This window comes from Thamnophis sirtalis, unplaced genomic scaffold (genome assembly GCF_051295495.1).
Source record: "Thamnophis sirtalis isolate CommonGarterSnake01/CBP01778 unplaced genomic scaffold, rThaSir2_p1.2 scaffold_7, whole genome shotgun sequence".
NCBI classification, from domain to species: Eukaryota; Metazoa; Chordata; class Lepidosauria; order Squamata; family Natricidae; genus Thamnophis; species Thamnophis sirtalis.
The window spans coordinates 39293868-39364892 of NW_028261387.1; the positions used below are offsets into that span (position 1 = coordinate 39293868).

General features: G+C 40.4%; 1 protein-coding gene and 1 long non-coding RNA gene across 4 annotated transcripts; one reads left to right on the forward strand and one right to left on the reverse strand.

The window, feature by feature from the left end:
* The first annotated feature begins 948 nt into the window (after positions 1-948).
* On the forward strand, positions 949-57540 carry BTBD19 (BTB domain containing 19). Of its 3 annotated transcripts, none has more exons than XM_087719756.1 (9): positions 952-1184; positions 10962-11169; positions 13535-13588; positions 32877-32936; positions 41247-41315; positions 41992-42123; positions 42900-43025; positions 43986-44124; positions 57103-57540. In XM_087719756.1, the coding sequence occupies exons 1-8, from the start codon at positions 1093-1095 to the stop codon at positions 44118-44120; spliced, it is 876 nt and encodes a 291-aa protein (XP_087575882.1). In that variant the 5' UTR covers positions 952-1092; the 3' UTR covers positions 44121-44124; positions 57103-57540. The 3 variants fall into 3 exon arrangements, with proteins under 3 accessions (XP_087575883.1, XP_087575882.1, XP_087575884.1); XM_087719758.1 differs by lacking the exon at positions 952-1184 and adding an exon at positions 7587-8808; XM_087719757.1 differs by lacking the exon at positions 43986-44124 and having other exon boundaries at positions 949-1184.
* On the reverse strand, positions 1314-24745 carry LOC148044617 (uncharacterized). Its single transcript, XR_015697280.1, has 3 exons — positions 24503-24745; positions 3207-3324; positions 1314-2144 (listed from the first exon to the last, which is right to left on the reverse strand). It is a non-coding gene; the product is annotated as an uncharacterized LOC148044617 (long non-coding RNA).
* Positions 57541-71025: the final 13485 nt, after the last annotated feature.

The following is a 71025-nucleotide window of genomic DNA, read 5'->3' on the forward strand; positions in this document are numbered from 1 at the left end:
AGTAAAGGGATGAATGAGTTTGTTGCATTTGGAATCCTGTTACGTTATCATTCCCAGAATTGATCTGCATGAACATGACTTAACTTGCACATAGATGTATAATGTGCCCTTTGATATTGAAGAAGATTCTTGAGAACATTGTGAACAGTCATGTAAACAAACCGGTGAGGACCCAGAACTCTTCCTTGAGGTATAGGCTTAAATTATCCTACTTTGTACACTTTATGCAATGCCCTAGGTTTTTTTTTAGAATGTTCTAATGGTAGAAAAGTTGGAGGGAAAGAGAAGAGGAGGATGACAAGGAGCAAGCACAGTTACAATGGCAACGAGTGCACTTTTGAAAGAGCTGAAGGCCCAGGCTAGGGCCAGATCATCATCTATATCAGGGGTGTCAACCTTGTGGTCCGTGGGTTGCATGTGGCATGTGCTGGCCACACCCACACCATTTAGCAAAGGGGGGGAAGTTGCGATATGTCACGTGACGACGTGAGTTTGACATCCCTGATCTATATGGCCGCTAAGAGTTAACATTGTCTTAATCTAATCTAATTAATCACAATATGAAATTTCTTAGCGGGAATTCCATCCCACTCCATGTACAGAGAAATATTGTTTTAATTTTGTTAAGATTTGTAGATTAATTAATTTTGTTAAAAGAATAGTTGGCAGTTAGATGACATCTCAGTTCCAAGCATGAGCTTTTTCCAAACATTGAGCTGTCTCTAAACCCAAAGCCCACACATACAATTTCCGAAGGTAAGGAGAAGAGCCTGTTTGTTTTCTTTATAACAATCCAGACCCTGACTAGATGATTTCTCTGAGCTAGCTCTTGGGACTCCCGGTTTCTGCAAAAGCCTTTTCCTTCTATCCACAACAGCTGGATATGAGGGTTTTGGCAGCTGCCTGTTGCCAAGCAACAAAAGTGTTGCTTTCGACTTCTTTGGCCTTTCTCTGCATTCCTGCCCTGCCGCTGAGGCTCCAGCCAGCCGTGTCGTTTCTCAGTATAACCGCGATTGCAAGCAATAAGCCAAAGCCAAGGAAAGTCGGGCAAAGCCCCTGTGTTTCGCTGCCCTTCCCAGCTGGGGCCGACTTATGGCCGCCGCCTCTGGTTCGGTTCTCCTGCTGGGGGATCCATCTGCTTTTGCTGCCTCCCTCAAGACTCTCATCAACAACCCCCAGTTCAGGTAAGCGTGCCACACAATCTGCCTGCCTGTCTTCCATGGGAATGAGCCCGAAGAACGGGCAGGGGTGATCACGTGACCGCCAAGCGGTTGATTAAAAATTAGGCTTGCTGGAAAAGTTCACCACAGTATCACAAAGCAAGAAACGAATTTTGTGTGATTTTAAATTGTTTCCCTGACTTCGCACGGCAGTAAATGTGCTTGATTCTCTGAATTTCCCCAAATCACAACTACGCGTCTGATTTGACAGTGTTTCTTTCCGGCCTATGTGCTTCAGTTTAAAAAAAAAAAATCTGGGTTTGCAGTAAAATTGCATACAAAGGCGTTGTCGTCTTCTTTTCCCTGGGCCCTGCTTTGATGAAAGCTTTTAGTTTTCGTCAAAGTTTTACTAAAAAATAAACGAGTGTTTGCAAGAAATGGAAGCCCTCCTTTCAAACCAGCGTTGATTTTTTAATCTTTCTAGTTGTAAGAATGGAAGGAAAAGAATGAGTCACATGACTGTTTTGAAATCTCCTGGTCCTGTATGGATAGATGCAAAAAGATTTGGATTATCTGTTTTGGAGGCTATTGTGAGAAATGACAATGAGAGTCTCTCTTTGCAGGTGTGCATTGTGAAATTTTTATTTTTATTTATTACATTTATATGCCATACATCTTGTCTAGAGGTGACTCTTAAGTGGTTTACAACAGAGTAAAAGCAACAAGAAAAAGGTTAATATTGCTTAAAATATTATCTTAATATTTTAATAAATATTCACATTAAAATTAACAAAGGTAGCAAGGATGGGAGCAAGATATAACCAGGATGAAGGTGGAAGCTTTTGTAGTCCATTAACCATTCCAGAATTTTGGGGGAGGGGAGACCAATTGCCAGAGCCAAATTTTTAAGGCAGAGGTGGTATTCAGCAGGTTCTGACCAGTTCTGGAGAACCAGTAGTGAAAAGTTTGAGTAGTTCGGAGAACCTGTAAATATAAGGTGACCAGATTTTCAGATTGGTAAAGAGGGACACCTTTGACCGGGCCGGGGGGTTGATTAAAAATTTTATACGGAGCAACAAAAATTTTCAAACAACGCAAAAATACTGTTGTAATTTTTTTTGCTGCAATGGTCGCTAAGTGTGAAAATGGTCGCTAAGTGTGAAAAATGGTCATCAGTCACTTTTTTCAATGCCATTGTAACTTTGGTCACTATACCACCTTTCTTGCCACAGTTCTTAAGTGAATAACTGCAGCTGATAAGTTAGTAACATAAGTGAATCTGGTTTCAGCATTTGACTTTGTCAAAAGGCAATTAAAATGACCCCAGGACACTGAAACCATCATAAATACGAATCTGTTGCCAAACATCAAAATTTTGATCGCGTGACCATGAGGATGCTGCAACGGTCGCTAAGTGTGAAAAATGGTCGCTAAGTGTGAAAAATGGTCATCAGTCACTTTTTTCAATGCCATTGTAACTTTGGTCACTAAATGAACTGTTTGAAAGCTAAGGCTAGCTTGCATTATAATGCCTTATGCTAGCTTACATTTTCAAGAGAGAGAAGCTAAACTCCTTATTAGAATTGAAATAGAAATGAATAGAGTAGAGTAGAGTAGAATAGAATAGAATAGAATAGAATAGAATAGAATAGTTTATTAGCCAAGTGTGATTGGACACACAAGGAATTTGTTTTTGGTGAATATGCTCTCAGTGTACATAAAGAAAAATAAAATAGAATACATTCATCAAGAATCATAAGCTACAACACTTAGTGATAGTCATAGGTTACTAATAAGCAATCAAATTATACTAGGAAACAAATTATTGGATTTTTAAATTATTGGATTTTCTTTCAAAGAAACTCAGTATGTGCTCCCTGATTATTAAAAGTGCAAATTCAGTGTCAATGACTCCTGACTATTTAAAAAAAAGATTCTATCCAAAATAAATTGAAATAAACCATTTTAAAAATCCTATGCACAATAAATAAAATATTATTTTAAAATACATTAAAAAAATAAAAGAAAAAGACCCAGCTCACTTACCAGCAGGGAGGCAGAATCAGCAGAACTCCGATGCGATGGATCCTCGCAGCGATGGATGAAAGCAACAGGGAGCAGGCAGGCAGAGAGGCAGCAGGAACAGATAAGACACTAGACTGGACTGTGGAGGGACAACAAGGCTAGGGTCACTAAGCAGATGTGGAGAGGGAGGGCGGGGGGGAAAGCTAGGCTGCAGTGGCTACTGCCAGGCCCCGGCCTCGCTAGGGAAGGTGAAAGCTAGGCTGCAGCGGCTACTGCCAGCCCGCAGCCTCGCTAGGGAAGGCCTTCGCAAGGGAAGGCCTTACCTTGCGAAAGCTAGGCCACCGCTGCCCACCCGAAGCCTCCCGAGTCCCGCCGCCGGAGTTGCTTACCTGAAGCAGCAAGAAGGCGAAGACGAAATGGAAGACTCGAGCAGTGCGAAGCTTTTAAACTTAAACTTTTCCGCCCCCAGCCCGCTCACTGATTGGCTGGACTCCAGCCAATCAGTGAGCGGCAGGCTGGGCTGGCTTAGTGCGGATGGGCAGGGGAGCGAGCGAGCGAGCTGCAATGCGCCAAAAATGGGGGAGCGAGCTGCAACGTGCCAAAATTAAAAATGAAAAATCGGGACTTTTAATAACGACGTGGGACAAATTGTAGAAAATCGTGACTGTCCCGCAGGACATCTGGTCACCTTACCCATGTAGAGTGTGTTGCAGTGGTCCAGACCAGTGGTGGGATTCAAAAAAATTTAGTACTGGTTCTGTAGATGTGACAGGTGAAGGATACTGTAAAATCTCCATTCCCTCCCCACTCCAGGGGAAGGTTACTGCAAAATCCCCATTTCCTTCCGATCAGCTGGCACTCGGAATGCAGGGAAGAGATGGGGGCAGGGCCAGTCAGAGGTGGTATTTACCAGTTCCCTGAACTAGCCAAAATTTCCGCTATCGGTTTTGCAGAACTGGCCAGAACCTGCTGAATACCACCTCTGGTCCAGACGTGGAAATACAGCATGAATGATTTGATGCACAGTTACATTAATTGATTGTGCACTGACAGCCTAAAATATAAGCATTAACTCTTAAGTATTGTTGCTACTATTGCCCTAGATAATTATTTCAAGTCAATTTAACTGCAGTCTGTTAAATGTGTAAACCCCTCAGAATCTATTTATTGCACTTGTTCTTGACAGGGAAAAAAATGTGTACAACCACAAGTCTCAGTGGGAAAAGGGTAAGTGGTAAGTGGCAAAATATGCCTTCTAGTGTGACAATCTCTCGGTTTCTTAGGTACTTGAGGTACAAGTATAAAAGGGGGGCATTTTGATGATGCACATGTTGTCATTTTGATGTAATTGTTGCTGGAAACAGACACCTATAATTATAGTAACAAGATTTGACAAAACCAGCCAATACATTTTTCATAAAAAGGAATTTGAATTACAATGTTAGTATCCAGAGATCATTTATATGCCTTATTCTAAGTAGCAGGCTTTTTCAGCAATCAGGTGAACAAGCCGGCCATTTAGAACAGGGAAACACTGCTGTATTGTATACTGTAAACCTAGCTGCTATGGTTGTAGTTTATTCAATAAGCAAATCATGTAGTGTATTTATTGTGGTTTGTGTACTGTAGCATATTTTAATCTTGACTATGTCAGAATGTGATTTGATTTTGACTGATACAAAATTCAAAGGGAAAAATAAATTATATATTATGGACACAAAATCATTGACTCAAAAACTTGAGATTATTTTGCAATATATTACATATTTGTAATATCATTGTGTGATTAATGTTTTAACCCTATTTTTTTAGATTTGGAATTAAAGTCATATCATAACAACAGCATAGACAGCCAATTGACTCTATAAGCTAAGAGGCTTATAACTAGACCTAGATTTGAGTTAAAAGTTACATAGCTGAATTTCCTGTTTTTTTCTTTCACAGTGTATACAACAGGGTCATCCATGCACGCTTTACAATCCAATAGAAGAATGAAACACTAGTCTGTGGCAAAATCAAAGGCCTAAACTGTGATCTAGTAAAAGTTTAAGAAGGCTGTTATTTTCAAGATACGATATGATACGATACGATACAATACAATACAATACAATACAATAGCAGAGTTGGAAGGGACCTCGGAGGTCTTCTAGTCCAACCCCCAGCCTAGGCAGGAAACCCTATACCGTTTCAGACAAATGGCTATCCAACATCTTCTTAAAGACTTCCAGTGTTGGGGCATTCACAACTTCTGGAGGCAAGCTGTTCCACTGATTAATTGTTCTAACTGCCAGGAAATTTCTCCTCAGATCTACGTTGCTTCTCTCCTTGATTAGTTTCCACCCATTGCTTCTTGTTCTACCCTCAGGTGCCTTGGAAAATAGTTTGACTCCCTCCGCAATCCCCTGGGAGATGGCCAGAGAGATCACCTCCCTCATTTCAGCTGACAGTGCTGGGCTCTTGCCTTCCCTCAGGCAATGTTTGCTGGTGTGCCCATGGCGCCTAGCCCTGCCTGAGCTGGAATCCCCTTCCTCGGGCAAGATGCTCTGGAAGGAGTCCCTTTCCTCCCTGATAGAGGAGCTGAGCGAGTTCCCTGGGCCCGGCTGCATGCCAGGGAACTGCAATGGTTTCTCCTTCCAATGCAGAGAGCGAAAAGCAGCAACTCCCACAGGCCCGTGCGCCTCCTGCAGATGGTGACCCGATCCCTGGTCTGGTGGAGGTCCAAGGCGGTCGTGAAGGGCTGTCTGTTCAAAGAACCAGAAAGGGTCATTGTGACCACAGACGCCAGCCTTATGGGATGGGAGGCCCACTGTCAGGGTCAGCTTGCCCAGGGCCAGTGGTCTCAGAGGGAGGCTGCCCACAGCATCAACTGGCTAGAGCTGAGGGCAGCCTGACTCGCGCTACGCCGCTTTGCATGTCTGATAAAGGGAAGACATGTACTGTTAAGGACAGACAATGTGGCAACAAAAGCCCACATAAACCGGCAGGGCGGTACCCATTCAAGGGGGCTCATCCTCGAGGCAGAGGCTCTGGGCAGGTGGGCGGAGCGACATCTGGCTTCTCTCAGAGCAGATCACATCTCCGGAACCAGCAATCGGGAGGCAGACTGGCTGAGCCGACAGCGCATTGATCACTCGGAGTGGCGCCTACACCTGGACCTGTTCCAACAGATCGTGAGGAAATTCGGCAAACTGCAAGTAGACCTCGTTGCCACACATTCCAACATACAACTGCCACGATTCTTTAGCCACTACCAATCACCGTTGGCGGAAGGGACAAACGCACTGATGTGCGAGTGGCCCCGGTAACTCTTATACGCATTCTCTCCTCTGCCCCTCATCCCTCAGGTAGTGGCCAAACTCCTGACCTAATGGGCAGAAATTCTTCTGGTGGCACCGTTCTGGCCAAGGAGGTCCTGGTACGCAGATCTTGTCAGTCTCTCCGTTCAGAGACCGTGGTGAATTCCTCAGGATCAAGTCTCCCTCAGTCAGGGGGCCATCAGTCATCCAGACCCCCAGTGGCTACAACTAGCCGTCTGGCACTTGAGGGGGACCTCCTGAGGAAACAGAACATCTCTGACAAGGTCATACGAACAATACAAGCGTCCAGGAGACCCTCCACTACCAGGATATACAATGCAACCTGGGCCGCCTTTTCATTGTGGTGCAAGGCTAGAGACATTGTTGACTTTCCTGCCTCAGTTCCTCAGACCCTGGACTTCCTACAGGAGGGTCTGGATAAAGGTCTGGCACCCAGTACTCTCAGGTGTCAGGTTGCGGCGCTATCGACCATCCTGGCCAGGGGTTCATCTTGTTCTCTGAGCCAGCACCCTCAAATTAAGAGCTTTCTGAAAGGCGCAGCAAACATCAGTCCACCGACGGTCCACCAATTCCCGTCATGGGACCTCCCATTTGTCTTAAGGGCTCTGACAGGTCCCCCATTTGAGCCTCTGCGTACGTCTAGTCTACGCCACCTATCCATCAAGACTGCCTTTCTGGTGGCTATCACTTCTGCACGCAGGGTGTCCAAACTGGCGGCTCTCTCAGTCAGGGAGGACTTGTGCGTGGTCCACACTGACAGGGTTATATTGAGACTCAATCCTTCATTTACCCCTAAAATTAACTCTCTGTTCCATAGATCTCAAGAGATTATATTGTCTAACTTTTGTCCTAAACCTTCTCACCCTAAGAGAGCGTGAATGGCATAAGTTGGACGTGAGACGTGCCATCCGCATTTATGTAAAGAGGACTAAGGAATTCCGTCGTTCAAAGGCGTTCTTCATCTCTTTCCTTCCTGGCTCTCTCGGCCGCAAGGTCTCATTTCACACCGTAGGTTGTTGCCTGCGCGCTTGCATTAAGCTGGCGTATGAGCATCAGGGCAAGACAGCTCGGTGCAGGGTCACCGCACACTCTACTAGGAGCGCGGCAGCATCAGCAGCCTGGGCGACCCAGGCATCTATTCTGGACATTTGCAGGACGGCCACATGGGCTTCCCCCACCACCTTTATAAAAAACTATAAAATAGACACCTTTGCTCAGCTGAAGCCTCCTTCAGAAGAAGAATTCTGCAAAGAGTTGCTGAAACTCCGGAGGCTCCGGTTCTTACCCACCCTGGGACTCAATAGCTTGGGCATGTCCCACGCTTGGACTCTCCAAGCAGTGCACTGGAGAAAGACCGTTGGCTTACCTGAACGGTCGTTCTCAGGGCACTGCGAGGTAAGTCCAAACCCACCCAGGGGTTTTTTCTTACAATCCGTGACTGTATTATTGACTGTGAACTCTTACCATATGATTGTCCTTTCGTTTTTAAACTGAACATAGAGAGGCAAAGGGAGGCATGGTCAAGAAAAACATTACTCAGTCCAAGGGCAGATAGGCTGTGTTAACCCACGCTTGGACTCTCCTCACAGCGCCCTGAGAATGACTGTTCAAGTAAGCCAACGGTCTTTTTTGCAAGCCTTGTCTGGAGTCTCACTCTTTGGCATCTCAGTGGCTCGGGGAAAACTCCTGGAGCCTTACAATATGTTATCTAATCTGGTGATACAGCTTTCATTGCCTATGTAACACAAATAATCCCAAATTGCCTTTCCCAGGAGAGCTGGCATAGAATGCAAGGCTCATTTCTATAAGCCACAAATATTTATTAAGAAATCATATTATAGCTAACTTTGATGAAAAGAAACTGCATTTTCTAACATACTGAGTTGCAATATATTAGCAGTGAAAAAATGCATACACATTGTGAACAATAATGCTATAGTTCTGGGAGCATCACATGTAGTAGATAGTGTCTGTGTCTTAATAAATTGCAGTAAAATATAGTTGCCACATGCTAAATAAATTAATAAAGTGCAATATAGTAATAAGTAGTAAACTTGTTTGAATGTTAGATGTTCCAACAATGTAAACTAATAATTATTAGCAAGGCTACTTGCTCTCTATCTTTTATTGTTTTTAATATACTGTATATATTTGGGTTCTGCATCCTCAAAAGGAAAGTATCCCCCCCCCATTTTAAATTGAAAAATAAACTTGTTCAGTCTTGCTCCCTGTAGAAAGCTTGTCCAATTTTAATATCCGTGGAGTTAATGCTGACTAGATGAAGACTCCAATAAAATGTACCGTAGGTAATTCTTGGCTGATTTACATTATTCTACAATAGCTATTGATCTGGTGCAGCTAGGAATTAAGATAATTGTCTTGATTAATGATGTTCCATTTCCTAGAGAAATTAAAAACACTCCATTTTCTGGCCTCCAAAAGTGAGAAAGTCATTAGGTAATGAAAAATAAAGTGAATGTCAAATAAGTTACCAAAGGTACTCTTGTAGTTATCTAAATTTACAGAGTGCTTTTTCACTACGTAATCTGGTAGGAATATCAAAATTACATGTTCTTTTTAATCTGGTGCAACAGATCATTTGAATCTAATGATCTTGAAATATATAACTGCCGGATCTGCAACACTGCTTGGAAAGCAGAAGTCAGTACATGAGGCTCTACTCATTAAATTAGTGAGGTTATTGCCTTATTTTTATTTTCTCTGCTTGCAGTGTGTTCTGACCTTGTTATATACACCCATTCTCACATGTTAATTTATTCATCATTGGGTATTCTCTTACTACTTTTTTAACCAATTCCTCTTTGCTGGTAAGGATTAGGTTGAGAATACTCGAACCTCGTGTTCTTTCATCTACCTTCTGACAAATGAAGTTGTCAACAATAGGGAAGAAAAATTTCTTGGAACTTTGACTCTTGGCAGAGATAGATTCCCAGAAGATATAAACAAAAAATAGAATCCCTCATTATCACTGATGCACGTCTCTTTGAAAGTGAGGCATTTTATTTGCATCTTTTGACTGTCCAGGCAGTCTATAATAAACTATCACTTTAGTTTTTTCTCACATTTTACTTTTTCAATAAATCCCCACTTTCAACAACGTGTTATATACTCTGATTTTTTAATTTCTGATTCCCCCCCCTTATATTCAGTGAACACTCCATTCCTTCTATTGCACCTTCTCCTTTTGAGTAAATTCTAACCTTCCAATACTATGTATCAATCATGATATGTATCATCCCATCATTTTAATTATATATGTCACATCATATTTATCTTCCTGAGAGAAGATAAATAGTCTATTTCTCCCTGCTTATGCTAATGCTTTGCTGTTGAATTGCTTATGCTCCTGTCAAATTCGGAGTCCCTGTTCTGGCCTCCTGTTTCACCAATTGTATTCTGATTCTTTGGTCCCAATCTTTAACTGGATATTCAGTTTTTAGTTTTGCCACCCTCCATCTTTTATTCTAGTTTAGTGCCTTGATGTGAGTAATAAAGCATCTGGCAAACATTTTCTTCCCAGGCCCTATAATGCAACCCCTTATTGCAACCCCATCTATGTAGCCAATAACTGATAGCTATGATTCTGTTTTCTCTTCTTATACTTTTACCCCCAGCTAAAATAACTGATACAAAATTACCTCTTTTATTTATTATTTAAATTTTTAAATTTTAAATATTTTAACTCAAGACAGTGAATGTACATAATACTCCTTCCTCGTCTTTCCCCCACAACAACAACCTTGTGAGGTAAATTGAGCTGAGAGAGAGTGACTGCCCTGTCACCCAGCTGGCTTTCATGTCCAAGACAGGATTAAAACTCACAATCTCCTGGTTTCTACTATAGGCCAGCATTTTCACCATTACTTCAAACTGGCTTTTCTCAGTTTACTATCTTTCTATCCAAGAAATCATAGTTTACAGAGATTCTTCTTATTCACTCTTCTGTATATTTTCTGATGGCTCAAAAATGCCATGGTTTAAAACTAATGGTTTATATCAAGTGTTGAAAAAAGGTGAAGCCATTTTTCTCCTTGAAAGTCCTAAAGACCAGGATATGGAAGGCACAGTCAGATGTATCCCTGCAAATGGGGAAACAGATTAAAATTGCCATAAACTTCATCATGAAAAAAAAGAGAAAGACCAAAATGTTAAATAATTACATAAATGAACAAGGCTCATCAGTCAAACACTGTTGATGTTACAGGATCAGAGAAATCTAGAACTGCATTTGAATACATCCTTGTGTCCATGTGCTCTTAGTAAGTAATTTAGCCCTTGGTTTCACTTGCTTTACCAAAGGTCATCTGAATTCTTCATGTTGCCTCTCAAAAGGAGGCATCTACAGAAAGAAAAGAAGAGAGCAGACTAAGAAGCTGAGCCATCTATATGGTAAACTCTGCTAATCATTCTGATATCTATGTGGCTTCTCTTTCCACAGTGATGTAACTTTTCTGGTTGGCAAAGAGAAGCAGAAAGTTTTTGCACATCGCTGTCTACTCTCCACCCGCTGTCAAGTTCTACATGCAATGCTAAGCCAGCCCAATGACACACAGGTTCCGCTGATCTTGAATCACATGCAACCAGAAGTGTTCCTTACAGTCATTGAGTACCTGTACACCAATGGTGTCACTCTCAACAATCTTACTGTAAGTATAACGTATATTACTTGGTGGGTTGGGCTTCCAGGGAAATGGATGTAAAAATAATTAAAATTAGTAACAGGATTTTTAATTTGTTTGTATGATGAAATTGAAATTTTATCAGCTTTTTAGTGACATATGAAAGCATTCGGGGTCCCCCCCCCCCCATCTTTTCCTGATTTTGATTGATTTTGCAGTTTGGAAATCTGTTCCTATTATATAGTCTTTTCTAATTGTGAATTTGCTGTTTTTGTAGTCTTTTAATTTTTTTTTTAGCAAGAACCACCTTTAGTATAGAATTTTCCAGTAGTACAGTGAAGTGTGCAGTAAACAGATGATAATGAAAAATTAATGTGAAGATGATAATTTTAAAAAGGCCCTGGTGAATTAGTGGCCTAGAAAAAATCAGCTAGATATCCAAGTGGGTGACTGATCAATAAACTCTCTTAATCCACAGATCTGACAGCTAATACAGCTGTTGCATGGCTCAGTGCACTAAGATTCTAGATGGGTCCAGATGGCACTTGTAATGTGCAACATGTATGATTCATTACCATATTTTCTCTGAACACGAAGAGAATCTTTTCTCATTTTAGTCATCAGCCAAATTTTATATTTCTCTTATTTTTTCCTCCTAATGGAAATTATGCACTTAGACTCCCCTGATTTGCCATTTTACACATCTGCATGCTCAGCATTTTTAGTATTTACTCTTGCTTTTGCTTCTACGTGGTTATATTTTTCAGGTCAAGACTTTCAAAATACAAATTTATCACCTCATATCTACTTACCTTTTCTCATTGGCTGTCCGTGTCTAACACCCCGCCCCCACAAAAAAAGAAAATTCTGTTATATGTGTGGCAAGTAACACAATCTATCCGCAATTAGTATTTTTTTTAACTTAAAAAAAGTTCACGTGAATTGTAGAACCTTGAATTCTAAAATCCTATCACCACTGCAGTATAGAGAACCTGGTTGAAGATGGGAAAGAAGGATGCTTGTGCAGGAATGTTGGCTTAAGCAACTACTCTGAATAGCTTCCAGATAATAAGTCTTATTGCTTAGCTTTTTGCTAATTTAACGTTGTTGGCAGCCACCCCAAAATCACTGGCACAGTTCTGATATAAGAAAGCAGTAAAACAATTTTTGAATAACGTTTCAAAACTACACTCAATATATAAGGCTGTCTTTTCCTTTACTAGCATGGAGAGATACAGAGAATTAGACATTATTATATTGGTGAATCTGAAATTCCTTATTAACCTGGCATTTAATTAATAATATTTAGTCTCTATTTGTACTGTGTAATTTCAGAAATGCAACAACTTTATCTTTCCCATTATCAGTTGTGTCATTTGGGAAGCCCACTTTTATGGAGTATTTTTCTGCAATATAAGATCCTTTTTGGTTGAAGATGACCAGCCATAAGGGCCATGGAATTGATGTTGGGTTTGGAGGTAGATATTGCCTTTGTTTTGTAACTTGTCTGTTTTTCCCCTCACTTGAGTTGTGAGCCGCCCTGAGTCCCTTTCAGGGAAAAGGGCGGCATACAAATAAAGCAAAATGAAATGAAATGAAATGAAAATATTGTTTTTACATGTGTGGAGGATATGATATCAGATTCCTTATTTTGGATGTCTCTTTCTGCTGTTGTTAATAGCGGTTAGTTTCACTTATTGGAAACAAAAAGGTACATTTTCCCACATTATTTCAATGTACACCAATTCTCTTTACAGAGTTTTTTTTAAATCTCCAATTTCCTTCCCTTGGTTTTTGATATCTACAAGAATCTTCAGAGTGAGTTGTCCATAATTACAGAATGCAATCATTAGTATGCACTTCTGAAATCACCAAGGCCCTAGAAATTCAAATATTCTTTCACAAACCAGAAAATAAAGTATATCATTAAATCTTCATCTTCCATTTTTTCTGTTTACTAGAGGAGATGAATGAATATGCAAATTAAAATCTGCAGATGTTATCTTAAAATAGAGATGGGCAATTTATGTCTGATTATATTTTGTTGAGGTACAGCTGCCATCAAGCCAGCATATTAATTGCTCAGGAATGATGAAAGTTGCAGGTTTCTTTCCCTTCCTTTAAAAAATGATCAAACAGTTAAAAAGAATGCATAGTGGGCAGAGATAATGTCTCCCAACAATCCTGAAGGTATCAGTCTGAATAATTTGTGATTCTGTTAACAATGGACAACATTTCTGAAAAGATCAAAATACACTGAAAAGACTCAAAACATAATGAAATCACATATAAACTTTTCATACTGCTGGAAAGTAAGAAAATAAAAAGTTTAGGTACATTTTATAAATATAAAGCATGTGGCTAATATTTGCCTTATTCATTTTATCTGCAGGTCCTTGAGGTTTTGACTTCATCCATTGAGTATGGGTTAAATGACCTCAGAAAGGTAAGGATTTCACATTGCAGTTTATGAATCCTGATCTAGGATTTTATAATTATGGAAGTATGTGCTATGTAGTTAGTGGTATATATTGCAAGCAGTAGATTCTGGCTTATTTGATTCAAAGATTACAAGATTTATATCCTTATATTACTTTAGACACTTTGCTATTCTAGATTGGACTACAGATCATTTAACCCAAATTCTTGAGATCCCTGCCTATGTAGAAGTCATATACTGTTTATATATGTACAATGACAATAAAAGTAAAGTCTAAAATGGTAAGACTTTCTACCATTCCTCACTATAAAAGAGAAACCTTGTCAGTACAGTATTGATATTGGCAGGACAGAACTACATATTGATTCTGTCCCTAATCAAAATGTTCTGTCCTGCTCCTTTTCTCCCTTAGTTTTATCTGTTATCAAGGTGTGCTGTCCTGCTATTTTCTTCCTGAAAGCCTAAGAAAATATTAAGTACATTATTATAGTTTTGTAAGTGGATTGGCAGAAAGAAAATAATTATAGCAGGTACTACCAGTAGAAAAGCAAGCTGATTTAATTAAATAAGAGCTTTGCCCCACTTGAACCCAGTCGTGACAAAAACCTGTCCTGGGAAGATTTTTGTTTTCTCTCCTGATTGAGTTTTATCAACTCAGGTTTGATTCTGGTAGTAAGAGTCCTGTCCTCTTCATCTTTTATCGCCAGAGCATTGAGTGGAGCAACCTTAAGTTATCTTTAGCACAGTGGGTGGGCTGTATATTCTAATCTAGCACCTTCCAAGAACACTCTCAAATCATCCAAAGAGAGGCTTTGCCACTTGTTATCTCAAGGAGGTCAGATGATCCCTTGACTTGAAAAAGAGGTAATCTGAGCCGGACATGGCAGTGGGAATTTCACACGGTTATCCTTTTCTGCAAGCTAAGAGATGGATGATAGCACTTCTACTCAGCAGTGGGGAAAGGCCTCTTATTAAATGGAAGCCAAGTAAAGACTGTATTTAGAGGAAGGTTTTGTAGAAAAATTATCATAGATATGGTATATTAAGCAGAAATGTAAGATCTAATGGTGAAGTTTAAGCTGGCCCTTCATTATATATTGATTTTTCATTAATTGGCATTTACATACCATTTGTTAAAAGTCCCAATACCTCTGACTTTAATAATGAATTGAAGTTTTGTATGTTAAAAATATATTGCTTTTGTCATTGATATCAAGAAACCCGGGGAACAATAGGGATTCCTATTATCTAAATGAAAATTAGAAATTCTACTTTGGAAACTGATAATCCTCTATATATGTGGCCACACACAAATTAACTGCCGGTGACTTGGAGGAAGAAGCACATATTGGGTACTTCCAGATTTACATCAGTTATATAAACACAACAGCAAATGTCACATTGTTGGTGGCACCCCTGAGCTTTGGCACGGCAGGTGCTTTGAACACAGGAATTGCTGTTCTCATGACTTAATTAACATCTGTCCTATTTAGACAAATCTAATTTGGATAATTCCTATTATGTGAAGGCTTTCTGTCTCCATTTGGTTTGCTTCTATTTTGGACAAAAATCCATGTTTTCCCTCCAAGTGTTTAGTTCTAGAGCTTCTTTCTTTAAACCCTCAGCTACATTTAGCCAGTTTCCTGACAAATTGACAATCGGCCTTCTTTTCAGAGGTGGGTTTCTGCCAGTTTGTCCCATATCAGGCGAACCAGTAGTGGCGGTGGTGGGAGGCACATGTGCACACAAGCAAATGGGAAGTAAAATAAATTGAAACCCACCACTGCTTTTTTCCTTTTCCTTTCTCTTTTTTCTTTCCCACGTTTACACAATTCCAGTTATAACATTTATATTTACTGGAATTGTGATTATTTTGTTTGGTCAAACCTATTGAATCATGTGTAGTGATGAAATATAGTCCATATGAGTTAGTCATCTCTTTGATCTTCCACTTCCACCCTATTGGAATCCCCCCCTATTAAATTAGCATCTAATATCAGAGGTAAGTGGCTCACTGGCTAAGACGCTGAGCTTGTTGATCAGGTCGGTAGTTCAGCAGTTCAAATCCCTAATGCCATGTAACGGAATGAGCTGCCATTACTTATCCCAGCTTCTGCCAACCTAGCAGTTTGAAAGCAGATAAAAATGCAAGTAGAAAAATAGTAATCACCTTTGGAAGGTAACAGCGTTCCGTGCACCTTCAGCATTCAGTCATGCCAGCCACATGACCATGGAGGCATCTTCGGACAGCGTTGGCTCTTCGGCTTTGAAACAGAGATGAGCTCCGCCCCCTAGAGTCGGGAACGACTAGCACATATGTGCGAGGGGAACCTTTATCTTTTATCAGAAGTTTAGACTTTCCTGGGTAATCTGAAGGAAGCTCTAAGTGCTGGCCTTTTCTTAGAAACTGCTTAATCTCCTTCATAACAGTTGTTGTGGTTTGCTTTGAATATTTTACAGTGTTCTATGTTTGGTTCTTTTCCATTCTAAGCATCATTTTCAGTAGACCAGACAAAGGTCAGTTCGGCTATGGTTACAAACATTGAGTGTTATTGTTTCTCATTTTAACCCACAGAAAAAGATATGATCTCCCCCCACCTCTCTGTATAGGGCAAGTTCAGAAGAAAACAGTTATGCTGTACATCATGATACTAGGTGGGATGCTACTGCACAGCAAGAATGGGAGGTTTTGTTTTTTTGCCAAATCATACGCTGGCTGGGTATTCACAAATAGTATCAGTTTTAATTTGTTGGTGTTCACTCACTGGGTGTTGTACAAGTGGAATAGTGCTTGTTCTCAATTGACCCAATTGTCTAGTTGGGGCGGGGGGGGGGCAGTCTTTCTTATATTAATCTCATTGTGCTTTTTCTCATCTTGTGCCAGTTCTTTGGAATTAGGTTCCATCAGTTCTATGGCTTGTGTTTGAGCTGTCAGATTTTAAAAAGATACTAGTATTAAAAAAGTTTCTTTCTTATGGGCTTTCTTATGGGTTAATCTGCTTTAAGTATTACTTTTATGCAGCAAGATATTAAGCATTTAATGATGTTTTAATGGTTATTTTAAATCATATGGACCCCTCAGATGACTGGGGCTTATATAAGTGTGATTTTAAATTGGATGGTAGTAAGATTGCGCTTTTTGATATTATGTTTTACTGTTTTGTTATGTTACAGGGAACAAAGTTGATGCATCTGTATAACTAGTTATAGATGCATTTTTATGAAAAATGAACATATACTGGCAATATAACTACTACTGCAGGAGGGAAAGAAGAAACCAGTATTAATTCATGCCCTCATTTGAAAAAAGTTGGTGATCCAAAAATAGCCTTATGCGACCATCAGGAGTTTCCCAATTGATACAAATACCTTAGAATGTGGAAGTAGCAGGAAACTACAATTGGATGAGCACATCTATACAACACAAGACAGCTCACAAAGACGACTAAGAAGGAATTAATGTCATGACCCTGGCAATTAGGAGGAAGTATTGAATCTAAAATGTGGAAAATCTTGGCAATTTAACAAAAGAAAAAAAAGATTTAGAAAATACGATGGTACGAATTTGAAGATTTTACACAATATCGTAATGCAGATATTTTTTTAAATTGTGAGGGAACAGAAAAATTGGAATAATAGTATCTGCAACAAGGAGAGAGAAAAGTAGAATTAGATAATTGTAAAGATCACAGGACAAGAGCCATGTTGGTTTGTGGTAGCCAAAATCAGAAGAAGTCTGATGCCATCTTTTCAGGCAAACCAATTTTATTAAAAGGCATCAGCTTTTGTGAACCACAGCAGAAATGAATAGCTAAAAAGAAGTAGAATTTAAACTGGAATGATAGAGGGGTAAAGGAGGAAGAAGACAGTTGGTTATGCCTATGCGAGTTATTGGTGAATCAGATTGTAAATACCTTATAAATTAACAATTGTAATTTAATTGTTAAAACTTTCTGTGTTTGTCCAGATTTTCTAAGAAAGCCTAAACCATTTCATGTATAGGAGTTCAGCAGCCTATTGTTGAATATTATTGGTGAAGTTTTTTTGTTCCATTATAGTTGTTCTGAGATCTGTAATGGAGCATCTGGAGAGATTAAAATGCTTTGCTAGTATTTTATCTTTGTTCTGAGTTCTGATGTCAAACTTGGGTTTACCTATTAATTCGTTTATGCAAACTCTGGCATGTTTGTCAATTGTATCAAGTTAAATCCTATATCATTTTAGGATACTCCTTGTATCTGATAAAGTGAGCACTTTAAATACTTTTATGCTAAAATACATTATTAGACTACTCTCTAATTGTAAATGTGTCCAGAAGTGGCCCACTCTAGTTCCAGGATATCTCATATGTATACTTTTCAAAAATGTTGTTTCTTAAAGTTCAATTTGTTTCTATTATAAATAGTTTTTAAAATATCCATACTGATACCGGGGAGCAACTACCACCCTGCAGCTTTATTACCTCTTTCTGATTCAACCTTTCCAGTTTACACCCCCCCCCTTCCCAGAGTTAAATAAACAAGATCTGAAATATTTGTACAGTCTGTTTAATTCCACAGGGATTGAAGTTTCCCAGAAACTCCAACTCTGTCTCATTTTGTATAGATTCAGCATTTTGTCACTGCATAAGTAAGCGAATGCTTATCTGAAGATAAGTGAATATACTTTGGCAGGACAATATAGTGTTTCTAAATGTAAAAGAACAAATTGAGGACACATTGATTTTTTTAAACTACCAGTTTAATAAAAATGGGAGTAGCGTGATACCAACAGTTGGTCCTGTTGTTGATTATTGCTGAGTGCTTTGGAAAGGACACGAGAAACAGGTTTGGGGTTTATTGTAATCAAATACTTCAATTGCTCTTCAACAGAAAGAAGACCGGCCAGTCAAATAAAATATTATACATTAAATAAATCACAAGAGCCAGCACTGAAGTATTAATCAATTATCAGTCACATTTAAAGGCCATAATTTTATTAGGCAAAAAAAAAATCCTTGCCAGCTAATTTGAAGTCATGTTCCATTTTTTAGGGCCAGCTAGAAAGAAAGTACAGATCTGTAGGGCAGGATTAGGCTACGGTTCTTATAAATTTTGTTGGCCAAGATCATGCTGGCTGGAGATGATGGAAGTTGATACCTGCAACCAAAGACTTCTAGGGTGGTAGTATGCTATGTCATATGATGGGCTTAGAAATAGTGTTCTGTTTCTAGGGATATAAATATAAAATATATTAGCTTCTCTGCCAATGCAGAGAGCCTAGGACTGTGATGGTGAACCTATGGCACATGTGCAAGAGGTGGCACGCAGTGCCCTCTCTGTGGGCACACGAGCTGTTGCTCCAGTTCAACTCTTCTGTGCATGTGCGCGTGCTTCATGCTGGCCAGCTGGTTTTCGGGTCTCTGCCCCACATGTGCGGGGGGCTGCGTGCGGGGCACGCATGCATGCATGGGGCATGGGGCACTTGCAGGGGACTGCGTACGCTTGCAGGGGGCTGCATGCACATGCGTGGGGGGGCGCGCATTGCATTTTGGGAGTTCAGGAGCGCAAGCGCACATTCGCACGTGCTTTGGGCACTTGGTCCAGAAAAGGTTAGCCATCACTGGCCTAGGATAATAAATTTAGTGTACAACAGGATATCAAATCAAATCTCTTAATCCTGTAGTGCATTTGCCCCTGTAGCTCTTCTAAAAATTGGACAGGAAAAGCATTATGTGTAAGTTATACTATCAATGCTGTTGTCCTTCACAGATCTTACAGCAACAAACATATGGTCCCAGAGCATCCAGTCAATAGTCAACACTTGCTTTAAGGAGAAAATGTCTTTAAAAGATGGAACTGAATTACACTGGAAATGAGATTCTCACAAGGGAAACAAGGAAACAAAAAACTCAGTCAATTTTCTGGGGAGATGGCTGAGTTCCTCTTGCCCTTTGATTTTTAACACTAGACTTGACTGATTTATAATCCGACCCGCTGGGATTGGTGAGAATGTATGCTGCTTCCATTCCCCCACCACAGGGTCTCCCAGCAACATATGAGTTTGACTCTGAAGTGAGTGGGACAGGGTTACTAACAACTTCTGGTGGATCAGACAAGGGTGGAAGTGACCCCTGGTGTGAGAGACAAGCCCTTGCAGATGTGCAAATGTTTTGACAAAGAAACTATCTGCAGATCTTCCTCTACTGCCTTACATAGTTATTGAGGTTTTCTCAATTTCTTTCAGCTTCTTGTGCCCCACTGGAGCCCTATAAATGTTTAACCTTTTGTTATGTAAAACTTTACATAGTGGGCCAAAAATAATTAAATATTTTTCTGTTAAGAACACTTCTAACGTTTCTTTGGTTTAAACATAAATGCAGAGATTGGCATTAATGTAGTTTCTAATCCCATATGGAGCACGATAAGTAGCCATATTACCTAATGGTAAAAAAATTCAGGAATTTAGTAGTACCTTTTCCAGTCAACACATTTTATCAGAAGGCATATGATTTTGCAATTTCACCAGATGCATTATAACTACTAATTACTAAGGTACTTGCAATCTGTCTCACCTGTTACTTGCACCTTCTTAACTAACCTGTCCTCCTCCATTTCCCACCCCTGCCCCAATTTAATCTATAAATCAATCTAACCCTTCTATGCTTTGAATGAAGCTAATGCTGCAGCTCATGAACGCTATTAATAAAATTGTGAGCCGAAAAGAGGTTTTTGATATTTTTTTTGCTATCATAAATTAACACAGCTCTCCACTTACGATGTCTACTTAATTGTTAAATGTGACTCATGTCCAAAAGTGCAGTCAATGCTATATGACAAATCACTATCATGTTATTGCCAAGGAAACAGTATGGTTTTATCCCTGAAGTTGCTGTCAAGTCATCATGGGAAATTCACCCTTCCATTATGCATGAATTGGGTGCCAAGAGAGCAGAGGTGGTATTCAGCAGGTTCTGTCTAGTTCTGGAGAACCCGTAGCAGAAATTTTGAGTAGTTTGGGGGAACAGGTAAATATCACCTCTGACTGGCCCCACCCCCATCTATTCTCTGCTTCCCGAGTCCCAGCTGATCAGGAGGAAATGGAGATTTTGCAGTATCCTTCCCCTGGACTGGGGTGGGAATGGGATATTTTACAGTATCCTTCCCTGCCACGCCCACAAAGCCACGGCCACAGAGCCACGCCCACAGAACTGGTAGTAAAAAAAAAATTGGAATCCCACCACTGGGAGAGTCACAGCACCACTGCTCCTGTGAAGTGAGCTGAGATTCCTTTTTATTTTAGAGCATATTTCCTTAATGATTCTGAGAGTACCTTAGTTCAGCTCATACATTGTGTAAGTTAAAATGAAACAAACCACCATATGTGAATCCAGGCACTGTGATTTTACTTGTGGGTTTTTGAACATCTTATGAACATTAATGAATTCTTTCTGTGAATTGTTCTAAGAAACAAGCTAGTTCAATTGCCGTCATGGACAGAGCTATAATTTGTTATCCATGGACACAATTAGCATGTCTCAAAATGATCAATTCATTGTCTAGAAAAAAAACATGCCAGCACAGATTACAAGTGACTAGTTACATGAAATAGATAAGATATAAGACTATGTCTATTTCAAGACTATTGTTTTCAGCTTCTGCCTTTTTACAACATCTGTTCTGCTATAACTTTGGCATAACAAGTATATTGTCCTATATACCTTTTTTCCCCCTAACTTGCTGGGGAAAGTTCAGAACCCTTAAAGATAAAATAGGTGAGGAACATTCTGCTCTGTTAAGCTAGGGAGTAATGGCTTGGAGGCACGTGTGTCAAACTCAATTGTGTCACATGACGTATCACGATGTATCATGACTTTTTTGCCTTTGCGGAGCCGGGATGGGCGTGGCCTACGTGTGACACATGGGCTGGTGGAGTAAAGAGTCCTTTATTACACTCGTATGGCAATCATGTACTCTGCTTCCGTTTTTGGTCTCCAGTTTCAGTGACTCTTGAATGGAATACTTTATTGAATTTAATTCTTTATTTGGCCATGTGTGATTAGACACACAAGGAATTTGTCTCCAGTACAAAAGCATTCAGTGCAGGGGTGGTTTCCTCCTGGTTCGCACCGGTTCGCACGAACCAGATCGTCGGTGAACCCGAAAGTAATTAACTTCCGGAATGCTGGTACCACTCCTGGCCCCTGTCGCTGGGTGCCTGCAGGGTTTTTCTTTTTAAAAAATGCCTCTCCGGATGATCTTGAAAACCTGCAAGGTTGCTTTGGAAGGGGACAGATGGGTAGCATTTCCCCCTGCCCCCCTCCCTGGGAGCCTGCAGCCTTAAAGCAAGCCTTTGCACAGTAAAGAAAATCTCACAAGTGAGAGAACCCTCACTGTAGAGATAGCAAGAGAGAGGCTGAATTTCTTCTGCAAGAGGAAATCCATTTGGCAAAGGGTGTCCAATGCTCCTGGCCTTCATGGTAGAGCTTGTGGGTGTGGTTTGTTTTCACCCCATCTTTCCTTTTAAATTCTCTTGGAAGAAACATACTATTACAGATTACAGAGTGTATAAAGAGAAGGCGGTTTTATATTAAAAATATTTCATCCATTAGTCTAGTCTGCAGAATTGGCATGATAGTTAAGGATAATCAGGAATATTCACTGTCAATTTAGTCTTTAGTACTAAGAGGAGAGTACAAAAAGATTGCAATAGAAGCAAGAGAAGTCGCAATGATGCCACGAATGTCAGCTATGGTTTCTAAGCAGTAGGAAATTCTAATCTTTCATCTGAATTAGCTTGGATAAACCAAAGCAGATGCAAATAGAACATACTTCATATCCAACCAACTCTTCTCCGCATGTAAATGATTGAACCTCAGTACAAAAAATATCTTGTGATTTCCGGGAATTATATTAAGTACTCTAAATCATATGCATATTGTAAAGGTCCTCTAATTAGCTCTGGAATAGAATAGGATCGGATCAGATAGGATAGTTGGAAGGGACTTTGAAGGTCTTCTAGTCCAACCCCCTGCTCAGGCAGGAAACCCTACACTGCTTCAGAGAAATGGTTATCCAACATCTTCTTTAAAACTTCCAATGTTCACAACTTGCCTTCTGAAGGCAAGTTGTTCCACTGATTAATTGTTCTAACTGTTGGGAAATTTCTTCTTAGTTCTAGATTGCTTGACTCCTTGATTAGTTTCCATCCGTTGCTTCTTGTCTTGCCCTCAAACAAAAATTAAGCCCGATGAGAGTCAGATGATTTTTCTGATTCACATGGGCGATAAGATAAATTAAAATCAGGATCATGAGTGGCAGTCAGAGGAGAAGGTGCAATCTTTTCCCTCTGTGTGACATGTTTTCCACAATTTCAGATTATTGCTTTCTATATTTCCTAAATATGTTATTCCCATTATTACTGGAATTCAATTTCCATCAAACTGAAGACAAAATCTGTGTCTGAATCTCTTCCCATCCATTTGCTGAGAATTAGAGTTAGGCATGGAGAAACAGCCTGCAGATTTGGGAAGGCTATTTTAAGAACAGGGAGTAGCTTGTTCATGTTTTGTACTATGGTGTAAAAACAAAAAAAACAAAAACCTATCCCCTGTTTAAAGAGATACTGTTCATTGCCTAAGGTGCTCTGTTGGCAGACGTAACAGAGTTCCCATTAATCTATTCAACTGAGAACTGACACAAATCTTTGTTACGGGTTTTCCTAATAACAACTTTTGGAAGTATACTATATCTATGGTCCACAAATTCAAGTTGCTCATTGTCTATGAGTCAGCAGCTGCACGGAGCTGGCTGTGGCCCATGTGCTTTGTGGCAATTTCCTGGCAGGCTCATCACTTTTCTTATCATCCAAGCTTTTGCTTTCGGAAGAATAATTTCCTGTTCCAGAGCTAGAATAGAATAGCAGTCGTGTTAAAGGAATGCAGATTGCCCTTCCCATGAAGTGCAGGGGTTATCTGAATGTTATTTTTAGACAATATCATCAACACAACCAGCCTGCAGGGGGAAAAGGCTAAATAAGCAAACTAACATTCCTAAGATAGTAGGGTAAATCCATTAGAGCACCCACAGTTGATATAGGGACCATTTACAAACCTGCAATAACTCTATTTACTCTTTGACTCTAAAGAATGTTTATTTTTTTAAAGTAAAAACTCTTGTGTCCTTATTCATGTGTAAATTTGCTCTGAGAGTCTAAAGAGGATCATGGGTTTAGCTTTGATGATTGCAAGTAGAAGAACCTTATATGTAACTACATTTCAGTTCCTGTTAATGTATATCTGACAGTTAAAGAAATAAAAATTCCTCAGAGTTTTTCATGAGTTTGATGATTTATGCAACACTGGAGACTCTGACTGGTGATGGTCCAAGTCATAGTTTGATTCCTAATTCCAGAAGTGGAATGATGTGGAGATTGGCATGAGGGAAAGCATTCTGTGTATGCCCTGAGGTACTATTCACCTGCTGAATATTGGTTCAGATTAAGCACTGAAATTAAAATTTTCTTGTCTATTTTTCCGTTGGGAAGAACATACTTGATTTTCAGTAAGAAGGAACGGTTGCGGTACAACATAAAGACCTGAATTATGTTTTAAAAGGCCGCCATGTCATACAGTCTGTTTAATATGTGATTTTTTTTAAAAAAGAAGAGGAACAGTCCTTTCATCTATGCACTTATTACATTATAACAAGGCTATTGTAAAACTCTAGGGCAGCGATTTGATTTTGTAGCCTAGCATGTGATGCCAACCCAGGAAATTGCAAGGTTTTTTTCGTTGAAAATTGATTAACACAATTGTGGCAATTGAATACCTGAACTCAGATAGTATGTTTGAATTAATGTTGTGAAAGAATTATAGAAATGGTTATTGCATTTTTATATCTCAAGATGTAATACAAAAATAGGGGAACATTTCAGTCTTACCTTCATGGATAACCTTCTGGATGTCACATGATATTGATGACTAGTGTCACCTTTTACATTAAGCTCAAAAGTGCAGCAAACTGTTTTCTGCCCGTTAGCACAGCAAGCAAAGGAGGGAAGGGAGACTGCAGAAACAGGAACTTAAAACGTCATCTCCTCCAACAACTCTTCTCCCTGTTCAGCAGTTGAGTAATAGAGGAAATTATTCTGTGGACTAGAACAAATAAATGGAAAAAGTAGGTGACGTTGCAGGCATATGGGAGGCGTCCCTGGCTATGAGGTCCCATTCCATTATTTCAAGTGGTATAAGAACATGAAAAGACATTATTTATACGCAGACAAATAATAGATACAAACAAGTAAACTGCTCCAAACTCGATTGCAGAAAATATGACTTCAGCAACAGAGTAGTCAACGCCTTGAATGCTCTACCTGACTCGTTGTTACATCCTCACACACACACACACACACACCAGCTTCAACCTTCAACTGTCTACCATGGACCTCACCCCTAGAAGGTCTGTAGGGAGCATGCATAAACGCACCAGCATGCCTTCTGTCCCTGACCTACTGTCCCCATTTATTTGTACTTGTTTCCTTTGTTCATATCCATGTTTATACTTATATTATTATTTTATATAATTATATTATTGTCTTTATCCATGTTTATACTTATACCTGTTATCTTGTACATGTTTGACTAACCAAATAAATAAATAAAATAAATAGATGGGCCAGCCATATCTCTCCTGGAAAAGTGGAATACAATCTTTCCTTCAAGTTTGCCTTCAGCATCCTGATATTTAGGTGGGATAAGTGGAATTTACAGCAAAGTGCAGCAGTGTGGATTTCTGCTATTCAGAGTTCTAGCCAAGATTCTACATTTAATTTTAACTTTTTCCCAGTTTTCATTTTTCGTTCCTCGTTTGTTAATATTCTAAGCCTGTTCAGTGTACTAATTCCTCACTAATCCATTTGGATTAACTGTATCGGAGATGCTTGTCTTCTCAGGACATTTTTCTTCCAGATAATGTTTTTGGCTTTTTCCCAAGCATGCTAATATACATACACACTATAATATAGCAGCACTATTTTGGTTGTATATCATAATTATCACTTGAATTACTTTTAGAAGTTCTGCTTCCGAGGGAGCATGGCTATCCCAAATGAGGTGGTTTAATGGAATTTCCAAACATAATGGATTAGCCATGTGTTTTTGCTCTCCCGGGCTCTGGGGTTAGAAATCCCCAGGCTCTTGGTTAGAAATGTGGTCTGAACAAACCACATACATTGAAAATTCCTCATCATACCATTGGGACACAGATCTTAACTACTGGATTTTCTTCCGCTAATTTATAACTCTAATAATTAAAGAATTGCAAATAAGTCATATATTGCAGGTATGCAGGAAAGAAAGAAAAAAAATTAGGCTAGAAACCCAGCACACCAGGAGGAAGCAATGCATGGAAAGAACGTTATCAGCATTGTGATCTCGGCTACTTGTTATGAAAATGGAATGTTGGCATGCTTGGGCAAAGAGATTTTTGGAAACAGAGGAGGCAATGAATCCCCAGTTAAGAACACAGGTAGTCCTCAACTTATAACAGTTCATTTAGTGACTATTCAAAGTTAGAACAGCACTGAAAAATAGAACTTATGAACCATTTTTCACAGTTACAACCTTTGTAGCATCCCCATGATCATGTGATCAAAATTCAGATGCCTGGCAATTGGTTCATACTCATGACTCATACTCATACTATGGTTCATAGTATCACCTTTTGAAAACCTTTTCACAAGCAAAGTCAATAAGGAAGCCAGATTCACTTAACAACCAGATTACTAACATATCAATTGCAGTGATTCACTTAACAACTGGGACACGAAAGGTTATAAAATGGGGCAAAACTCACTTAACAAATGTTTCACTTAACAACAGAAATTTTGGGTTTAATTGTGGTTGTAAGTTGAAGACTACCTGTATTACCCAGGAGAAAAGAGTTGTTACTGCGAATCTGAAGTAAGAAAGAGATTGGAGTTGGATAGATAAAACCATCTGATTTCATTCCGTCTCTTCCTCTGGAAGCTGGTTGAATCCCAGCCTTGGAGATGGGTGGGAAGGAGGTGAGATCATCTGATTTCAGATGCCACGTGGCAGGCAAGGAAATCTCCCTGTGCTACATTCCTGAATGATGAGTCTAGCATGACTTCAGATATTTAAATTAACTGTTCTTTATCATGACCATTCCCCTAGAAAGTGTATTCTCAGTTCTCTATTATTGCACCATCCAAAATAATCACGTCAAGCTATAAAATGAGACTACCGTGTAGCTTGGTATCTTCCGCTATTAAAGAGATAAAGAGATCTCCACCAGAGATAAACCCATCATTTCCGAATCAAACAGCAGCTGGAGAGGACAATTACAATTTAAGGAAAAGATGTAGCTACTACCGTATATGTATTTATATAATTTATTTATTGTACTTGAAAGTCAGCAGAGGATAGCTGGTTCCCTTGCAAAAATGATCTGTATGAGTATCTTTACAGCTTTGATGCTTCTTTCTAGGCTTGGCATTGTTGCTGCAAGACTCCAAACCATTCTCTGCCTTTTATTGCCCATTTATACCTGCATGGCAGCTGTTTATATATATATGACTGTGTACTCTGAACTGTTCAGAAAACATTTTCCTTTTCAGAACTTGGAAATAAGTTGCAAAGTGGGAAAGAGCTGAATGAATGTCTAGGAGTAACGATGACCAAGTTTGCATTACATTCAGGTAATCAATTTACAACAGTTCATTTAGTGATCATTCAAAGTTGCAATGGCACTGAAAAAAGTGACATGACCATTTTTCACACTTGCAGCATCCCCATGGTCACATGATCAAAATTAAGTTCAATCAATCAATCAATCCAACCTTTATTTTCAATGTGCAACATGTTTACAAGGAAATTGAATGAGCATCCCTTGGTGCAGCCCACCCAAGAACGCAGAATATATATATCAATAAATCAATAAGTAAAAATAAATACCTAAATCCAATAAGTAATAAACTAACATACAGTACATATCCTCATATGTATCTGCTATTATATTACACTGGAATATACATGTTGCATGTTACTCTGGCACCCCTAGTATAGGCTTGGCAACTGGCTCATACTTATAACAGTTGCAGTGTCCCAGGTCCTATGTTCCCCTTTTGTGACCTTCTCACAAGCAAAGTCAATGGGGAAGCCAGATTCACTTAACAGCAGGGTTACTAACTTCACAACTGCAATGATTCACTTAGCAAATGTGGCAAGAAAAGCCACAAAATGGGGCAAAACTCATTTAACAAATGTTTCACTTAGCAACATAAATTTTGGGCTCAATTGTAGTTGTAAGTTGAGGACTACCTGTACACACTTCTTGCATATAGTTCTTTCCCCTATCCCCATCCCTTCATCACTTTGATCAAGAATCTTATGCAACAATAGAAGTAGGACTGTGGGATATGAAATAATGCACATCACTGACAAACAAGGCCTCACAGATTAAGTCATGGGCTAATGACTAAAGGCTGAGGGCTATAATTTGGATGCTCCAGAACATTACTATAATAAACTATGCTTATTGCACCTTAAATTTTTCCTGTGGAAGCAGCTTTTATACCACTATTTGTTGTTGTTGTTGTTGTTGTTGTTGTTGTTTAAAGAAGCATTCCTGAATTTTCTGTTATTTATCAATAAGCTTTTAGTTGAAGATCTGATTTCTCAAAGAATTTGCTGTCTCTTGGTGAGATGGGAAGCAAATAAATTTAACAAATAAAAATACGCTAGGGCCACATAGATAGGTACTTTATAACAAAATTAAACATTTTTCTGTTTTTGCTTATTGGGTGGAAAGGGACTTTTCTATACTGCAGAACTCACCCTTTTTTACATCCATCAAAGGATTATAATCTACTTTTGTATCTACCTACCTACCTATATTCTGTGCTCAACTGTAGACCCATAACATCTTTTGCTGCTGTCACCATATAGCTTTCCAAATCCATCTAATTGTACTTTTCACATGGAGACATCATGGATTCAACCAGATCTCATCTCCTAAATTGTTTCACATTCAATTCAACCTTGATTTGAATACTTTGTCCCTGCTTTATTTAGCTGTAATAACTATTGTTGACTGCCCCATATTAGTAACTGTCTACTGCCCTGATCTCTGTGTCTCTGCTAAAGGCTTTACTCATTGTGGTGTTGTGTAATTTAGCCTACCTTCCAAAGCAGTAATGCTGCTGAATGCCCTTCTTGGACACTCCTTGCCCTTATTCATCCCTCAGAGTTAATTATTGCCTCTTATAGCCCTTCTGGTAGTGTTGCAGCCAATGTGACGCTGTGTTTGAGTTAGATCTGTTGGAACAAGAGTGAATTAATTGACTAAAATTGAAGAACTCGGATTAGATATAGAATTACAGTCATGGGTTAAGAAGGTAAAGGACGACAGAATTTCTGTATTTTTAATTGTACAAAAATCTTTAATTAATTGTTAATTAATAACTGTGGTTGTGATAGGTTGGTTTGTTTCAGCAAAAGTTTGTAACTCAAAAGTTCTTAGTAGAGCAAAGTCTGTATTTAAATTAGTGAAAGTGGGAAAATAGGTAGACAAGGAGAGTTCATAGGAATAATAACCCTTTTCCATTTTTACTGCAGGGTGAATAAGATCCATTGTGATTCAGCAAAGGCTAATTTTGGCTTCTTCCACATCACATTAAAGGGGACTGTCTTTTAAAATGATCAGGATCCCACTGTTGAGCCACAATGAGTCACGCGTATGGAGTAGTTGGCACTGCTAATAATGGTGGGTGGGTGGTTATTCTGTATCTGGGGAAACCCCCAAAAGCCCTATAATCCTCTGTACTCATTTCTTTTCCGATCCACTGGTATTCTGCTCATTACCAGAACAATATTTATAGCTCTGAAATCAGAGACTGCAAGTAGGGGTGAAAAGTCAAATGAAATTCTATAGAAAGTTTCACTAACAAGAGGTGAGTGAGTGCAAAATTGCGTCTTCTTCCATAAATGAGTAAGCAGCATATGACTCTGTAAGAAGACCAGCCTTCTGGTGAAGATAAGCTTTTTTTCCAACCTTCCTGTTTTATCATTGCAAAATAAATAAGAGTTCATAATTCATTCAGATGGCAAAAGAAAACCAAAACCAAGCTGGACCAGGTTTGGATAAAAGAAATATTTTCCCTTATATTTCCCAGTCAAAGATAAACACATGTTATTATTTTATTCATCTTTCTTAAAATTTACAGTGTGAAACTTTTTAAATTTATTAATAACAAAAGATTTACGGTAATTTCTCGGAAATTAAACTCATTCCATCAAAATATGTTGCCTGACATTTAGTTGTCTCTGATATTACTGTATCACAATATACTAGTTCTATTACTTAATAATAATAAAATATTTAGTTCCAAATTTTGGATCATCCAGAAGTACACGTAGTGTATAATAACCCTGAAGAACCTCTGTTTAGTTCACTTCATGATATCAATCATAGGTAGAGGACTTGATGATTCAGTGCCAGAGGATGGGAAAACTCAAGAATTCACCAATTTTAACAGATATTTTACCAGTTCAAGTGGTCCTCATATAGTGACTACAATTGGAACTGGTAACTTGGTCATTAAATAACTCTGTCACTAAGTAAAATCACAGCTGTGCTCATGATCTTACAGCAGTTTTTCTTTGCTTTACAGATAGTGAAGGCTGTATGGTAAATTCTAGGATTGGTCGCAAAGTTACTTTAATCATCATTATAACTATGAATAATTGCTAAACAAGGCAGTTGCTAAATCAGGATCCTTCGTATTGCACAGTATTACAGAATGTTTTCCAGTGACTGACAGTCTATCTCTTTCTGTTATTTTGTTACTGCTCTAAGATATTTTAAATCTCAAGTAGCCCAATTTTGATAAAGATACCATGAATGGCTAAGGTAAGATTTAGCTCCCATCCAATAGCCAATATCTTTCTGGGCCTATTACAGTAAGCCAGGAAGAAACCGATGGGGCAAATTTGGTAACCCCATTTCTGTGCTAGACTAGTCTCCCATATAAGTGCCAGTATCAGAAGAAAAGCTAACATAGTTTAATTCTCTTTTCTGAATTTAGACATGGAAAGTCTAGAACAAGCTAAGAGAATCAACAGTTAAATTTGGTAAATAAGGAATGGTTGGAGTGTTTCATTTTCATGTGTCCAATATCCTGAGTTCATGCAACTAGAACTGACTTTTCTTGGCAATATCACACAAACATAATCCTTCTATTGTAGTGCATAAGAGTGCACTGCTCGGATGCTTGTACAAAAAAGAATCCTTCTGTCCTTGGTAGAATTAATCTAGTTCTACGCTATTGTCTTTGTAGAAGGCAGAATAGAAATAAACTTTTAATAATTTATATTTTCAGTATTTGATAACTATGAATGTATAGTATAAGAGCTGTGGTGGCACAGTGGTTAGAATGCAGTATTGCAGGCTAATTCTGCATTCTAGTTCGAGTCTCACTGGCTCAAGCCTTCAGTCCTTCCAAGATTGGTAAAATGAGGACCCAAATTGTTGGGGGCAATATGCTGACTCTAAACCACTTAGAGGTGGGTGTAAGGCACTGTGAATCAGTATATAAGTCTAAGCGCTATTGCTATTCTGTATTCAAACTGGAAGACCTCTGAAAAGAAAAAATGGATGAATAAAAAGTTGGGCATGGTAAATTCTGTGTCAGCTGCAGTATTAGCCAGATGAGAGATTAAATCACAGTAGCTACGGAATTGAGGCACTTTTGTTCTAATTAAAATACTCCATTTGGAATGCCATTATATTCGACTAAATTTATGGAGAGTTTTTATTCTTATATTGCTCATACATTGCTGAAATATCCATCCTAAGATATATGCTACCAGTCCAATGATAGGTACATATTTTCTGGATCTTGAAGTCTGCTTACAAATTCCTGCTTACGTGCTAATGTAAGAAGTTGGATTCTTTTGAGGTAAAGACTATCATATATAGAGTAACCTTTTTCCTTCTGTCAGAGGAATGGAATCTTTCTGCTTTGCGTTAATTATATAAATTTTCCCTTATTGTCAGCCTTACTTTTTGATAAAATCGAAAGCTTTGACTGATTTTTATCAGTGCAGCAATCTTTGTTCTGGGGCATGTGCATGCGCACACGCGCGCACACACACACACACACACACATACATTCATTCTCTTTCAGTTTTGTTATTTATCACTTTATTTGCATATAGACACATTTACTATCATTTTAGAATCATTTTCCTTTATATTTTGGTAGTTTAATTCGAGCACATTTCCTGATGCTCGCTGTAACAATTGCAGGGTAGGAATGCCACCTGTATAACAATAGTTCTATTGGTTCTCCAGTCTCCATTGTGTAGACTTTGTATGCAAAACCCATTCATGACTAGACAACTGATGTATTTTAGATCACTTGGGTCAATTTACGTTATTTGCATAACTATGCAATTGCCAGCTTTATGTCATGTGCTTCAATTTATTTCATAATGCAAATGATACAAACTATCAATTTTGTAATTACACAATCTAAATTAACACCAATGATGTAAATTTGGGTTTAATTGACATTTAACTGATGTACATTTGGCTTTAACTAACACTAATGATGGACATTTGGGTTTAACTGATATTTGGGAGAAAGGCACTCGTTTCTATTGCTTCTTGAACTTTGAATTTACTGTCAATACAAATTTAGCAATCAATCCAAATGGCAGCAAGAAACAAAATGCATAGCATCTAGCAACATTTTAGTTTCCTGGAATATTTATTTTTTTCTTACACACTAGAAAGCTAATTGGTATTACTTAAAATGTCCTTATGGCCTGCAGCTCTGCTTTCTGTATGCAAAGCCTAGGAAATAAATGAAAACCTGCTCTTATAGAAACATTAATATAGGACTATTGGCATATGGATGATGAACTGGGATTTGTGATTAAGACAGACAAAGTGCTCCTTTGGGTCAGTTTCCTCCATAATACTATATGAAGTAGCTCTCAGCTAGCAGTGAGAAAATTTCTGGTTGAAAGAGACTCAAGAACAGAGGCAACATTCAGAACTGGAGTTCAAAGCAGAAATGTGAATTCCTCATTCCACATTAAAAAGATGACCCTCCCCAATAAAATACATTGCAGTTATGCAACAGTAAGAAATGTGATGCTCGCCAAATGTTGTTCAACTACAGCTCTCAATTTCCTTTGCTATTTTAGGGTTGCTGGGGAAAAGCTTGCTGAGTCACTACAGCAATACACATCTCATTCATTCTCAGTCTTTTTTTTTTATTATTTCAGCTATGCATTGAATTCATCAAAGACACACTAAACGTGAACCAAGCATGTGAGGCCTTTCAGGTAAGTAGTGATATTCCCAAGCTTGACCATATGTCAGTCCCTGAATCGCTTAAAGGATAGAAGCAGGAGATGTTTCTCAGAAAACGAATGCTACAGACATTGACAGCTATCTAATTCTATACAGATTCCTTGTTGTTAGGCTGAATTCAAATATATGCAATGCCTTAATTGGCAAAACACATGAAATCAGTTGTGTCGATTGTAAACAGACAGCAGTGGTGGAAGTCTTCATCATCAACTACCTATGTTGAGCAACTGGTATGGAAAGACTAGCACTAGCAAACTTTCAATTAATCACCTTTCCTGATAAGCCATGATGAGTAGGCATTGCCTCCATCCTACCAGTTGGATGGGGATAGAGAATAATGTTGAAATGTGTTGATAAGTGGATTAGCAGACAAACAAGCAAGCAAATACTGTTGGAAGAAAAAATGCTGTAAGACAGATTTGTTTACTTAATAGTGAGGCCTTATGGCAGGGGTGTCCAAACTTGGGGATTTTAAGACTTGTGGACTTCAACTCCCAGAATTCCACAGCCAGCATGGCTGGCTGGGGAATTCTGGGAATTGAAGTCCATAAGTCTTAAAGTTCCCAAGTTTGGACACCCCTGCCTTATGGTATGAACCAGAAGCTTGAATTGCCCCCAGAATTCAACTGACAACTATTACAGTTCACAAAACAGGGAATGCCAGGGCATGCTCAATGCTATTTGTGTCACTGCATTCTGGACCAGCCTCACCTTCCAAGAGGACTTTCACATAATCCCATATAGAATGCATTGCAATAATCCACATATAGGATGACTGAGGCATGAGTGTCAGTCTGGAGGGCTTCTTGGCCCAGGAATGGAAGCAGCTGGTTTATAGGATGAAGCTGTGCAAACCCTCTAGATTTCCTAGCACTAGCTATTAATTGCTCTTCAAGGAGGAGCTGCAAGTCTAGGAATGTCTCCAAATTGTGTACTAATCCTGAATAGGGAAGAGCAGCCCTATTAACAACTGAAAAGCCTTGGTGTTGCAGGGGTTAGAATGCAGTATTGCAGGCCTAAGGGGACTCATGGTTAACCCAGCCTTCCATCTTTCCGAGGTCAGTAAAATGAGGACCAGATTGTTGAGGGCAATATGCTGGCAGTGTATACCACCCAGAGAGTGCTGTAAAGCATTATGGGCTGTTATATAAGTCTAAGTGCTATGGCTAAAAATGGACATTCTTCAAAATCAGGTAGTATCCAGTTTCTTGGTATTGCTAAGGCCAAATTTGAATCTGTTTCTTCCCAGACTGTTTATAGTCTCCAGCCATTTGGGACAATAATTGAATCATTATACAAAGACTAGATACTGGAATGGAACTAAACCAGGGGTGGGCTTCAAACATTTCAGCAACGGGTTCTCTGTCTGGTTGCTGGGTGGGTGTGGCCTAGTCGACCCCATTTCCGGCCTTCTGGAACTTCCGGGAGGCCCGTTTTTCTCCCTCCCCAAGCCTTCACGTGGGCCCGGCACTTACCTTGCATCCAAATGGGCTGCCTGGAGATTCCTGGGAGGGGCGTGGTGGGAGGAGCCAACCAGGGGAGGGATTTGGAGGTTCTCTGAACTGGCCATAACATTAGCTATGGGTTCTCCCGAACCCAGGCAAACCTGTAGCAGCCCACCCCTGAACTAAACAGAGGACACTTTTGCTTTCTGGTAAATGAGTCTCTTTACCAGAAGAGTCATGACGTGTTTCTCCGGGTTTGGACAAAACAAATAACAAATACTCTTAATATAGCTATTACAGTTTAAATTCTGAGATGAAAAAAAACTGAATTGTTGGAAAAGCAACTAGAAACCCATTACTGCTGCAATTTTCAATATTGCAAAAAGGGATTTTCCAATTCAGGGGGAAGGAACATATAGCCTCTCTCACATGTCTGCTCCCTTCCTAACGTCTGTTCTATTCTGCATTGAAAGCCAATCGTGAAATTTTGCTCTCTTTGAACTCCCCCCCCCGCCCCGAGATCTTTTTAAGGGATATTACAAAGTACCCCACTGTGCCAAAGGTTAGGTACTGCAAGCCCTTCAACACCAAAGGACATTTATCCTGGCTGATTTCATACTAGTTGACATGCAGAAACCATATTCAGAAAGTGAAATATAAGAGTAACCATTATGCCAAAGGTTGGCAGCTTTCAACATTTCCCTAAGCCAGAGATCAAACACAGAATACAATGATTCCTGTTATGTTTAGTTTTGGTTGCTTTACTTTGCTTCTGTTTGCATTGGTTTGTTCTGTGTCACTTTGTGAAAGTTAACAGGATGTGCCACATGATGTAGTGCAGCCATTTCTGTGTTGTTTATGTAGGCTCAGTTCAATAGTACATATTATGTATGTGTTGGTGGCAGGAGGATGAAAAACTTTGCTGTAACAAAAGGTGCTATGCTCATTTTGAGGCTCTTCAACATGGTCCAGTTATTTTGTTCTTACCAGCAATGTCAGCAGTATAAAACTTGCTGCCTCCAACGATGAGCCCAATTCTGCTACAAGCATAATGTTGGCAAATGATGGTGCCTTTGTTTGTGGTGTACAAGACACAGTTGATGGATTGCATTGCCCCCACACACACCCCTCAAAGTCATCAGCTGGTGGAAGAATCATCCTCCATTATAGGAATAAAGATGGAGGAGGTCAGTTATGAAAAAGAGGCAGCTAGCAGGTTTAGCCTTCTTTCAAAATGTGCTGATTTTGTACAAATACTCAGGTTTGTTCAAAGAGAGCCTCACCATCAGCTCATGGTTCAGCTCCTTTTGGACACAAATTTATGGCTATTCCAGAATAGTTCATTCAGAAATTATGCTAATCTTATGTTCAAAAAAGCATGAGATCCATTCTGTATTCAAAAGAAGTCTGTATGACAGTTGACAACAGAAGAGAGATATTTCACTGTGCAGATTCACTGTGTAGCTTCACTGCTCTCATCATGGTAGATTTTCAATGTTTTCCAAATAATCTAGGTCTCCAAGACCAGATGGGCACAGGAGAAAACCCAGTTTGAAAGAGCCCTGGAAGATAATCTCCAGGAACTAGAGGGCATGTCTGCTCCAGTGTCAGGTGGCCAATAGATTCTGGATTAATTTTCTATTGATAAAATAATCTGATTAAATAAATCTGTAGTGCTACTTTCCAGATCTGGTTTAAAGTGATTATTAGCATACACAGCTTTGTGTTATGTTGGACAGCTGGTGTCACAAATTGAGAGCCTTCTGGACCTTATTTCTAGTTGTGTTGCAGCGATGCCCAGCTGTGCTAGGAAAACACTACTGTAATATAATAGTTATGAAGAAATTGCAAACACAAGTGTTCTAAGATGCAGCCTTGAATCACAGCCATGTGATTCATATTCCATGTGCTCCTGAATCTGTATTTCAAATACGCCCACATTCCATGCTTGTGACAGAGACCTAGGATTTCTGTAACTATACAGTTTTCCCATCAGCGTTAACCATGTCATGTTATAAAACTCATAAAACACAAGTAGTGACTAGATATGCTAGTCTATTTCTCACATTCCTACATTAATACATAATCATCCAGGGTAAAATTACAGGGGAATTCTGTTTCGGATGTGAAAAGCCAATTATCCTTCTCAGAAAGAGGTTCTGGTTTCAATTCTGCTGATCCTGTTCTCAAAGAATGATTTCCTCTGCTAAATTTGGAACTAAGAATTTACAATGAAGTCTTTTTGTATGGTTAATTTCTGTTCCTCGCTTATCAAATATCAGCCTCCTTTAAAGCTTTCAATGCAGATACCTTTATCTGTACCGGTATGTCTGCATGCACCTGTGAATTAATTTTTAAATATATTTTATATATTGTACAAATTTATAATCTGTTAATAAACTTCCTTGGGGAGTTTACAAAAATTAAAATGCAAATAAAAAATCTAGTTGAAAAAAAAACCACGCCGTATCTTGTGTCTCCAGAGGCATTCTTTGTTGCTATAATTTTCTCAAAAAAAAAAAACCTTTTGTGAAATACTGGAACTAAAGCTGGTTAATTGCCTTTTATTTTTAGTGTTGTTATTTTTAAATGGGCCTAACGGATATCTCTGTACCCTAAGGAGTATAGTGATCATAGAGAGGAAATCCTTCATTCCTTTCAATACCGCCACTCATTCACCCTAATTGAGTTTCATTGCTCTAACAGCATCATTATGACACCTATCATTTGTTGGGGTGGGGTTTAATGAGAAATGAGCACAGCTGCAGTTCCTATACTGTAATTAACCTCCATCCTAGCTGAATACTATTAGCGTATATATTGCTTTTTCCTATGTCTTTAAGTAAGTGATATCATAGGCTAAAGTACAGTACACAGGTTACTTCAAATTACTCAATACATAAAACTATGTTTTTCCTCCCAACCAGATATGGGGTGGAAAAGCTGCCGTTCCTTTTTATGACTTTCTGAAGTATTAACTAGGCTGCTAAAAACTAATGGCACAGTTTCTCATTATCTTCTTGTTGGAAACAGAGGAGCAGTATTGGAAAAGCTGTAAAATAGGCATATCAGAATGAAAATAGGAAAGAAACTCAAACTCCCCCATTAACAAAATTCAGACCTGCCCCCACTCCAACCTTGAACCAATGAGACTCGAACTGAGAAACTGCTTTGCAAGGTTTAGCATTCCCTAGTTAATTGCTACTCTTGACCACCAAAGATGGCCTAGGCCTGCATTATGACTTGTTTTTTTTTTTCCATCAGGATCATTACACAGTAGAGGTAGTCTTCAACTTACAACTAGTTGCTTAGCAACCATTCAAAGTTAGCATGGACTCCCCAAAAAGTACTTGCAAGCCAGATTCAAAGTTCCAATGGCCCCTCCCCCTTCCCCATGGTCATGTGCTTGCATTTTGGGCACTCGACAGCTGGTCTGCATTTACAGCCATTTGTAGTGTCCCATAGTCATATGAGTTATGATGTTTTGGGCTGGAAACTGGTGCTTTCTTCCGGTTTACAACAAAAAAGGGCCAATTGCAGACAATGGATTCACTTATTGATCAGGGCATTCTGTAATGACCACTGCAAAAAATTATGGTAAAATTGGGTTGGTCATGTGATGACCCCCTTAACAACCTGCATGATTTCCAGGTTCAGTTATGTAAGCCAAGGACTATCTATAGACAATACTGCCTAACCTTTATATTGTATTTGTATTGCTTCATTATTGGGATCACATTTATATAATATGAGGCCTTAGAATAGTGTGCAGTCCCTGAAAACCTTGGTACAGTCTCCAGCAGCCTTCATTCCAGAATTTCTGGCTGAAATTACTTTAGGTAAAATATTCAGAGCGTGGTTTCTAGAACTCTGTACATAGCTTTCGAGCAGCTTTGCACATGCAATGATGATGAGGGAGGGCATATAGAATGGAAGCAGGGGTGACTTCAAAAATTTTATCAAGGGGTTCTCTGCCCAGTTGCTGGGTGGGCGTGGCCATGGTGGGAATGGCCTAGTCGGCCTCCTACATCATGGCGTGTGTGTGTGTTTTTGCCCTCCCCAGGCTCCGGAGACTTTTGCTCGAGCCTCCAGGAGGGTGAAAACGGCCTCCCCAGGCTCCAGAGGCCCTCTGGAGGCTGGAAACAGGCCCCTTTCTGGCTTTCCTGAACTTCCGGGAGGCCCATTTTTTACCCTCCCCATGCCTCCGCAGGCACCCTGCCCTTACCTGCATCTAAAACAGGCTGTGTGGGGTCTCCAGGACAGGGTGGGTGGTGCCAGACAGGAATGGGATTTGGGGGTTCTCCGAACTGCACAGAATCTTAGCTATAGGTTCTCCCGAACCCCTGCGAACCCCTAGCAGCCCACCCCTGGAATGAAACCTTGGCAACCCTCTGAGCCACAGCCCATCTGTTTCTTCCATAGGGATACATTGGGGATTTTTTCCTACATTTTTTTCCTATGCAATTTATGGCTTGATCCAGCCCATTTTAAAAGCATTATTTATTTTGCCTTCTTCTCTTCCAACATCAAAGGTGATCCTGTTCTGTTGCGTTCTTGGAACATTATTATTCTACTGATGAACAGTCCAGAGAATTTCATGTAATTTCTTTTCAACATTCTGAATTTGATGCATTGAAGTCCCCACCAGAGGTGGTATTCTGCCTGTTCTGAACTGTTCGCCTGAACCGGTAGCGGAAATTGCAGGTGGCTCCACTACCTGCCCTGGCTCTATGGCATCCCATTTAGGCCATTTTTTTAAGGCAAAGCACATGCGCGGAAGGTAGAGTGCATGCGCAGATGTACGTGCTCATATTTGCGAACCGGTAGGGAAGGGAAGGGAATACCGCCCCTGGTCCACACATCTTAAAGTTGCTGAGATTGGGAAACACTGGTATGGTGTAACACATAGTAGCCTCTTTCATACTCAAATTCAGATTAGCTTCTTTAGTGACTCACAGACCTGTGTAGGTACCGGGGAGATTTGTGAGTAATTCAGGAGCAGGGAATGAAAGTAGAGGTTAGTGCTGCGGGCTCACAGGTGCATTCTTTCTTGTTTTCTGCAAAAAGAACCACTCATATGGAAAAACCTCTGTATGTAATTGATGAACTTTGTGGTATCATGCTGGTGTTTGCTAAACCCTCCCTTTGTGCCTCGGAGGCACACCCACACATTTAAAAATGAATTCCCCCTTTTGTCTTTTCCATAACCGCCAAGCAGTATTTCCTTTATTTGTTTGTCAAGTGATGCGTATTTATTAATATATACATCACTTGGTTAGCCCACTTTGCAAATCAGAGGAGGACAGACTGGAGTCACTGAAAACCATGGTCTGTGTTTTTTTTTTGAGGACATATAGATACCAAATCAAGGTACAAAAACAACACAGCTGTGGTCAGGTGTCTTTTGCATGATGCTTGGTATTTACTGTTTTTGAAGCCATTGTGAGTTGCATGCTTACCCTATGTGGGACTGGTGTATCCTGAGTTCAACTGGCAAGATAATGTGGTTTGCCACAATCACATTGTTTTCACACATCTATTCTGTAACAGAAATGGTTTGTATCTTGCAGGCTGCCTATTTTATTCTTTTTCACTCCCAGCTGCAGTTCTGCTTACTGAACCTGGAATATGTCAGAAAAAACAATAGTTTTATTCTGATGGGGAGCAGTAGAGCAAGGAAAGAGAGATGTAAACATGTCACATGGAGACTGAAACCCCATTCAGTCTAGGCATAAGATAGCTACTCTCCATACTTTCAAAATGAACTCAGCATTACATCCAGAGATATTTCCATTACTCTAGAAAATCCAAAGCAAGCACCATTGACTTTTTTTTTTAAAGCTGGGGATGCACTTAAAAAGAAAACCAAATATTCGATCTCCAGGGGTAACAGAAACATGTCTGGTGATAAAGTACTATTGTCAGTAGTTGAGGTTGAACATTTTCTGCCTTTTTTCAATCCAGACAGTGACAAGTTGACAATAGGACAAAAATGGCATTTTTAAAAAATGCATAATTTTACTGCCAGTTTTGTCAGTGCAATCTAAATACCAGGTAATGAAATTTGAGAGCCACGTGGCATATATAATGCAATTTGTATTTTCAGATAATGGTCAGAGAATAAATTCCATAGCTGTTTGTTGGGATGCAATTTGCAGATTTTGCCTTTAGAAATAGTTTGATTTGAAATTTCTTTCATAAAAGGAACAAAAATATTTATTGTTGTTAGTTTCAAAGTCGTGTCCAACCCATCGCAACCCCATGGACAACATTCCTCCAGGCCTTCCTGTCCTCTACAAACAGATAAGCTCTAAAGGATGCTCCCCCAAGCCTGCTGACAAAACTATATATTCAGTGCCTTGTGGAAAAGCAACAGTGTGGGGCGAGTCTTATCTGAGGGGAGTGATGTTTCAAAGGGAGAGAGCCACTACATAGAAGGCCCTTTTTCTACATCTAGATGTACAGTACCTACCTGTTGTGGGACTTGCAACATGCCCTGTCTTCCTGCTCTGGTGGCCCAGTTACGGGTAGATGTAATTGAGGAGAGACCAAATGATACCAACCAGGAACTAGATATTATAAAAAAGAAAAGTGGAATAGGAAAATGCAGAGACTTTAAATGACTGCAAAATTATCTGTCTCCTTATATAGAATTGCTAAAGATTACAATATCTAATCGTTCACCCATGAAAAGACCCTGAAATGTTGGAATAAATATTTGATTTATTTTACTCTAGCCCACAATAGTGCCCTTCAAAAATATAGGTGATAAATGCAGTTGTATCCACTGTAGTCATTTTATCCATTTTTTTAAAATTCTTACTCTCTTTGTGACAGGCAGCAGTGGCATATGGACTACTAGATTTGCAAACATATTGCTTGGCCTTCATTGAGAATTATACTCAGGTAAGAAGATGTAGATATTGAGATGACATGCAGAAAGGAGGCCCAATACAATGTTTCCTATTCTAACCTGGAGACCCTGGAGAATGAAGAGAATTATATTAAATCAATGTAATTTTCTTTCCTATTGGACCATGGGTATATATGTACAGTTGTATGAATGTATGTATCAATATATGTATGTATGCATTTAATTAATATGGCCACTCACCTCACAGCAATGACTCTGGGTGGTGCATAACAATTAAAAACCCAGCAGTTATAAACAATAGCCCAAATAATACATTGGACCCATTATATAAAATAAACTTTCTTACATGCTGAAACTCTCTGTACTGTTATATAGGGCTTCCAGACATTTTCCTATACAAACAATAGGCATTGCACCCAGATTTGGCAATGCTATTATGTCTTCAGCTTTCAGAATGAGTTGTACAACCATTGTACATCAGTAGTATTCAAGATTTGATCATCTTTCTACCTCAAAAAACCTTTTTTGTTCCATGGTACAATAGGAAATGGTGGCAGCTGAGTTTAGAAATTATGTTGGTGAGTAATATAATGGGGAACTGGATTGCCTTAACACTCTATTTTTTTCCACAGGGTCTTCATCTTTATCTGAAGTTCTTTATCCTCATATTCTGTATCTCAGAGGTATACCATCTTTTTTTCTCCATAGGAGGTGACACAAACACGTGGGTTCTTGGAACTTTCAGAACAGGCAATGCAAATTATTTTGCAGAGTGACTGTTTGGCTATTGACGAGATGAAGCTGATCCATGCTGTACGAGAATGGGCTCATGTTGGGTCTGTAAGTACTGATATCTTAGATGGGGGAGAGAGATGACCCAAGCTTTAAGGTTTTTTTAAAAAATAAGCTTCACAGAGCTAGAGATAATCCTCCTCAAATATGTAACAGTAGTCAGTGATAAAACAATATTATGATAACGATAGACTTGTCAAAATAACAGCAGGGATATCATTGAATAAAAATAGCACAAGATAATAATAAAGTAGAAGGAGAATAAAAAACTAATAATCTTGTAATTCCTGAAAAAGTATACTAGAATAGCTATTTATATAATGTGTTTCCCTGAAAATAAGACAGGGTCTTATTTTCTTTTGCCCCCGAAATAAGCACTTGGCTTTATTTTCGGGGAGGTCTTATTATTTTTGTGGTGCTGGAGGTGACAAGTGTGGTCACCTCATGGCTGCTGCTGTGTTGCAATATTTTTGGGAGGGCTTATTTTTTGGGGGAGGGCTTATTTTTTGGGAGGGCTTATTTTTTGGGAAGGGCTTATTTTAGTGCATGCATTCAAAAGCCCGATTGGGCTTATTATCCAGGGAGGTCTTATTTTCAGGGAAACAGGGTAGTTGCTTTGAACTTCATTATTGAGCTGAGAAATGACAGGTATGATAGCCAACAACAATTCTGTTTTATTTTTATTTTATTATTTTGTTTTGTTTTATTTTTTATATATATATTATTTTATTATTTTTATTATTATTTATTATTATTATTCTTTTCCCATCTTTGTTATTTAAAGCCATACTAACCTGTGCTGGCCCTGTACTCACTCCCTGCAGGCTGTGCTTGATAGGACTGTACATGACATGGCACAACCTGTGGTGCCACAGCTCCGTCTGGCTCTGCTGTCCCCAAGGGAACTGACCTCTCTGGAAGAACAGAACAAAAAAGACCAGATGATTCCGGTGAGGGTGGCTATCAGCCTCTGTGTAGGTGAATTAACTCACACAGGATAGGGCCTCCGGTGGCCTCATCCATTTGATTGGAAATTCTATTTTAGAATATCCATCAAAGGATTTTTTGAAATACCACACTCCACCAAAACAGATGGCGGCAGCAGAATGGTAGAAATTGATAGAGCTGTTGCCACCTGTGTCAGACTTACTGTGTTCTCAAAAGTTGTACCAAAATCTGATCATATTTGGGAAGGATGTGTTTGTAAAAAGCTGTTATATATTTATGTGAACCATTTATTAGGAAAACTGCATAAAGAAAAGAGAGAGAAAAGACGTTAAAAATCCATGTTATAGTTAGTAACTGCAAATTTGGGCGATTATTTTAAAAAATAATCACACTGATGAATTAAATAAAACAAATCGGTTAAATTTGAACCCCCACTGATCTGTTCAGTCTTGCTTAGAAAAGCCAAAGCATAGCACAAGTACGAACAAATTTCAAGCAAAACATATTAAGAGCATACTGGCTGAACAGTCCACTGGAATGAGACAGGTTCTGTTGCCATAATAGATTGCTTAACAACATTTTGTGGGATGTGAGTGTGTGTGTTTGTGTGTGTGTGTGCGCGCGCGCGCATGCATGCAACGGGAAGGATTCAATGGATTAATCTCAGAGCCGATATGTCTGGCTTGCCACCCACTGAACAGGAACAATTCAAACTACAATCCTTTGTGGCATATCCCAGTTGTAAATAAGTAATGCCAACATTGCAGGGAAAGGCTTTAGTGACTAGGAAAAGTATAACTAGTAATTGGCAGGGGACAGCCTCCCTGCCTTTGAGAAGAGAGAAAGAGATGCATCCATTTCCCATGGCACCTCTGTAACTTATTCTGAATGTGTTACCTATTAAGTTCCATTCCTACACAGCATGGGTTCAAATATTCTGTAACTCTTTTGCCCCCTCCTAGGTAGAGAGTTTTGCTGAGGCCTGGAAAACCCATGCTCTGTGGAAGAGGCGTGGGATGCAATCCTCCTTGTGCCAGCGCCGGCATGGCACATTGCCTCGAGTCCATCATCGCTACCTTGACCCACAGCATAAGTGACATGGTATCCTTGGGATGAGGAGGAGGAAGCAATACTTTTGTGCCCAGCCAAGGGCCAGTTTGGTCTAGTGATTAAGTCACCAGGCTAGAGACCAGATCTAGTCCTGCCTTAGGCATGAAAGCCAACTGGGTGACTTTGGGTCAATCACTCTCTCAGTCCAACCCACCTCACAGGGTTGTTGCTATTGAGGGGAAAATAGGAGGAGGAAGCAGGGGTGGGCTTCAAAAATTTCAGCAATGGGTTCTCTGCCCGGTTGCTGGGTGGGTGTGGCCATGGTGGGCGTGGCCTAGTCAGCCTCTTCCACCATGGTGTGGGGGCATTTTAACCTTCCCAAGGCTCTGAAGGCTGTCCTTGAGTCTCTGGGAGGGCAAAAACTGCCTCTCCCAGACTTCGGAGGCCCTCTGGAACATCCAAGAGGCCTGTTTTCCCCCCTCCCCAAGCCTCTGCACGGACTCTGCACTTATCTCACATCCAAAACTGGCTGCGTAGAGACTCCTGGGAGGGATGGGGTGAGAGGGGTGGAGGTGGGAGGGGTGGGGTGGGCAGGGCCACAAAGGGTGGGATTTAGAGGTTCTCTGAACCAGCCATAACGTTAGCTGCAGGTTCTCCTGAACCCGGGCGAACCTGTAGCAGCCCACCCCTAAGTGGAAGGAGTATTAGATATGATCACAGCCTTGATTACTTATTTTTTTAAAAAACCTTTCTTTGATATGGGCTGCTGCTTTTGGTTTTCCCTTGGATGCTGTATGTACATAATCGGGTTGAGATTTTGGGGGGGGGGGTGACCTCCTCCCCTTTGTATTATTTTCCAGGCTGCTCCTTCCAGGCAAGATGAACATTTTTTTTAAAGAGCTTTTAATCATCAAGGAAACTTTTCAGCTTTGTGGCCATTCCTTGTATTAATTCCTCTACTTGAACCCATTTGCCTCCATTTGCTACTAAAGATGGCCACTGCCTTGTCTTCCTATTTCTTCTGTTCCTTTGGAGCAAATAGTTGTAATCCAATCATAGGACCCATCCCACCAGCTCTTTGTTGTATCTATTAAATATTTGCCTTCCTGTCTGAAGATCACTGTACAAACCTTTTGCAAACAGATGCCTAACATTAGCCGAAAATGCCTGACCTCTTGACTACTGCCCTTACCCTTTATAGAAATATTTTTAATATGGACCCTTTTGTGTGTAACATCTAATGGTTCACATAAGCAGCACTAATAGAAATCTATTGATTTATCATTCTATGTGAGTTTTCTTTTTAAAGACCATTTTTTTTTTAATGTGTCAGATTACAAACAACTTCCTTGCTGCATTGTCTCTTACAAACAGCTTTGTAGCGATGTGCATACTGGTGGGTCAAGGTAACCTGGCTAAGTAAATTACTTGCCCCACCAGTGTGCATTAAGAATTCAAAGTGAATCAGATCTGACTGTACTGCGGCTATTAAAATAATGTATCTGCTGTTCCAATCAGGTAAATGCCAGATACCCAGGCAGCTTTAGATCTAAGCCCTGCCTAGATTTTTTTTGTTTGAGTGCCTGGTTGCTAGGTAGGTCAATGACTTGGAGAATACAGAAGAAACCTCTCCTTCACCCTGTTGCAATATATTAAATCACCTGGTTCAGGCACTGCTAATATCAGCTTCTCCTGTGTGTGAAAATGAGAGTGGGAGTAAGATTAGCCAATAGTGCATGGATAATGCAGTTATGATCTAAAATAGCAAATATTTTGCTAACAAGTAAACCAAGATCCACATTTGATGTCTATTGTGTGATTTCTAAAAATGGTAAATGTAATTGTTTACAAGGCAGAGGGGTTTAGAATAGACTGGTGATATTAAGGAAGATGTAATAATCCCCTTTCCACTTCTAGGTTGCTACTGCCTTATGGGGTTAAATACTACATTTTGGGTCTTGCCATGAACCGAATTCCAATTACCCTGTCTCCTTGGCTTTATTTGCCATTTTGGAAGTAGATAGAAGATTCCTATTATGCTGTGATATTTTAAAGGACCTGTGTTTAATTCTCAAAGCAAACCTTAACAAATGCATTATTTAAAAAGCTAGGAAGACATCTTTCAAACACTGAAAATATTTGAAACTACAGCAAAAAGTATAGAATAGCTTCCTATAGCTATTCAGAAATAAGTCCCTTTATTAATAGATCACGTCTGTTCTAATAGAATATTCTCTGGTTGCCCAGCTGTACCCTTTCATTTATTCAAGTGGAAAATCCATTGAATTAATACATGTGCTCCCATATTGTAGTTTCTTACGTCAATTTTGCAAGTCAGAGTACATTTGAATTTGATTTTCCTATGTGTTCTGTTTTTAATTAACACTATAATGGATTAGGTGATTCCATGGGTAGGAGATTTTATCCCTTCTACTCTCTCAACTACTTCTTCCCGAGTCTTGTTCCTCAGATTAGTTGGCTTATAACAAACAGCCTTCTTATCAACATGGCCATTACCCAGAAAGACCCATTTGAGTGGGGATGATTGGATATATAGTCTAAAACATCTGGAAGATATCAGGTTGTGGAAGGTGAGTCAAAGCTGACAATCCCTCCCCATTGACCTTTGTTTTGCGCGGCTTTGCGATAAGGCTGTTTAATTTTGCATGGTTGCTTATTACACATTGTTTTTTCTACCCCCCCCCACACCATGTATGCAGCTGTTACGTAAAAATAATTGTCTTATGCATACATGATCCATACCCAGTATGAAAATAGGTAAAAGGTAAAGATTTTCCCTGTCCAGTCACTTCCAACTTTAGGGAATGGTGCTCCTCTCCATTTCTTAGTTGAGAGAACCAGTGTTTTTCAAAGACATTTCCATAAGAATATATAGGTATGCAATTATATATATGAGAATATGCATTTAGATTTAGATTTAAAGTTTATTTATATGCCGCCCTTTTCCCTGGGGGGACTCAGGGCGGCTTACAACTTAAAAAAGGGGGGGGGGGAGACAAACTTTTAACATATAAGACAAATACATAATTAAAACACAACATTCATACTATTCGGGCGGGTTATAGTCTTAACCCCAGGCCTGACAGGATAGCCAGGTTCTGAGGGCTGTGCGGAAGGTCTGGAGGGTGGTGAGGGTACGAATTTCCACGGGGAGATCGTTCCACAGGGTCGGAGCTGCCACCGAGAAGGCTCTCCTCCGCGTAGTTGCCAGTCGACATTGACCGGCAGATGGGATTCGGAGGAGGCCTAACCGGTGAGATCTAATAGGTCGTGTGGAGGTAATTGGCAGTAGGCGGTCTCTCAAGTATCCAGATCCACTACCATGGAGGGCTTTATGGGTGGCAAGTAGCACCTTGAAGCGCACCCGGAGATCGATAGGTAGCCAGTGCAGCTCGCGGAGGATAGGTGTTATGTGGGTGAAACGAGGTGCACCCACAATCGCTCGCGCGGCCACATTCTGGACTAGCTGAAGTCGCCGAATACTCTTCAAGGGCAGCCCCATGTAGAGCACATTGCAGTATTCCAGCCTAGAGGTCACAAGGGCACGAGTGACTGTTGTGAGAGCCTCCCGGTTCAGGTAGGGGCGCAACTGGTGGACCAGGCGAACCTGGGCAAATGCCCCCCTGGTCACAGCTGACAAGTGATGTTCGAAAGTCAGCTGTGGGTCCAGGAGGACTCCCAAGTTGCGGACCCTGTCTGAGGGGTGTAGTATTTGACCCCCCAGCCTGAGAGATGGAATACTAGCCAAATTGGTGGGAGGGAAACACAAGCCTCCATCCTGGCTCCATCCTGGCTCTCCAGAGGTCATCGGTCAATGCGACCAAAGCGGTTTCTGTGCTGTAGCCAGGCCTGAAGCCAGACTGGAATGGGTCAAGATAGCTAGCTTCCTCCAAGGACCGCTGGAGCTGAAAGGCCACCACCTTCTCAACAACCTTCCCCACAAAGGGGAGGTTGGAGACTGGACGATAATTGTTAAGAACGGCTGGATCCAAAGATGGTTTCTTCAGGAAGGGTCTCACCACCGCCGCTTTAAGTGCGGGGGGAAAGACCCCCTCCCGAAGGGAGGCAGTAACAACCACCTGGATCCAGCCCCGTGTCACCTCCCTGCTGTTAGCAACCAGCCAGGAGGGGCACGGGTCCAGTACACATGTGGAGGCACTCACAGCTCTCATGGCCTTGTCCACGTCCCCAGGGGCAACATCCTGAAACTCAACCCAGGGATGGTCTACCAGATTATCCCCTTGTGCCTCGGCTGGATCTGCAGAATCGGAGTCCAACTCCGACCGAAACCGAGCAACTTTGTCCGCTAAGAACTGGACGTAGTCCTCAGCCCTACCCTGCAGGGGATCCTCCGTAACCCTCCTATTTAGGAGGGAACGGGTTATCCTAAACAGGGCAGCTGGGTGTGACTCAGCGGAGGCGATCAAGGTGGCAATATAAGCTCTTTTTGCCGTCCTAATTGCCCTGATGTATTCCTTGATGGACGATGTTAGAAGTGCTCAGCTTGATTCGGATTTCTTGGACCTCCATAGGTGCTCTAGGCGTCTCTTCCGGCGCTTCTTCTCCCGGAGTTCCTCGGTAAACCAAGGAGGCCTCCTGGATCCACTGCCTCGGAGCGGCCGTAGTGGCACAATCCGGTCAAGAGACTCCGACGCTGCCGAGTTCCAGGCAGCAACCAGGGTCTCCACCGGACTGTGGGCGAGAGTATCAGGAATAACCCCAAGCTCCGTCTGGAACCTCAAGGGGTCCATAAGTCACCTGGGGCGGAACCACCTGGTAGGTTCCTCCTCCCTACAGTGGAGGTTTGGTCTCCGAAAGTCAAGCCTCAGTAGGCAGTGGTCTGACCACGACAGGGGTATGATCTCACTACCCCTCAGACCAAGATCACAAGTCCACTGCTCCGAGAGGAATACGAGGTCAAGCGTGTGACCCGCTGAGTGGGTTGGGCCCCGAATTACCTGGGTCAAGCCCATGGCTGTCATGGAAGCCATGAACTCCTGCGCTCCATCAGAGTGTTCACCGAGCGAAGGCAAATTGAAATCCCCCAGAACCATAAGCCTGGGGAACTCAACTGCCAGCTCGGCTACCGACTCGAGGAGCGAGGGGAGGGCTGCTGCAACGCTGTTGGGAGGCAGGTACGTTAACAGCAAACCCACTTGACCCTTGAGGTCCACCTTCACCAGCAGGGACTCACACCCGACAAGCTCCGGAGCAGGGATCCTACGAGGTACTAGAGACTCTCGGATAACAATAGCCACACCTCCACCCCTTCCCTGAGCTCTCGGCTGATGGAGCACCTGAAATCCTTCTGGGCACATCTCTACGAGGGGGACTCCTCCCTCCGGGCCCAGCCAGGTTTCAGTAATACATGCCAGGTCTGCCCTCTCGTCTAAAATTAAGTCCCGGACGAGGGGAGCCTTGTGAATTACAGACCTGGCATTTAGCAACAACAGCCTGAGACCAGGGTCCTGATTACTCGCGCCATCTGGCCTTGGAGTGGGACTCATAGGGCCCGAAGGAGGGATCTCTGTGACGTAGCGAGCCCTCCTTCCCCGGTAATGGCCAGCCCTAAAGTCCCCGCCATATCTGCCCCTCCCTGTTACGACCGTGATGCTCCGGCCCACTCCTGTGTCCGTGGTTCCCTCAACCACCCCTATGGCTCCCGCGTTCCCCGGCAGGCCCTCCGAATCAAGCACACTCATTTGTTCACTCAGACAGTCCCCACGTGATAGTTAAAACACATAAAATACAGCAAAATAGATCAATAAAAGTGGGACCATTCACTCAATCACATGCGTATCCCATGCATATCCCATACAAAAGAAAGAAAGAAGAGGAGAAAAGAAAAAGAAGGAGAAAGAAAGTTGCGCAGTTATTAAAAAAGGTGCAAGTTCTGGGAAGGTCCAAAAAGTCCAGGATGGTTGAGGAAAGGAGAGGGCCTTCTTACGTACTGTAAGTACCCCCACTCGTCCAGTAGTGGCGCTATCTGTGGCAGCAGGTCCAAGGCGGCATCAGGCAACGATGGCCGTGGCACATGAAAGTGCAGATAAAAGGGCAGATGAAAATGCAATCCAAAAAGTCCAAAAGCCGCACTCAGGGAGGAGTCAAGTCTCAAACAGCAAAAGGCCCTGCAGTGGCAACGGCCCAGTGGAGGGGAGAATGCACCGACAGGGGAGGCCAAGCCGAGGGGAGAGGAAGGGGGGTGCAATAGCAGCAGATGAAAACAACCTCCCATTCTCTCCCAGTGCTGTCCCAGGCTGACCGCCTTCTCCCTGGGGCGATGGATAGTCCAGTGCAAATCTAAAGACTCCTCACAGTCCTCACGGTCGGGAAGGCGCAGCTGAAAGTGCCGAAAAAGCTGAAAAACGCCGCCCAAAGGCATCATACGAGGGCCGCCCAAAAGCAGCGACCCAGCTGTTTGCTTCTTCAGCTGTTTGCTTCTTCTTCAGGTCCCCTGGGGCTCGCTCTCCTACAGGAACCTCTTCCCGCACCGGCCTAAGAGAAACTGCAGTGGGAGCGGCAAAAACTAGCCATCCAGCCTAGCCACTTTGATGTTGGAATCCAGCTACCCCTTCCTCAGAGCGAAGCGTAGCGCAGATGTCAGGGGAGGGAGGGGAAAGGCTGCAGCGGCGATGGAAAGCCAGCCGCTTGGTTCGCCTAGCCCTGATGACAGCCCCTAAAAACCGAGCCGCCGCGTTTTCAGGAACGGCCACAGCAACCAGAGACACAGACAAGGCAGATAAAGTAGCAGAAGGGGGGGGGAGATTCTCTCAGCCAGCAGATGGGGGAGAGTCGAGACTCTCTCAGGCCAGCCGGGTTGCAAACGAACCTCCAAACAGTATTACCCAACGTCTCCAGCCAAGTTGGGCCGCGACGCCTCATTCGCATTCCTTAGTAGTTTCTCCACCCTCTCCTGCTTGGCAACTTTCAGACACTCCTTATAGCACTCCAGGGACCAATTTATCCTCAGTGCTGTATCTTTGAACTCAGCATCCATTGCATACAAGCATGCCCAGTGACCCTTAAACCAAATTTTTATTCAACTACTTTGTCTTCATTATCCACTGAGCCCAGTCATGTTTAGAATAGAATAGAATAGAATAACAAGAGTTGGAAGGGACCTTGAAGGTCTTCTAGTCCAACCCCCTACTCAGACAGGAAACCCTATACCATTTCAGACAAATGGTTGTCAAATCTCTTCTTAAAAACTTCCAGTGTTGAAGCATTCACAGTTGTTCCACTGATTAATTGTTCTATCAGGAAATTTCTTCCAACTTCTAGATTGCTTCTCTCCTTGATTAGTTTCCATCCATTGCTTCTTGTCCTGCACTCAGGTGCTTTGGAGAATAGCTTGACTCCCTCTTCTTTGAGACAGCTCCTAAGATATTGCTGCTATCATGTCACTCCTAGTCCTTCTTTTCATTAAACTAGACATACCCAATTCCAGCAACTGTTCTTTATGTTTTAGCCTCCAGCCCCCAGTCAACTTTGTTGCTCTTTTCTGTATTCTTTATAGAGTCTCCACATCTTTTTTACATTGTGGCGACTAAAACTGGATGCAGTATTCCAAGTGTGGTCTTACCAAAGCATTATAAAGTGATATTAACACTTCAAATGATCTTGATTCTATCCCTCTGTTAATGCAGCCTAGAACTGTGATGGCTTTTTTGGCAGCTGCTGCACACTGCTGGCTCATATTTAAGTGATTGTGTATGTTTACTGTAGCTTCAATCACAGGAAACACTTTCAACTGAACAAATAAGTAGCTGATTTCTGAGAACACCAGTTTATCAGTGCTCACTCTCTTTGCATTATGTTTCTCCAGCTTCCATTGCTCCATGAAACAAGAGAAGCAAAAAAAAAAAATCCCTTTGATTCATTATTGCCCTGTCCTGTCAAGCTCATGAGATGCAACGATGCAACAAGCAACGAATTAGCGAACACCTAGAAGTAAATAAAGTAATAGCCAAAAGCCAACATGGGTTTGTCAAAAACAGATCATGCCATACTAATCTTATTGCATTCTTTGACAATGTGACAAAATTAGTGGACCAGAGGAATGCCGTCAATATAATTTACTTGGACTTCAGCAAGGCATTGATAAGGTAGACCATAACCTACTACTAGACAAAGTAGAAAAATGTGGGTTAGATAGCATCACCACCAGATAGATTCGTAACTGGCTGACCAACCGCACTCAACGTGCAGTCCTCAATGGAACTGCATCTACATGGAGGGAGGTATGTAGTGGAGTACCCCAATGCTCTGTTTTAGGCCCAGTACTCTTCAACATCTTCATCAATGATCTGAATGAGGGGATAAATGGGGAACTCATCAAATTTGCAGATGACACCAAGATGGCAGGAATAGCCAACACTCCAGAAGACAGGCTTAAGATACAGAAGGATCTTGACAAACTTGAACATTGGGCACTATCTAATAAAATGAAATTCAATGGTGAAAAGAGTAAGGTTCTACATTTAGGCAAGAAAAACGAAATGCTCAGGTACAGTATAGGTGGTACCTTGCTCAATAGTAGTAACAATGAGAGGGATCTTGGAGTCCTAGTGGACAACCATTTAAAAATGAGCCAGCAGTGTGTAGCAGGTGCCAAAAAAGCCAACATAGTTCTAGGCTACATAAACAGAGGGATAGAATCAAGATCACGTGAAGTGTTAATATCACTTTATAATGCCTTAGTAAGGCCACACTTGGAATACTGCATTCAGTTTTGGTCGCAATGATGTAGAAAAGATGTGGAGACTCTAGAAAGAGTGCAGAGAAGAGCAACAAAGATGATTAGGAGACTGGAGACTAAAACATATGAATAACGGTTGTAGGAACTGGGTATGTCTAGTTTAATGAAAAGAAGGACTAGGGGAGACATGATAGCAGTATTCCAATATCTCACAGGTTGCCACAAAGAAGAGGGAGTCAAACTATTCTCCAAGGCACCTGAGGGTAGAACAAGAAGCAATGGGTGGAAACTAATCAAGGAGAGAAGCAACTTAGAACTGAGGAGAAATTTCCTGACAGTTAGAACAATTAATCAGTGGAACAGCTTGCCTCCAGAAGTTGTGAATGCCCCAACACTGGAATTCTTTAAGAAGATGTTGGCTAGCCATTTGTCTGAAACGGTATAGGGTTTCCTGCCTAGGCAGGGGGTTGGACTAGAAGACCTCCAAGGTCCCTTCCAACTCTGCTATTGTATTAAGATGCATTAGTCCCCGAAATCCTGATAGCATAGCAAAGCTGCATTTGAAGATATTCCCTCAGAATGAGCATGAATCAGGGAAACAGAACATTGGAATAGTGACAGGTAGTTAGGTTCTCCAGTGAGAAAGAAATGCCCCAAAGCACAGAATGACCTCATTGGAGTTTCGTAGGAGAGGTAGAGGAAGGAACCGAAATATTAGTTTTCAAGGGCTGGTGAGGAAGTGGAAGTTTTAGACTTTTGTAGTGCATTTTTGCTGGTGTGTTGCTGACTTCATACAGTAGGCAATGATGTCTGTCAAGCAGACGTGGACTAAAATTATCATATGGTACATTTAAAAAAAAATTAAACAACAATTTTACTGCATATCTGCTTGACAGACATTTTTGCCTACTATAAGAAGTCAGCATTGTCATTTTAAAAGCATTTTAAAAGAGACACGGTGGCTTTGTGGCTAAGATGCTGAGCTTGTTGATCAGAAAGGTTGGCAGTTTGGTGGTTCGAATCCCTAGCGCCACATAATGGAGTGAGCTCCCATTACTTGTTCCAGCTTCTGCCAACCTAGGAGTTCGAAAACATGTAAAAATGCAAGTAGAAAAATAGGAACCACCTTTAGTGGGAAAGTAGCAGCGTTCTGAGCACCTTCAGTGTTTAGTCATGCCGGCCACATGGCCACTGAGACGGACAGTGCTGGCTCTTCAGCTTTGAAACAGAGATGAGCACCGCCCCCTAGAGCCGGGAACGACTAGCACATATGCGCAAGGGAAACTTTTACCTTTATCATTTAAAAAAAAATCTGAAAGCAGAAACTGGAGTGTTCTTGTTTTGGCTTCACTGAGACTGAGAAATACAAGGAACTGGATACACATGATGTGAATGTTATACAGTAGTTGTTACCTTGATTCTGGTGAATAACCAGAATCCTTATACACAAATCCTTGTATCATGATAAAAAAAACAAAAAAACAACAACAGCCATTTCAAGAGTTGTCTACTGTGGTTTCTATTCTATCCACTAGTGACTAGGCTAATGGGCACTGTGATATAAATGGAAACTGCCACTGTAGGGCAGTCTGGTTTATATGATCAGTTTTCTGATATATGATGGGTTTTCAGCTGTACCAGCTGTATCTGTATGTATACACTGTATTTTAATGCACTCTTGTATGCAACCTACTGTAGAGTCTTGTGAGATGGGTGGCCATATAGTGTGATAGATAAAGAAAACTGCATAATGAAATTAGGTCTCTCTATTTTTACTGAATGATATTCTATGGAACATGTACATTTTCTTGTTATGCAAAATTATTAATAAACCAGACCAGATAAATATTTTCATTTTCCTGCAGACTGACCACATTTTACATTCTAGAAGGCAACTTTCCCATATGTACAGTTCCTATTACTAGATTAGGGAGCCTTAATTAATACCAGACTTTTAAAGGATATATCACAAATTTGATTAGAGAACCATTTTCTTATTTCTTCCTACTCCATGCATATTCCTGTTCTTTGACAAAATCAGGAACTTAGAACCAGACTAACAGAGAAAGAGAGAGGTCAGCTGAGGAACTGTGCTTGGTTCAAAATTACCCACTGAGTTTCTGTGGAAATTCTCAGTCATCCAGGTCATAGTTGTCTCAAAGGTGTTTTTTTCCCTTCAAAAGGCAACTGGACTGTTTGTTTTTTCTTTGAGGAAGAAAAAAGCTTCAAAGAAAAAAAACATTCCAGTTGCCTTTTGAAGGAAAAAAACAACAACTTTGAGATATCCACTGAGTTTCATGGCAATGGTCTCACATGTAGGTGAGTAAGGTGGGATGAGATCTAGGGAGGCAGAAATAAGGGAGCTGAAGTCAATATGAAAGTTATGAAAAGCAAGACATCTGTTAAATCAGAGTTCTTTGCTAGATATTAACTATTTGTCTCAATTTTCAATTGCCCTCTGTACCCATTTTGGGACAACACCTACCTTAGGTCAATTTACATTTTAAATCAGGATAAGAATCATTTCATGCTTCTTGATCGTACCCATTCTAGAAGTTTGGTGGATAGCACATTTCACTGGAATCTAATTTCATTGTATTAAATGCAAACTTCCATCACATTTTGTGATTTCAGCATCAAATCGTACTCTCCCCCTCCATCTCTCTCCTACTCCCCACCCCCGAGCCTCTAACTCCTTTTTTGAAGATCTGGAAAAAAATTATGTTGTTATGCGCTTGGTTTGTTTGCCTTAAAATAAATACTGCACTTAACCAATATAGCTTGCTTTTCCAGTATTTGTTGTGTTTCTTCTGCCCTCTAGTGGTAGAAGCAAATGCTGATGTAATACTAAGCAAATGCATCTGCTAGAATCTTCAAGCTTGGATCAGCAAAAAGAAACAGGTTAATCATAACTTCAAATAACCAGTTATTCCATCTTTCCAGTCCAAGGATTTTTGTGGTGTAAAGAAAAGTGAATAATGGTGGGAAAACATACAATAATTATAAATAACAAGGACAGATGACCTGATAATTCAGCTTGAAATGACCAAATGTACAATCATAATTTTCTTTAAAAGAATCCAATAGTTCTGAGTTAAATTTACAGTTTTTTAAAAATGTGCCAAATAGTAGTTCCTGCTATAGACCACATAGGTAATTTTCTCAATGATGATCCATTTCTACCCAGATCCTTTGGTCTTCAAGGACATATTAAAGTGAGAGTACAGAAGATCAGATCATATGCCTTTTAAAACCTATGTATGAACTTCCTTGAGGCAATTGTGTACACTGTGCAAAATTCTGTATTTAAATTGTGTTCATTTAAACATTGAGATAATTCATGCTATTATTAACATTAATTATTAACTAATAACTATTAACTTATTAACATAACTTTCGAGATCCAACTTGTCAATATTTCAGAAAAAGATCTGGCTGAAGGCAGATATTTCCATGTTTCCTTAGACATAGTGTAGCTGTGCTTGAAGATCACAGAGTCCTATCCTTCCTAGTTTTTTCATGTCCCTCCAGTTTTTGTACCTTAAAATTGTACCTTCTTGTGCCATCTGCTTTCCCCTTTTCTATTGCCAGATCAAGCTGGCAAATTTCCCTAGGATTTCATACTTTGTAAAACAGTTCTTATCAATAGCTTCCCTACAATACACAAGGAAGCAAACAGGTATTCCAAAATTACTGTAATTGCTGATGGACCATGAACTTCCTCATCTCTTTTATTAGTTTCTTCCTGCAGGTTGGTAGGATCAAACTGAAAAAGTAAGGAAAATGAAATTTTTTCTCTCTTGAACACTTTTCCTGGTTGTGACTGCATATTGAACCTAACAGCAACCAATTCAGAATCTCTGCAGGAGTTCTAAACTACCATAAGATAAATTCCTGGCTATTTGATAAGTTGCCCTATGGATTTTTAAGCTGACTACTATTGTAGTTGTACATTCAGGCATAGAAAACATGCTACCTGTAGGTGGTGCTGCCTGGCCATGGAATATAATCATTGATCCACCCTGGCAAAAGCCACACACGGAATTGTTTCTGATTCCTCTATACTGAGGGCTTTAGAATCAAGGCTGCATATTTTTCTTTTAGCCTCATCATGGGTATGACATTAACTCTCTTCTGGGATATGTGACAGATATGCATGGGGGATGATACCTGTTGCTTTTCCCCTCCATCTCTATGTTAACAGGGAGGGAGCGGCTATCTCTACACAATCTGAGACCTGATTTGTGCAGGCCTTCTGGTCCTCTGAGAGGTTTTGTTGTCCACTAAATGTGTTTCTAACCTCATTACAGGCCTTACTGATTTACAGAAGAAGGCAGCAGATGCAGGGGAGAATATTGCCCTCAAGCTCCATGAATGTGTTTAGCAAGTGCACCTGGCTCCTATAGATCAGGGGAGAAATGGCTGCTCTTTGCTTGTGTTAAATACACCTCCTCCTCCTCCACCACCACCACCACAATCTTAAGCCACCAGGCATACTTCCATCCCCTCACTTTATCTACCTAGATGCTCTGCAAAGAGCAAAGGCTAGACTGAGAGAAAGACTTGCTTGCAAGAGCCAGCTACAATTGACCTGAGACAGTTTGTTATCCGAGACAAAGATGGCATCTTCTCCAATCCATAATACAAAGAAACCAGATGAATTGAGCTCTTTTTCTGTGACAGTTGCTGCTGAAGCTCCACGGATAAAGCTGGAGAATATTAAGTAATAATAACAATAAAGAATTAGGTAAATGTTCCTCATGTTGACCGCTGTGTAATTTCTTAAATGTCTTCATGGAAATATCTCTAAAATGGTCATCTTTGTGTGCTAGCTTCCGTTTCATTTGAGGTTGCCTGTGTCAGGACTACAACAGCTAGCATTCCAATCAGCATGGTCCTGTGGGACTATAGTTAACTTGAGGTTAGAAAGTAAGATTATGTATTTTAAAAGATAAAAGCAAAAGAAAGTGAAAAGTGAGGAAATGATGATTAACAAGGAAACTTTCATTGAGTAATATAATCTGCCCAATACATCTCCAAAGTTATTTTGCCTTAATTGGGGATTTTTCTTTCTTTCACTTATCTTCAGTAAATGTATGCTACTTTCCAATACTCTACATTTTTACTAAAAGAAAGAGGGGGGAACCATTTTGTCTCTGATGAAGCCAAAATAGAAAAGAGCTACTGTTCTCTAATTGGAAATAGGAGAAAGAACAATAACCCCAACTCTATTTTTGTCATTGTGGCTTTTCCCAATATCACTTCAACCTGAATTTTCCTTATGGTCATTTATCTAGTTTTTTTGTACCAGCTTGCTCTTATTTATATTTATATTGCAATTGCAAATATTTATATTTCTCTTCAGAATGCTTGGGAAAGTGTGACAGCTGCCAGCATCCTGTACACATTCAGTGAATTTTTAAAAAAAAGCATTATTTGTAAACATATTCTTGAGTGCAGATCTAATCAGTAATCAAATGTCAGACCTATTTACATTCTGGAAAATGCACTGCTGTTTTCTTGTTTTGCAGCTGTGATTGCCATTCTTTTGTTCTAGGCAAATGAACCATATGGGCAAAGAGGGGTCTATGATAAGCCACTGGCCTTAGTACAGCACTTAGTACAGCCTCCCCCAGATGGTTGGGACTGGTTAACTACTATTTCCAAAGAACAAATTGTCAATTGATTTTGTAGCCATCTTAAAGCAATTCCCCTCCCCCCCCTGCTAGGGCCACACAGGGAGGCAGCAGCCCTTCCCATCCCCTGTAAAGATGAAGCAGATGGCTGGATTTAAGGATTGCCTGGAAAGATCTGAAGTGGGTAAGGGAGAGGCTATCCTCAAGAAGCAGGGAGACCTAGCAGAGGAACACCACGGTGGTCTGAGCTAGGAATGTTGTTTATGATCCTGCTCAACTATAGCACACCAATGCAAGTGTAGGGGAAATCCCAGAGGTAGGCGCATTCTATTTTCTCGTATTTATTGAAAGAGGGTGGGATCTGTGTTCAGGTAGAAAAAAAGAGAGAGAAGCGTTAGAGCCTTTTTGCAAGAGGGCTCAGGAGCTTCTAGATGGACAGCTCCTTCGACCAATCTGCCAGCAGTTGTGACTACTAGACTACTTTCCCTCTTCAACATTTCTACAGCAGTTAAAAAAAAAGAAAGATGATGATACCTGGATACCCCCTCCCATAAAAGCCTCTGGAAATGCCCTAAAGATCTAAAATCCTGTACTCATTATTTTGAACATCTGAATTACAGTCATTCTTTCTTTCCTATATATTTCTTAGATACCGGTACTTGTAAGATTATAAAGGTAGGGTACATATTTCTCTTCCCTCCTTCCTATCCCCATTTAATGTTAGTTTTGGACTCTCTCATCACAGAATTCTTAAGGCATTGATTCATTGTCCACACCATCTTGTCTAATTACCAGAAGGAGCGGCCAAACTAGGCTTGGAAAGAGGTGCTGCTTCCCACAAGGCTGAATAATGGTTTCATCAAAATTACTCCAAATTGAATATCCTGCCTAACAAAAAGACTTTTAATACTTCCTCCACTGTTTGATTCTGTGATTTGGGCTAGTCCCAAATTCATTCTCCCTTCCTTCCATTGGGGAAATCCAGTGGGATTGGGATAGTCGTCCTAGTCCTTGGTCCTTTGGACAATAGGTTGGGGAAATCTGCTTTGATTTTGTCTACTGAAAGCAAGCTAGTCTATGAGGTGGGGTTAACAAGGGATAAATCCAAAGTTGTACAGGTAGACCTCAACTTACAACAGTTCACTTACTGTCCAAAGTTACAATGGCACTGAAAAAAGTGACTTATGAGTATTGTTCACACTTAGGACCATTGCAGCATTCCCCATGGTCATGTGGTTTACATTCAAATGCTTGATAAGTGACTCACATTTACGACGGTTGCACTGTCCCGAGGTCATGTGATCACCTTTTGCAACCTTCTGACCAGCAAAGTCAATGGGGGAACCAGGTTCACTTAACAATTGTGTTACTAATTTAACAACTGCAATGATTCACTTAACAAATGTGGCAAGAAAAGTTGGAAAATGGGGCAAAACTCTTAACAAATTTCTTGTTTAGCAACATACATTTTAAGCTCAATTCTAGTTGTAAATTGAGGACTACCTGTATTAGTATAAACTCTAAATATCATGGCACATTAAAAAAATAACTGAATTTGTGAATATATATATATATATATATACACACACACACACACACATACATACACACACACACACATACATACATACATATATACATATATAATTGTTAAAATGTGGTATGGTATCTATTGATTTAAGAAGCTGCATGAATATGTAATGGAAGAGTCTTTCTCTTTCTTATTCCATGTTTATCTGACTTTGGCCATTAAATTTCACTTTTGTTCATACTGTGGGGAAGGGAGTTCCAAAGGACATTAATCATAACATAAAACCTACCTTAGTTCATTAGAACTTAATATCTATGTCTTCATGATAGATTAGCAGTGCTCAGCGATATTTTTGATAGAAAGGATTCTGTCTTGTTAGTAACCTTTTTATAGAAGTGGAATTTGGAGAATGTCTTGTTTTTATTTCAGTCTTTCTCTTCTTTTCAATGCTAATCCTTGGAAGTACAACCTACATAGCTCATTAGAATTTACTTCTAAATAGTAAGTATACTTGAAATTCCTGCTTGCTTTTCTCTTTCTCCTCAAGCCATATTTGGTGTTAATTATGTTTTTCAAGTAAATCCAATAATCTTTTTGGCAAACAACGAGGTAGGGGTGGGATCTAGCCATTAAGACTGGCAAGAGTTATACAAACCATGATTATGTTTCTTTCATGTTGTGACAGCATTCTGTTCTGGATCTGGCTGAGAAATGTGGCACAGTGAACACCCTCCTCTCCCCCCCTCCCTCTCTCTCTCTCCCTCCCTCCCTCCCTCTCTCTCTCCCTCCCTCTCTCTCTCTCTCTTACACACACACACACACACTCAGCATGGAATCTCACTCACCAATAGTGTGAAAACTATTGTTCTTCTATCTCCAGACAAGATAGAAGCCCAGTATTTCACTGTGCTACTTGGCACAATCAGCCAATGACCGCGATTGATTGAAAGCTTCAATAAGGCTGCTGCAGCAAGGGTGGGTACCCAAAATGGTGAAGAATGAGTCCATTTTCAAGATGTACTTTTTTTACACTCTCCCCACCCTGCTGCCTCTACAGTCCTTTAGCTGTTCTGTGAAAGATGGTAATTATGAACATCTTTGGATTTGATTCTTCCTCCTTAAATTCCCCCCCCCACGCACGCATGCACACCCACACTACACCTCCCCCCCCCACACACGAGGGCAGCATGAGGTATTCCCATGATAACCATCTGGTAGACTGGAGCAGTGTGAGGAAGTCAGATGGTCTGTGGGTGAGACACCCTAGTGAGTCTGGCTTTGCTAAGACTTCCAGTTCTGTTCAGTCAGCGAGTAAGCAGCTCTGAAGTCAAATGCCGGGTGAGATGGGAGGGGTGGGGAAGATGATGTGGTCTTCCTCTCCCATTAGAAAGCCACCCACAGTGTGATTTCAAGAACATGTCTGCACATTTGTGCACGCCCTCAAAGGTACACATGTCTTCAGCCTCTAGGAAGTATACACACACCTAGAGCAAATTTGAGTTATTCCCTCTGGAGGCTACAATGAGTAATTATAATGTTTGCAAAAGAAATAATGGTAGTTATAATAATGTATTTTGCCTTGTCCTTGTCTTTGATTACAGTATCCTATCTTTTAATTTTCTCTAGCCTTCTTTCCTTCTTAATCTTACTCTATGAAAAAGTTAGGAGTCAAAGTAACTTTCATAATCATGAGGCACTGAAATACAGCTTCCAGTGAGTTCTTTCTTTGGGTATAGATGAAGGCCCAAGAGAATACTTACATTAGTATTGTGATTAAATTCATTTTGAATATACTTTTTGGGTTAATGATTTAAATTATTATTAGGGTTATAATGTTTTCGACCCAAATGCCTGCTGAGCTCCTTTTTCAGAAGCAGGTGAACAAAATGGGCTCCAAAACTACTCATGCCCCTGATTAGCAGCTATTTTTCTTTAGAAGGAGTGAACTAGAAATGTTTCCAGAGCCAGCGAGTCCCCAGGAATGAATTGGAAGCAAACAAGCCCGGAGATAAAGCGGTAGGCGGGTGTTTTCCTGCCTTAGTTGGTAACTGTTTCCCTAATAGAAAGAAAAACATACTTGAAGAGGGGGTTGAAGGCTCTAATTAGGAGGAAGAAGATTAGAATAGTGAAAAGGAGGCTTCTTTCTCTCTCTGACATGTGTATAGATCCCTGGGTTAATAGAAAGAAAGGGCTTTGGGGGACCAGCGAGAGAGTCTGCGTGGGAGGCTATCGTCTCTCTCACCAATGCAGCTCAACTGCCCCTCCTGCCCATTATCAACTCAAGAGAGGATGGCCTCATTTAGCAACGGGGATTAGCTAAGCAGGCAACACTGCTTGGATCCAGCAGAACAATAAGCAGCCATCAGTAAACTTGGGAGTGTCGTACAGGCGAGTCGTCCATAGCCTCCGTGTCCCTTCACTTGCTCATTGCTTTCATGGTGTCATCTCTCAGGGGTCAGAAGATGACAGCATCTGGTCAGTCTTGCTTTGCTTGGAGGGTTATCAGGAGTGGGCCTGGTGAGTACTCAGATGGGAAACCTCAGTCAGGGAATTCTAGAGCAATAGGTTAGTTCGGGGAATTGATCAAACCTCCTTGAAGAAAGCAATGGCAAAATACTTCTGTAGGGCTGACCAAGAAAACTGCATAGATGTTTTCCCCAGGAATAGAATCAGTGGTGGGATTCAAATAATTTAACAACTGGTTCTCTGCCCTAATGACCAGCTGGGTGGGCGTGGCTCGGTGGTCATATGACTGTGTGGGTGTGGCCAACTCAACATCACTCAGGTCGATGGGCACTTCACCTTAGCTGTTACAATGTAATAAGGATTAACCAAAGAGGCAGTTTCTGTAAGCAGGGCAATAAAGATTAGGCTAGAAAACAACACCAACATTTCCTTCCTGACTTCATTACAGGATTAGCCCTGTAAAGTAGAAAAAAGCAAAATAAGATTTCTTCCAACAACCAGTTCTCCGAACTGCTTAGAAAGTTAACAACCGTTTCTTCCGAATAGGTACGAACTGGCTGAATTCCAACATGGAACAGGATTCAATCCAAAGACTTCTGGAGTCACCTGAATAGAAATTTATGATAGTTATGAATGGAAGGGCTAAGGCTAATGCAGCTTCTGCACTATATGTTTTTTGTGGCATCACAATTTTTTATACACACATTTTATGGAACTTCTTCATATTATCGTCATCTGTTGGTAACTCTCCTGTGGTTTTTGAGGACTCCGTTGAGCCTGGAAGTAATGCAATAAGTACAGGTTAACGATAATCTTTATGGTGGCATCATTTCATAACAAATTATCTTTCAGAATATTATTAAGTTTTCACTGGATAAGTAGATTTATATTTCAGTAATTTATCATCAGAGTAATTTTTAATAACTGCTAGTCTTTATGTGTACACTTTGAGAAAAAAAAAGCTTTTTAGCTGCCATTTTAATACTTTGATTTCTTTTAATCAGACAGGAGACATAACCAGATGCAATAATTCTACTTTATTATAAGATTACAATAATACAATTTTGCAAGACCGAAAGTATATCTCTCCCTCCAGTTCCCCTTTAGCCCAAGAAACTAGGGAGGGTCTCTTCTGAGTTTCTTGCCTCACCACATACCTGCTGTGGGCTATGTTGCCTTTTATCTGACTCTTTCTTGGTTGTGTCTTTTTCCCCAAGATCACTCCCACATACCAATTCAATACCTGAATGCGTTAATCCTGCTGCCCTCTAAGGCTGCATCCTCTGGCTCCATGTCCAATAAATATCCCCTGCCCCACTCACAAAAACAATAGCAAACAAATTACACTCTTTCCCCTGCGTTATAAGCTTGATTTATTTTATATTTCATGTGTCGTAATGGTTAATCATGCTTGAACAAATATGTGCTGACCTTTATTTTTGAAAAAATAATGTTCTGATTACTTGGATCTTCCCCAAGGTATTCCAATCATATATGCACATCTCTATCCAAGATCATCATATTTTGATACATACTGTAGAAAAGCAATGATTTATTAGTTCTAGGACCCGTCTGTTGTATATATAAGATAATATAGCTGGAAATCATTAAAATTAAAAGGGATGACACTAGAACATGGTTGATGACATAGCTGGAGAAGATTCCAACAATTCTTAGTTTCGTTATAAACATTTATATAGGTCTGAACTCAGGATGAAAAAAGCCCTATATATCCTAGTTACTTCATGAGATCAAGAAAGAAAAAGTACTCTTGCAAAAATAATAATAATCTTATTTTGCCAACCAGATGCCAAATCATTTACACATCTTTAAAACATAGAAATTAGTATGTTTTATTAAATATGATATAGATTAAGTGGGACTTTTAATACTAAAGTGGGACTATAATACTAAAATTCGTATTATAGGCAGAGGTGCTGTTATTCTGTACTAACTCTTTAGAGAACAAGCCAATTTTCTTTTGTAGCGGTATGTTTTCACATGATAACTCAAATGGGTTGTTTTTATGAGAACTAAGTTGTAAACACTCATTTTATTTGATAAGATTTTTCCAACTCCATTTATGTCTACTACAAAAAAATATAATTCTTCATAAATTCCAGCTTTATTTATAGTTATAACTAAAAACAAACAAAGCCAATGCATTAAAAAGTCTCAAATGAACTGGTGCTCTCTTGATCCTTAATGAGAATTGACAATTGCCTCTTGACAGTTATATCAATAATTCACAAAACTACTTGTGCTGAGTGTTGTAATTATGGACAAATTTCAGTTTCTGTTGCTTATGGATTCCTAGCTACAACAATGGTGATCAAAATTAGATTGGCATGGTACAGGGCCTGCACCTTTAAACATGCATGTGAAGTTGACATAATATAAGAGTAGTACTAGCATTGCGGCACATCATTTACCATCTTACCCGCCTCTCCTTTTCTCTCTCCTTCCGGTCAACAACAACAACAACAACAACAGCTCCTCCTCTTTTTCTTCTTCTTTTCTTCTTCTCCCCCCCCCCCCTTCCTCCAAATTATGTTCTCACTAGCTTCAAAACCATGCTAATGCCATTTCAGAAAAACGTTTTAAGAGTAAAAATAAATTAGGATATTGTCTCAGGCAATGTCTTCAGTGATAATATTAGGTATGGGACAATTAACCGCATCTTTAAGTACTTATGTGCCCAAAATGTTTATAAAAGATTAAATGGAATAGCAACAGCTTTTGGAAATTCAAGCTACACTATAATTTTTACAATGTATATCATATTTATTTATTTTAATCTCATTACTTGTGCAAAGCGCATAGGAAATCATGCAAGGATTGCACTATTCCTGTTTTCACAAAACTCAACCGGTCTGAATCTATGACTTAGTAGTTGATACAAAGTATGATTTAATTAATTATGGTTTGTTTGATAAATCACTATTGGCTAGGTTGACATCAAGTTATTAAAATTTAGTTTTAAAAGCATACTAACTGGAATTTCTACAATGTGCTAAGTGAAAATCAAACACATCAACCATATTATATTAGGGGGCCAATTTCCTGGTGTATTGCTAACTGGCCAAGCACCTTGCTCCTATATATACTTAATTTGGACGTTTTAAGTGTTTTAAAATGTTTTCAGTATTTTCAATTGTAATCTATTTTTTTGAATTGTAAGCCGCCCAGTCATTGACTGAGATGGTCAATAGAAATTGAACAAACGAATGAATGAAAGATGGTATAGCACAATGAATGTGACCTTGATGTAAGAAAGAAACTAGTTTAAAGACAGTACAGTACATGAATATTAAGGTTGTGGGAGGATTTGAGCAATATTTTCTCAAGCTGTAACCACCGACCTTCCCGATTTTGCATCACATTCTGAAATGTGTTTCTGTGGACTTGGATAAGTACACAGTCATTTTGTTTCCCAGTGGAAGGAACTGACTGCATCCTGGTCACAGATGGTAGAGATGTCATGTATCTCCTTCGTGATCTGCAAGATGGTTTGTTAGCTTCAGCGGCTGTACCTATTAGCCTACAGAGAACAAAAGTGATGGGGAACAAAGAAGTGTAACTGGCAGTGGTACAAGACTGTGTCTGAAAAAACGGGAAAGAATCACTTGAATATTCAAATCAGAAGGGAGAGAAGATTTCAATGACAATGAATGAAAACAACTAGTTTCTTTTGGTACTTCTAAGGAGCTGTGTTTGTGTGTGTATGTGTGCGCGCGCACGCGCTAGGCACCTCATTCTGTTCTGTGCATCCAGTTTGTGATGTTGCAAGACGCGGGTTCTCATGATAGCCTAGTCATATGGATGTACTGACCTCTGCATGGAAGACCCAAGGGAAGTTTACAACAATATAGCAAGAGAAAGCTTTCACATATGGGAAAAGGTGTAAGATGCATGGGAGAAAGTAATAATTCAAGCACTCTTGGTAGCAATGCTTATTTATACAGTAGCTGATAATCCAGCGTTGCCCTTGTATTTATTTATAGGGGGAAAATGTCCAGACCAAACGTAATTTCTAATGTTGGATTTTCACCCTAACCAAAGGGAGCCCCCTTGTGGAGTACTGTGAAGCTGTTACCATGGCAACTCCACTGTGCTGCACAGTAGAAGCTATTTTACAGCAGTACAGTAGCCATATTAAGGTTTTCGCAGGTGTTAGTATGTAGGTCTTTGGTTATTCGGGTTTTCTCCAGAACAAAACGCTTAGCTCATGAACAACAAAAACGCAATCAGAAAAGAGGAACCAACTTCTTCCCTGGTCCAACACCTTAAAGCCACAGGACATAAAATTGACTTTAAAAAGACCAGAACTATTGCCAAGGCTGAACATTTTAACAACAGAATAATCAGAGAAGCCATCGAGATAGAAAAACGCCCACACAGCATGAACAGGCGGGACGATACCTCCCGTCTGCCAGCCATTTGGAAGCCTGCCCTTATTGATAAACGAGTCCCTAACATGATGAATGACACCAGGCCCACACTCAGAAGGACCAGAAGCCAGACTGCAACTGCACCATCAGCCACTTTAAACCCCTCCTATCTTACATTAAACACAAACCCCCAACCAATCAGAACACACCTCCACCCAATCAGAACACAGCCAAGCTCCCACCCAATCAGCTCAAACCCCCACTGGCAAAAGGAAGAAACAGCCGAGATCTCACATTGCTCCTGGAAGCACGAAGCCTGAAGATGACGAATGAGACTTCGTCGAAACGTCGCCAAGACACTTCCAATTTTACGCGGGAGAAAACCCGAACAACCAAAGACCTACATGTATGTATGTATGTATGTATGTATGTATGTATGTATATGTATATATGTGTATATATGTGTATATATGTATAAGATATAGATGATAGATAGACAGACATAGATGTACATATAGATATAGATAGATATATTAGATATATATTAGAATAGAATAGAATAGAATAGAATAGAATAGAATAGAATAGAAAGATTATCCTTTAACCTTATAGAATAGTCTATAGGGTTATGTTCTCATGAGAATCAATCACAACCACAGTCTTTGTTGCCATAATTACCAACTTTATGCTATCAGAGCCAGTGTATTCTAACAAAAGAATTGTGCATTAAAGAAGAGGAAATTTTTAGTATTAATTTATAGGTAGTCCTTATTTAGCGGCTGCCTTATATAGGATCATTTGCAGTTCCATAGTGATGAAAAAGTAACTTTATGACCAATTCTCGCATTTATGATCTTTGTCGATCTAGCAAAGGAAAACTAAAGGAAAATCATAAGCTCAGTCGAGGTTTACTTTACTTAATGGCCAAGTTGCTGGTTCCAATTGTGATTGCTAAGCAAGGGCTACCTATGTATTTTGACATTTCTGATTTAAAAAAAATAGAGGCAGGTTTCAATATTTTTGAATCCAAATTCAAAGTGGATTTTGAAACAGACTGCCACGAGAGAATGGAGATTCCGTTTTTGGCTTTATTTAATTCAGGCATGCTCAGGAGACTTATATTTTGAGAAAGCTTCCAGATGTGGGATTATAGAAAACGCATTTAAGAAATAAAATATTCAGCAATAAGTTAAGCGTTCACTCAGGAGAAATATTAAGGAAGGCTGCTGTGATTAATAAATGCATCACTGTTGTTCAACTGCTGCCTGTTCCTTAATCCTGTTTTTTTTCTTGACTAATTAAATATGGAGATTTTTTAAGTTGGCAAAGCAATAGCAAATACAGGCTATATGATACAGGAAAATGCATTTGTAGGCATGTAGACTTTTTGTTTGAAACTTTCAACTCTTTCAACAGAAGTAAAAGCAAATAGCGCTTCCATTTCTGTGGTCATACAACATAAATAGAGTTTGCTTTTTTCTGTGAGTTTTGTATAATTTAAATAATTACAACAGAGTATACAGTAAATTGGTATTCAGCATTCTTATATGGGACCTAATCAGCTACAAAAGTCTTGGTTTAAAATATTGTTGAATATAGAGTTCTCTGATTTATAGTATAGCAATGAGCTATAGTAACCCTTGTAAAACTATATATTGTATAAATCAGTTTTCCAGAATGTGATGTTACCTCTCAAAATTAGTTCCACCTTGAAATTTCAATCTTAAAATACTGTACAGTATCTTCGGCCTCTCCTGGCAAGAACAATAAAGTGCAGAAATAAGTAACACTGAATTAATTCCAACTGCCATACTTAACCCTGCCAAATAAATTCTAAATAGTATTCCCGTTTCTCTGTTTTTGGCTCTTTTCCTTTGCAGTCTCTCAAATATCCTCTCATCATCATGGGTGTGCATGAAACAGAAAACAAGTTCCGTCTGTAACTTGAAACAAAGCATTACATTCCTGAAGTCAATTTGCCTCATTTCAAGCCAGTATCGGTTTCATAGAAACAGAGGTGTCTGCAAATTTTGGTCAAAAAGTCAAGATGGCGGCCATGGCAGTGCAACTGAAGCTTGGAACACATTAAAAAAAACCAGGCACTGTCATTACCATCAAGTTGGCCTTTTTGACCACACCCCATAGGCACTCCAAGCATAAGGTGACCAGATTTTCAGATTGGTAAAGAGGGATACCTTTGACCGGGGTGGGTGGGGGGTGGGCTTGATTAAAAATTTTATACGGAGCAACAAAAATTTTCATACAACGCAAAAATAGTATTGTAATGTTTTTTTATTTCAACATAACTACAATTTACAAATATAATGTTTATTTACATTTATATTTATTAAATATATTGACAAAAATTATGTACAGTACAATTGGTCAAGTTACAATGGCATTGAAAAAAGTGACTGATGACCATTTATCACACTTAGCAACCATTTTCACATTTAGCGACCGTTGCGTTGCAGCATCCTCATGGTCACGCGATCAAAAGTTTGATGTTTGGCAACAGATTCATATTTATGATGGTTTCAGTGTCCTGGGGTCATGTAACTGCCTCTTTTGTGACCTTTTGACAAAGTCAAATGAGGAAACCAGATTCACTTACGTTACTAACTTATCATCTGCAGTTATTCACTTAAGAACTGTGGCAAGAAAGGTGGTAATGGGGCAAAATTCACCTAACATCACATCAGTGACGTGCGGTTGGTGAGGCAAGAGCGCAGCAGCGGCGAGAAGCAACATCCCTGCCACTGTGTCCGACAGGCGTCTCGCATTTATGGTGAACATAAATGCGAGACGGCTGTGACACAGCGGCGGAGATTGCATCTCTCTCTCGCCGCTGGTTCTGCTGCACCCCCCCCCGGCTCCTCCGTCCCCGCCGCGAGGCGCCTGCTGTGAGAGAGCGGGCAGCGGGGATTCCTTCTGCACAGTGGTGGAGATCGCTCTCTCGCCACTGGCTCTGCCGCACCCCCCGTGGCTCCTCCATCCCCGCCGCGAGGCGCCTGCCGTGAGAGAGCGGGCGGCGGGGATTCCTTCTGCACAGCGGCGGAGATCACTCTCTCGCCGCTGGCTCTGCCGCACCCCCCGGCTCCTCCATCTCCGCTGTGAGGCGCCTACTGTGAGAGAGCGGGCGGCGGGGATTCCTTCTGCACAGCGGTGGAGATCGCTCTCTCGCCGCTGGCTCTGCCGCACCCCCCCCTTTGCACAATAAATAAAATAATATTTTAAAATACATTAAATTAAAAAAAGAAAAGAAAAAAACCCGGCTCACTTACCAGCAGGCAGGCAGTGTCAGAACTTCGATGCAATGGATCCTCTCATCGATGGATGGAAGCATGGAGCAGGCAGGCAGCAGGAACAGGTAAGACACTGACTGGACTGGACTGTGGAGGGACAAAAAAAGGCTAGGGTGCCTTAGTGGTATGGAGAGGAAGCGGGGCGGGCGGGGGGAAATTAGACCATGGCGGATACTGCCAGGCCGCGGCCTCCCTAGGGAAGCCCTTTGCAACCAAGGCCTTCCCTTGCAAAGCTAGGCCGCCACTGCCCACTTGATTCCCGCCGCCGGAGTTGCTTACCTGAAGCAGCAAAGGCGAAGGCGAAATGGAGACTCGAATCAGCAGTCTTTTCCATCTCCAGCCCGCTCACTGATTGGCTGGAGTCCAGGCACAATCAGTGAGCGGCAGACTGGACTGCCTTAGACTTAGTGTGGATGGGCGGGGGAGCGAGCGAGCGAGCGAAGGCGCCAAAATTAAAAATCGGGACTTTTTGAAAACTACGCGGGACGCGGGACCAATTGTGGGAAAGCGTGCCTGTCCTGCCAAAAGTGGGACGTCTGGACACCTTATCCAAGCAGGAAAAAAAAACCTGAATTAATGTAGTGAATCCACTTTCAGCAGAAATGAAACTCAGTTTCAGATGTTTCAGGCAAGGAAAATTGGGATCTGGAAGGGCTGTAAAAAATTGGACAACCATTAGATAGCAGCAAAATATTACAGAATGTTCTCAGCTGCCATCTAGTGGTCATCTGTATTTTTGCAGTACAGATGCAATGCCTTGAAACTAGAACAGACATTTGTGCCTGGGACGTAGGTATTTTCAGAGCAAGGAATGTAAGCAGAAAGACATTGGTTCTGTGTTTTATCTCTCATACAAGACACCAACATTTCATTTAAGTACTTCTTAAGGGAAGGAGGATATCCC

Excerpts from the sequence above, each read along its gene's own strand:
- BTBD19 (XM_087719756.1), top strand. The coding sequence starts at position 1,093 with ATGGCCGCCGCCTCTGGTTCGGTTCTCCTGCTGGGGGATCCATCTGCT. Across the intron at positions 1,185-10,961 it reads ATCAACAACCCCCAGTTCAG|TGATGTAACTTTTCTGGTTG; the intron begins GTAAGCGTGCCA and ends CTCTTTCCACAG. Across the intron at positions 13,589-32,876 it reads GGTTAAATGACCTCAGAAAG|CTATGCATTGAATTCATCAA; the intron begins GTAAGGATTTCA and ends TTATTATTTCAG.